The sequence below is a fragment of the Magallana gigas genome, chromosome 5 (assembly GCF_963853765.1).
Source record: "Magallana gigas chromosome 5, xbMagGiga1.1, whole genome shotgun sequence".
NCBI classification, from domain to species: Eukaryota; Metazoa; Mollusca; class Bivalvia; order Ostreida; family Ostreidae; genus Magallana; species Magallana gigas.
In genome coordinates, this window is record NC_088857.1 from 43,978,096 (window position 1) to 44,039,365 (window position 61,270).

At 32.6% G+C, this 61,270-nt stretch overlaps 1 protein-coding gene and 2 long non-coding RNA genes across 5 annotated transcripts; all 3 read left to right on the forward strand.

Moving 5' to 3' along the window:
- Positions 1–9,533: 9,533 nt before the first annotated feature.
- LOC105330863 (uncharacterized) lies at positions 9,534–18,450 on the forward strand. Of its 3 annotated transcripts, XM_066085709.1 has the most exons (6): positions 9,534–9,552; positions 9,669–9,764; positions 14,404–14,560; positions 15,276–15,371; positions 17,142–17,327; positions 18,191–18,450. In XM_066085709.1, the coding sequence occupies exons 3-6, from the start codon at positions 14,428–14,430 to the stop codon at positions 18,394–18,396; spliced, it is 621 nt and encodes a 206-aa protein (XP_065941781.1). In that variant the 5' UTR covers positions 9,534–9,552; positions 9,669–9,764; positions 14,404–14,427; the 3' UTR covers positions 18,397–18,450. The 3 variants fall into 3 exon arrangements, with proteins under 3 accessions (XP_065941781.1, XP_065941782.1, XP_065941780.1); XM_066085710.1 differs by lacking the exons at positions 9,534–9,552; positions 9,669–9,764 and adding an exon at positions 13,936–14,079; XM_066085708.1 differs by lacking the exons at positions 9,534–9,552; positions 9,669–9,764 and adding an exon at positions 14,098–14,126.
- Positions 18,451–22,724: 4,274 nt separating this feature from the next.
- Positions 22,725–31,733, forward strand: LOC117686996 (uncharacterized). The gene is made up of 4 exons (XR_010713853.1): positions 22,725–22,876; positions 24,873–24,968; positions 30,434–30,606; positions 31,581–31,733. It is a non-coding gene; the product is annotated as an uncharacterized lncRNA (long non-coding RNA).
- Positions 31,734–33,273: 1,540 nt separating this feature from the next.
- LOC117687528 (uncharacterized) lies at positions 33,274–60,710 on the forward strand. The gene is made up of 3 exons (XR_010714164.1): positions 33,274–33,778; positions 54,527–54,712; positions 58,757–60,710. It is a non-coding gene; the product is annotated as an uncharacterized lncRNA (long non-coding RNA).
- Positions 60,711–61,270: the final 560 nt, after the last annotated feature.

Below are 61,270 nucleotides of genomic sequence, written 5' to 3' on the forward strand. Positions count from 1 at the left end.
CAGCTGTTTTCTATTTAAAATAAGATGTCCCCATTTGTTAGCTTTCCAAGATTTTGAGAAGATTTTGGTATTTATATTTCAGCAGATTTACAATAACTACTTAGAGTAATTTCCCCTTATTGTGACGTCAAAGTTCACGTCGGTCAAGTGTCGTCTGTCTCTTTGAAAACACCCTGAAAAAAAACTAAGTGAAATATACTGTTTTGTTTACTTAAAAAGCATGATATTCTTGAAATTACACAATTTATCTGTTTCTCAAAAGTTTTACTTTCATTCTCGCGAGAAGGTATCAAGTCTAGTGAGATCGACCGACATTGATAAATTGCATTGTGGGTCAAAATTTACTGACGCCGAAAAATTCTGTGGGATCAATGTGCAAGAAATCAATTGTGACGTCACTAAAAAAAACGACAACTCTGTTATCTTATGTAAAGTCTGTCCCAAGATATTTTTGCCGCATATTTTCTTAAATTATTCAATATTTATAAATACCTCTTGGTTCAGACGATGTTCATTCAATAGTATGAAAAAATCCCAAGATTTCCCCTTTGAAACGCCCCCTCTAGCTTGTCGGGTATCAGTACACGGCTAAAAATAAAAAGTCTACGAGGTTTTTCCATTGCCAAGGAGATGAAGACGCCCGGATGATAACGTTGAAAAATTGCGCGAGGGGTCCCGAGTATTTCCGAATGGAGAAAAGATGTCAACATTCCCCATTATAAATCTCCGTAGGAAATCTGTTTTCGTTCCTGTGAATTTTTACGAGGGAAAAATGATAATGTGTGAATGAAGTTATCTTGGGAATTTTCCCTTCCATCCATTTTAATTGCACTTCAGTCACAGGTATGTGTATTTTTATTAAAAATCGTTCAAATATGCAGCAAAATAACTTGGGACAGACTATAATGGAATTATTTTTTTTACAATGCATGATGTACATAGTCTTTTATCTTGTTCTCGTGAGAGTGTGAAATGGGAAACCATATTTACAGGGAATTACTGGGACGATTAAAACAAGGCATTACTGGTCCGATTTACTGACGCCAAAAAAATCCGTTGAATGAATGTGCAACTAGTTCGAATTTTCTATTCACACACGCCTTGCCGGTAGAGCTCGCTTCGCGCCGGCGAGCTGCGCTCGCCATAATTTTTGATTAATTAAATTGCTATCGGAAGACTGTTTTTCAAATTTTTATGTGTGAATGCACTGTGTATCAAATAAAATATGCTACTCATTGCTATGTAAGTCGGTTAACGTTTCACTCACGAAAGAACTTAAAATCACTAGGTGCGTGAAGATGTTATAATGACAATGTACATATAATTTTAAGATTTCAACCAAACTCAATACTGGTACATCTGTAGGTGTAACATCATTAAAAATACTTTACTTACATTACTTCTTAGTAATTTTTTTTTTTATCTGATTCCGATCCGTTCCGCAAAGTACCAATGCAATAGCCACAACAAAAAGAACCCATAACACGGCATATGGATCTGTAATAGTAATACACTATTTGATAATAATTATAAATTAATGGTTCAATATTTTGAATTACATTGTAGCATTAAACGTTAATGGTTTCTAATCACTGTTCTTTCAATCATAATAATTTCTGTTGATGTTCCTAATTGTTACACTGAGGTTACTAATTATTGAAAATGTTAATTTGAACAAAATCATTGCACAGTCTTTTATTTAGATATATTTATTATGTCATTATCACAACATGATGTTATTTCCAAAACACAGTCTCATAACCACAACTATCATGAATTGGATCAGAACCAGCCTTTGATAATTAGTATACCATATAACTTAAAAGGAAAAACCAACCTTAAATCTATGTGATTGTGTTAAAAACAAATTTGGTGTTGCAAGCCTCCTTTAAAAAAAATATATTATAAACTAGAGCTAAACTTGATACCAGGTTAACAGTTGTCATTTATTTAATAAAACAAAGAATGATAGTAAAATGATGATGCTCATTTTAAGGGGCCATTTTAGGCCCTTATCATATATAGTCCTTTACTATCATTCTTTGTTTTCTTAGTACAGATATGTATGTGATGTGTTTACATAATATTCATTTTGGTTCAAGTGCCAACAATTTAGAAATATGACATTGTAAAGACAACCTTTTCCCGCCATTTTTACATTTTTAGCGTAAAACAGCTTGTTTGCAAGCAGTTTTTCCTTCCGAAAACATAGAGCGCATTCTTGAACAAATAAAATATTTTAATCAGAGATGTATCTAGCCAAGACTGATAAGTGACAAAAAATTTTTCCTTGTTCAAGCATGCGCTCTATATTTCCCATTCGTAAATAGATAAGAAAAATGTCAATTTTTGGCTGATTTTGATTGAATTATAGAAATTGCGTCACTTCTGACGTCATATACTGCCAGTGAGTGCAAATAAATCAAATAAAAAGATGAAAAATATGTTTTATATCAACTCTTCTAAAAAATTAGTTAACATTTTATTGTACCCGAAACACTTAAAAAATGGCGAATTATGTGGGCCAAATTGAACTCTTATCATATATAGTGCATACATGAATTGACGCGCAAAACTAAACAGTTTTATGCAATTTTGTTCAGTCGTTTACTGAGTATAAATAAAAAAGCATGTAAAATCAGCGTTTTATTTAGAGCACTGTGTACATTGTTAAATAGTAAACCAAATCGGAATAGATTGTATGCCTTCAAAATAATTAGGTTTATTCTTCAGGGGGGGGGGGGGGGGTTAAGAGTTCTACATTATGCCAGTAAATACGATTTCCCTAACTTTAAGTGTTCATTAAAGCTTAATTATGTTGTCTGTTTCCAAAACAGCATGACCACATGTTATAATTTAAACGACTTTATTAATATAAATAATATAAGTCGATTCAGTTGCATTACAACCCCATACTACACATCGACAAGAAAAAGCTTCTTTTTAACATGTATCAATGTGCATATAACAATAAATAAAATCTATGCCTATATCACTTAATTGTAACTTTGAGAAGTGTTTACATTTTTGGGAGGCAAATGTGTCGATAGTCTGTAAGTCAAGTGATTTCTGTTTCAACGTGTTTCAAAGAAATAAAAAAAAACTGTCGACTCTTACAGTACTATTATGATTTCTATGGCGATCGACTGCATTGCATAACGTTTTTCATAACTTCTAAACATGAGAAAAAAAATCATTATTTAAGATCTTTGACTTAAAACTTTTAACTTCTATTCTTACAATTGACCAATGAAGTGAAACCACCCTTCCAAGTGTACATGTATTTAAATCACATAACAATTGATGATCTGCAGCCATAAATTATCTGGTATCCGATCCATATTAGGATATAATTTTTCCAACCTTGAATATCCATCATGTATTTCAATCTTTGATATCAATTTAAAGCATTTTAGAGTAGAAAAAGATTTACCGAGAGAAATTTTCAAAAAAATTATTAACTAAGCAAGCAGTAATTAATAAATGACAATTATGGTCTAAAGGGACAAGCACATTTAAAAAAAAAAAATAAATACTAGGAATATCAATAAATGCCTTGTTGGAAATGTGTATTTTGTTCTTAAGAATACAAAAGCTATTGAAAATAAATTTTATACGGAATATATTTAAAAATTTTTTTTTTTTAGAATTAAAGCAAAGGGAGACAACTCTTCAAGAAAAGGAAAAGGTAATTAATTAGGACACATTCCACTCTTACATAGTGATACTTAAACATGTCAATTATGTCCAAGTATGTGGAGTATTAACCCAACACACATCTGTTATGAAACCAGATTTATTGAATCTGAGGCTATTATGGATCGGATACTTCCAGTCGCACGGGGTGACTGAATTAACACAGACTGTTCGAATAGAGAACCAGATTGCAAAGTGAACTTTGAACACATAAGGAGTCACAAAAAATTGATTTTTGTCACGTTTAAATTTTCGCGCCAGTTTTGAAAAAAAAATCAGCTCGAGCACTAAGGAAGGAAAATTTCAAGAGGAAAGTTTTTAGGCTTTTCCCTACGGACGATTTTTGTCTTTTTTTTTTTGCTGAACTACGACAATATATTATACTTACATAATTTCAATTAGCCTAATTTTTTCAATCTTGAAATCATAAAAACGCGCGATTTCGTGTTTTCAAATTTCGATTTTCTAATTTAAAAATCTTTCCCGGAAATGGCCTCCGCCCCCCCCCACTCCCCAACGGGAGGGGCGGCCCTCTCCCGTACCTACACCCAATCGGCGCTTGGCTTCACATTAGCCTACACATGAATAGAAGGGAATATACACCACTGGTAAACACTGCTAATTTTTTGTGTAACTCTTATAAAACGTCCTCTACTTTCTACACTATTTATATTGGTCGAATACCACACCAGTATATATACGTATATGACTAATTGGCCAGGCAAGGTTTACCCGCATTAATCATGGGCAACTACAGAATAATATATACTAATCTTAAGTTACACAAGTCAGCTTTGAACATCGGCATTGTATTATATTTAATCTTTTAAATATAAAATTGGCCTTGCATATTTAGAATTGGAATGATAGCTTACTTTTATTCAGTTGATGGCATATTTGTATTTGATTTTTCGATTTAATTCAGGTAATTTACTACAAGAACTGAAATCGTCTCTTTACTTGCTTCCGAGAGTCTTTTAAATTAACACCGTCAACAGCCCAGTAAAGTGAAGCGGTACCGTTTGTTTACATGCAAAAGAGGTGACTCTTGATGTCGATGTAAATTTAACATTCTTGTTTTTGAGGTCGACAGCGTGTTCCGGAGAACGTCTGAGGAAAGTAAAGAGACGATATCAGTAGTAAATTGCATGACGTTAAGAATTTAATGGCACTAATATGGATATAAAACATCATTGAAGATTGTATCTTTTACATTTTTTAATTTTTTCTTAATAGACTCTTTCCCACATACACCATTTTCTTAATATCAAAAACTAAATACATTTTGCTATTTTGTAATGTAATGTTCTTCATCGATCCAATCCAATTATAATGAATTCTATGATGCTTATTATATTCAAACCACCATATTTAAATTCCTTAGAACACACACCCTTTTTTCAATCGAATGTGATTACTTACCATTACAAATGAGCAACATGAAAATATAAATTTGGCATAACCAGTGGAAATCTTCGCATTGCGGTGATCGAAAGAGAAAATAATTGAAGATAGGTCACGTCTACCTTTTATATACATTTGATATATTGTGTAATACGTTTGAAAAAAAGTTTAAGATTAAATATTCGAAAAGCATTATTTAATGGGGGGGGGGGGGTGCTAAAATGCCATAAATCAAATTCAAGTAACGCCACGTATGAGGTGTAACTGATAGATTGTATTACTTAATATTGATTAATGAGATATGTCCCTGTAGACCCAATGGCCATCCCTGATAAAAGTTGCTCAATTTTGACAGTTTGATTGAGAGCTCCACGGTAACTACAACAACTGCTGACATGCGAAGTAGAATATTTGACTAGATCCAAACCGCTTGTTCAGTGCTGTTTGCATTTATACTTTTATCTTTGGCAACTTCAATTGTGACTGCTTTTCTAAAGGGTATAACCGAAGTTTATCTATGTTTACTTCTTATCTGATTGATTAAATTTTCATTTTGAGAAAATCTGTGAAATAGTGAATTTGAGAGTCTGAGAGACCAGTATTTCAATACTCTAGTTCGATAATTTAATTTTAATTTAACAAAGCAGATATAGTTCAATGATAAAACATTTATCTACTAGTGTCTACATCGCCTCTCGTTTGAGTCAAATCAATATCGGTTAAACGCATTTTCAATTAATGATCACTTGCACTTTCTGCGATTCCTTGGGTAAAACATTTGTTTGAAAAAGGGTATCCGAAATTTTTTAGGTATTTTACCGGAAGTAGTTTTTTTTATTTATTTGATATCGGATAAATGACATATATAAGGATCAATACCCATATTTAAATTGTATTTGATATAAATTTAATGCAAAAAAATTGAAGTGCAACTGGTGACGACCAAAAATTATGACGAACCAAAAAAAATAGTTTAAAGACAGCTACAACTATAGATCCATAATCCTACAAAATCTATTTGCTCACGTCTTAATCATTTTTTAGATCTCGATGTCACAAGCTTTTTGTCGCAGGACATGAAACGGACAACAGGACATGAATTTTGGAAAAAATGAAATTAAAGCAATAGGAGCTGCAATTTTCATGCTGAAATTATGTTAAACGAAAATGTTTTTACTACTTTTTTAAATTTCTGTTAGCCCTATTTTTATTTTTTTTTAGGAAAAACTGCACTACTGTCGTCCTGTACAAAAATTGACCTGCTTTATATTCCTTAGAAGAGAATTCTTTCTCTGAAAAAAAAAATCAATAATATGTCAAATCTTTTCTATCATTATAGCATTGAATCATGATTGTTTGAAGTATACACTCTCATAACTGCAGCGGTGTGTGCATACAAATTGAGTAACGCGCGTTAGCGCGTTATGAAAATTTGTATGCACACAACGCTGCAGTTATGAGAGTGTATACTTCAAAAAATCATGATTTAATGCTTATATTTACATTTTTTAACTTCTTGCCTTGTCTGCAAATGTGATTCATACCTTAAAATTTCGATCTTATCCTAAGGGTAAGTAAATATTAATGGAAGAGCCACAGTAACAGCCACAAGCGTGAACTTTGATTTTCGCTTGTGACGTTGCAGTTTACAGCGTTCAACGTTTGTGATGTCATAATAAAACTCGTCAATTTGACCTTTGACTACTTGTTGCATTTAGAGGCATTTGAACATCACGGAATTTAGTGGGAAAAAACAGTAGAATGTAAATATAAAAGTTTGAATTACATGCATACTTATCTTACTAGCAAGTTTTTGCAGCGAAAAAAAAAATCTAAAAAATACAGCTCATATTGCTTTAAAACAACATAATAGTGCACAACTATAGTCTACAAACCGCGAAAACTTTGTAGTCATATCTCTGATGGTTTCCGAGATAAGCTTTGCACGAAATAGGTCGTACAAAATAACAGTATCTGCCGTAAATCGGTACCGGAAGTGACGACGTCAAAAATTTCAGAAACGTAAAAAATTTCAGGAACATAAAATATTCAGATCACATTTAATCATCTGTAAAATAAAATTGGTTGAGATCGGTCGAATCGTGTATGAGAAATAGCCTGCACAAAAATTTGGAAGAAAAATAATATTAAACAGTACGAAAACAATAAGGTCTTCCATCGGAAAAAAAAGATATTACTAAATAAAATTGTATACTCCAGTGCGATATCCCGACTGCGCTGCTACGGCTAAATAGAGGTCACTGTATTAAAGGGGCATTGTCACGATTTTGGTCAAAAATCATTTTTTCGATTTTAATGTTTACAATGCTTCAGAAAGGCATTTTTAATAGGCAACCAAAATTTGAGTGTCATTTGATGAGTTATAAGCGAGTTACAAAGCTTACAATTCTTCGCTATGTAAACAAAGCGTTTGTTAACAAAGCGTCTGTTTACATTTCGAATGTTGAAGTGAAAATTCCAGTTTTAGACCTAAAATAAATGTATTAATCGTTAGGAACTGTTTATTCATGCTTTAAATGAATAATAAGATAGACAAAGCAGCTTTAAAAAGATTTTTTACTGGTATATTGAACCTTTGTAAACAAAAACAGGGCACGAGCCTTGTTTACATGACAAAATATTGCGAGTCCTGTATCTTGCTTAAAAATCAACGATTGGCACCCAAATTTCATTTGATCATTAGAAATGCATTCCTAAAGCATTGCAAATAATAAAATCAGAAAAAAAATTTGACCAAAATCGTTACCATGCCCCTTTAAGTTTGAAAAAAAAAACACCGCTTAGGTGGAACGTCAATCAAGCGTGCGAATAGAGTGCATGAGTAAATTATAGTGTGTTTGAAGTGTTTACTAAGTCTTTTAAGTAATAACAAGCAATCTGAAAAACTCTCATTTAGGGCTTGAGACAGTCAAACACATGTAAATTAATCAAAATTTAGATTTTGACAATGTTTTGATACTTTTTAAATTTTTGGTTACGATGTCGCATAGGGTTGCTCAAAGTGTGAATGTGAATACACAGCTGACATAAATTCACCGACGAGTGAACCAAATGGTTGTAATTGAAAAGCCTCCGGGAAAGTTACTTCAACTATTACATCGACCTACCTGTAACATTATTTATTCTTGTTCGTTGATGCTACGTTACGTCGTAACTGCATGAACCCGTCGCACACGAGGATAGAGGGTGAATATTAAAATGTTTTTGATCATTGTTATAATTTTTTTGGTATGTATTACTTTGGGTGAAGGGGTTTATGATGATAATAAGCGGTATGTTCATGCATATTCAATTTTCTGTTTTTGTGAGTCTTCATATATTTATGACCTGAAATGATATATCATAATAGTAATAAAATTGTATTTGCACTGTAAACAACACTGTTGAGCGATTCTTTTATATCTGATGAAATTTGCACTTTTGAAGGAATGCACAGCAATTACTGGAGTATTCATTTTCCAACTGAAAAAGATTTATAAAAGTAGTTTTATGTACAATTTTGTAGATAATTTTTAATGCGATGGAAGATATGTTGAAGTCTGTTATGATACCGACAGTGATCGTGATTTCATTCATGATGATGAATACTGTTGCCATGACAACGGACAACCGTGTTATTCTAAGTGGAGTGCTGGTTGGTTTCGGCTCTTGCGGCGTCACAATGGAAGTACTGGACATTTAAAGAGCTTAATTTTGTTCAGAATTTTCCTTGTCCGTTATGGAAAACACATCGCATAATTATTGAGTGAATTATAAAGAGTAGGTTCTGTGTGTGCTAGTTTAACAATACAGAGCACACCAAATCGTGTGCGGTCATGCAACCCATCATAAAATTAAACATTGATTTTTGCAATTGTCAATGTCAAATATGTTCAAATTAGAAATAATTACATGAGTATGAAAAGGTATTACAACTTCTGTTTTCTTGATAACCATTTATTTTAAATCTGTCCTACCTTAAAACTAGAAGATTTGGAAAATGCATAGAGAAGTTGTATCTAATAGGAGAGAACAACTTATTTGAAACAAGAAAGGGCATTTTTTATTACCAACGTTAATAATAATTGCACATGTAATAAATACATTATTAAATGGTAAAGGTGACACGACAATTAGATTTTTTTTTGTGATTCTTTATTTAGATTTATTTAAAAGTTCGATTCCAACGGCATCTTATAAATATTTGTAATTTTGAAACATGCATTTGAAACATTGTGTTGAATTACGTTCATAACGAGTAAGATTCAAATGAAAAAAGCGAAGTGGGCAATGTGTAAATATGTAGCTATCCTATTTCCTTTGGCATTAACGTAGATTCCATATTTATCGCGGTTACTCAATTTTGCAATTCCTGTTTTGTATCGAATGTCAAAACCCGGCAGTACCCATGTTTTGCTGCAGTTTTATGGTTCACAACTACCAGAAAAAAAGGTTTTAAATTCAAGATGGTTGCTTCCTGCGAATTTTCGCTAATTATTCCTAGCGTTGTATTTAGGAATTCACATTCTTAGCTAACTCTGAAATTTAATTACATTTATTTTTTTCAGCTGGGAGCTACACGTTTAGTCCGCTAGAGTTTGCAGCAGTGACGACTGCTCTTCTTGTTTTGAACTATCCTAGAAAACAGACGCAGACTATGAAAGGTAAAACATGTATGTAATTGGACTAATAGCTGGCTATGAAACACCTATGTTAAAACAATTTAAACTTGTGTTAGATATTCTATTAATCTTAAATCCTCAATTAATCTTAAAGGTCTTATTAGTTACAAAAACAACCTACACAAGTTTTCTTCCATTGTATGATTCATATACAGTCCATGCAAAGGAAGATGACTTTCAATACATGACCCTTTCTTAATGATAAAGCTAATTGGGGGGGGGGGGGGGGGTGGTCCATTTTTTTCCCGTGAGGTGGAGTTTCTCAGAATTTCGCTAATTTGTGTTCACTAGGCCGGAGAAGGGGTGGGGGAGAGAGGTCTGTTTTTGCTATATTTATAGTTTATATGTGAATTTAAATTTACAGTTGTTCAGACCCATCCTCCCGTATGATCCGTGTTGTACCGAAAAGTCCATCGCATAAAGCAAGAAAGTTCTAGATGTAAGATAGAATATTTGGTGTTTTAATTGTCAATGAAGGGTTGGTAGAAGAAAAGGGGTAATTTGCACACAGGCTAAGGTTGGCTATAAAGGTAGATTCAGTGGCTTTCGTGTCCAGTTCTTTTTTTACACAGCATGATAAACTTCCAAATAAAGTTTGAACACATTAGTGATCATTTAAGATGACCTTCGGTCGCACAGGGTGACTGAATTAACACATACTGTTTGAATAAAGAAGTAAACCTTTAACACATAAGGAGTCACAAAATATTGATTTTTGCCACGTTTAAATTTTCGATTTCTGTTCGCCAGTTTTGAAAAAAAAAATCAGCTCGAGCACTAAGGAAGGAAAATTTCAAGAGGAAAGTTTTTAGGCATTTCCCTACGGAAGATTTTTGTCTTCTTTTTTTTTGCTGAACTACGACAAGATATTATACTTACATAATTTCAATTGGCCAACTTTTTCAAACTTGAAATCATAAAAACGCGCTATTTCGTGTTTTCAAATTTCGATTTTCTAATTTAAAAATCTTTCCCGGGAATGGCCTCCGCCCCCCCCCCCCCCTCCCTCCCCTACACCCAATCGGCGCTTGGCTTCACATTACCCTACACATGAATAGAAGGGAATATACGCCACTGGGAAACACTGCTAATTTTTTGTGCAACTCTTATAAAACGTCCTCTACTTTCTACACTATTTATATTGGTCGAATATTAATTTCCACACCAGTATATATACGTATATGACTGGTTGGCCAGGCAAGGTTTACCCGCATTAATCATGGGCAACTACAGAATAATATATATTAATCTTTAGTTACACAAGTCAGTTTTGAACATCGGCATTGTATTATATTTAATCTTTTAAATATACAATTGGCCTTGCATATTTAGAATTGGAATGATAGCTTACTTTTATTCAGTTAATGGCATATTTGTATTTGATTTTTTGATTAAATTCAGGTAATTTACTACAGGAATTGAGATCGTCTCTTTACTTGCTTCCGAGAGGCTTTTAAATTTACAACGTCAACAGCCCAGTAAAGTGAAGCGGTACCGTTTGTTTACATGCAAAAGAGGTGACTCTTGATGTCGATGTAAATTTCACATTCTTGTTTTTTCGAGGTCGACAGCGTGTTCCGGAGAACGTCTGAGGAAAGTAAAGAGACGATATCAGTAGTAAATTGCATGACGTTAAGAATTTAATGGCACTAATATGGATATAAAACATCATTGAAGATTGTATCTTTTACATTTTTTTATTTTTTCTTAATAAACTCTTTCCCACATACACCATTTTCTTAATGTCAAAAACTAAATACATTTTGCTATTTTGTAATGTAATGTTCTTCATCCAATCCAATTATAATGAATTCTATGATGCTTATTATATTCAAACCACCATCTTTAAATTCCTTAGAACACACATCCTTTTTCAGTCGAATGTGATTACTTACCATTACAAATGAGTAACATGAAAATATAAATTTGGCATAACCAGTGGAAATCTTCGCATTGCGGTGATCGAAAGAGAAAATAATGGAAAATAGGTCACGTCTACCTTTTATATACATTTGATATATTGTGTAATACGTTTGAAAAAAAGTTTTAGATTAAATATTCGAAAAGCAATATTTAATGGGGGGGGGGGGGGGGTGCTAAAATGCCATAAATCAAATTCAAGTAACTTATTATTTTATCAAATTCAAGTCACTTATTATTTTGCTGCCACCATATAATTTATCTGGCGGCCGCCACTTATATATCTGGCGGCCGCCACTTAATATATGGCGGCCGCCACATAAATTATTTGGCAAAAGGAAAGTGTTATTGTATCTTTATTTGGTTAAGAAGATGGACGTTGACACAACCGCTGCTTTTTATTGTCATATGGGGTTTACCTACAAAGAAATTTTGTGTTCTCTGGTAGTTAATCATCGAATTATTATTAGTTTAAGGTGTCTCTATACACCACTTATTCATGACGCAGTACGCAAAAAAGTAAATCTGGAAGCGTGCATTTCCGGTACTGGCTGATTTAAACTGAGGCGAATTGCATTGGGACCGCTCTTTTGAAAAATTTGATAATGAGTAGATTTGATTTGATAATAGGAAAATTCATTACTTACAAGTAATGTGGTTTGTGACACCTTCACGTTGTGTGGTATTATTTATCGAAATAAACAATGAAATCAAGTATAGTTTTTAAAATAGTTTCTTTTCCATCATCGATATCTTACACCGTAGCGCAGTGGGTTAGTAGGTTCATTACAAACCTGTAAGTCATGAGTTTGATTCCCGTTGAGAACAATAAACTTTTTAACTTAACAAAATTTTCTTAAGTTTGAATTAAGTTTGAAAAAAAAACCGCTTAGGTGGAACGTCAATCAAGCGTGCGAATAGAGTGCATGAGTAAATTATAGTGTGTTTGAAGTGTTTACTAAGTCTTATAAGTAATAACAAGCAATCTGAAAAACTCATTTAGGGCTTGAGACAGTCAAACACATGTAAATTAATCAAAATTTAGATTTTGACAATGTTTTGATACTTTTTCAATTTTTGGTTACGATGTCACATAGGGTTGCTCAAAGTGTGAATGTGAATACAAGTTCATTATTTAAGTTCATTTATTTCACTCATAACATATAATGTTACATGAGGTGCAGAAGAATTATATACAAAAGTATAAGAAAAGCAGGATTTACAAAAAGAAACAGAATAAAGTAAACAATGAATTTGTTATAGTTGTTACGTAGGATGACCGACCAAATCAAATATTTTTCTAATTAAAGTACACATTTTCATAAGTATCACATGATTTGAATATGACATAAGTGTTCTAAATTTTAAGATGTTTGGGTTTTTAAGATAACAATTACTAAACAATTTTTTTCTTACATGTGACAGTGCACTACATTCTAAAACATAATGAAATTCATCGCCAATTTGATTGGCTTCACATAGGCCGCATTTGTGGTCTTCACGTGGAGTATTGTTCCGCCTACCAATTTGTATAGGGAGGTGATGGTTTGTAGTTCTATATTTAACAAACAAGTTTGTTTTGACGAACTATCTAATTCACTATTCCATTTTTGGACAAATTGATCTTTAAGATTTTGTTTGACAGTATTTTCTAGCCATTTTACGCTAACAGGATTTTGCTGGTGCCATACAAACGATAAGCCACAGCTATCAAGAATGTTTTTTTAATACAAACTAGCGACTTATTATTGATTTCACCGCTAATGTAACAATTGTAAAGACATATACACAGTTTCACATAACTTATTCTCCTGGCATAACATCATCTTTGCCCAAAATCCAATCATGCTCGTTTAAATTGTTATATATAATGGAAAACGACCTGAATCCCCATAAACCATAAAACTGGGGGTACTACTTTTCAAGTAAAGTATGTGTTTAAGAAACCTTAAATGTACACGCTCCATAACATCAATATTTTCGTAACCCCATATTTCACAAGAGTATAGTACAACTACCTTGTCGAATAAGTCTAATTGAATATCAAAGGACATGTCAAAATATCTTATTTTTCTAATAATACCATACATAGCTTTCTGGGATTGAGTACACAAGTGTTTCTTGGCTTTACAAAAAGAGCCAGATCAGGAAAATAATATTCCTATGTAGTTATACTCTTTAACTACTTCTAATTTATCATTATTGTACATAGCTGACATAAATTCACCGAAGAGTGAACCAAATGGTTATAATCGAAAAGCCTCCGGGAAAGTTACTTCAACTATTACATCGACCTACCTGTAACATTATTTATTCTTGTTCGTTGATGCTACGTTACGTCGTAACTGCATGAACCCGTCGGACACGAGGATAGAGGGTAGGGTGAATATTAAAATGTTTTTGATCATTGTTATAATTTTTTTGGTAGGTATTACTTTGGGTGAAGGGGTTCATGATGATAATAAGCGGTAGGTTCATGCATATTTCATTTTCTGTTTTTGTGAGTATTCATACATTTGTGACCTGAAATAATATATCATAATAGTAATAAAGTTGTATTTGCACTGTAAACAACACTGCTGAGTGATTCTTTTATATCTGATGAAATTTGCACTTTTGAAGGAATGCACAGCAATTACTGGAGTATTCATATTTCAAGTGAAAAAGATTTATAAAAGTAGTTTTATGTACAATTTTGCAGATAATTTTTAATGCGATAGAAGATATGTTGAAGACTGTTATGATACCGACAGTGATCGTGATTTCATTCATGATGATGAATACTGTTGCCGTGACAACGGACAACCGTGTTATTCTAAGTGGAGTGCTGGTTGGTTCGGCTCTTGCGGCGTCACAATGTAAGTACTGGACATTTTAAGAGTTTAATTTTGTTCAGAATTTTCCTTGTCCGTTATGGAAAACACATCGCATAATTATTGTGTGAATTATAAAAAGTAGGTTCTGTGTATGCTAGTTTAATCAATACAAAGTAAACCAAATCGTGTGCGGTAATGCGACCCATCATAAAATTAAACATGAATTTTTTCTATGCTCAATATCAAGTATGTTCAATTTAGAAATAAATAATTGCACATGTAATAAATACATTATTTATTAAATGGTAAAGGTGAAACGACAATTAGATTTTTTTGTGATACTTTATGTAGATTTATTTAAAAGTTCGATTCCAGCGGCATCTTATAAATATTTGTAATTTTGAAACATGCATTTGAAACATTGTGTTGAATTACGTTCATAACGAGTAAGATTCAAATGAAAAAAGCAAAGTGGGCAATGTGTAAATATGTAGCTGTTAATTTCCTTGGGCATTAACGTAGATTCCATATTTATCGCGGTTACTCAATTTTGCAACTCCTCTGTTTTGTATCGAATGTCAAAACCCGGCAGTACCCATGTTTTGCTGCAGTTTTATGGTTCACAACTACCAGAAAAAAAGGTTTTAAATTCAAGATGGTTGCTTCCTGCGAATTTTCGCTAATTATTCCTAGCGTTGTAATTAGGAATTCACATTCTTAGCTAACTCTGAAATTTAATTACATTTATTTTTTTCAGATGGGAGCTACACGTTTAGTCCGCTAGAGTTTGCAGCAGTGACGACTGCTCTTCTTGTTTTGAACTATCCTAGAAAACAGACGCAGACTATGAAAGGTATTACATGTATGTAATTGGACTAATAGCTGACTATGAAACACTTATGTTAAAACAATTTAAACTTGTGTTAGTTTTTTCTATTAATCTTATATCCTCAATTAATCTAAAAGGTCTTCTTAGTTACAAAAACAATCTACACAAATTTTCTTCCATTGTATGATTCATATACAGTCCATGCAAAGGAAGATGACTTTCAATAGTAATAGTGTACATGACCCTTTCTTATTGATAAAGCTAATGGGGGGGGGGTCCATTTTTTCCCGTGAGGTGGAGTTTCTCAGAATTTCGCTAATTTGTGTTCAATAGGCTGGAGAAGGGGTGGGGGAGAGAGGTCTGTTTTGGCTATATTTATAGTTTATATGTGAATTTAAATTTACAGGGGATCAGACACCTCCTCCCTTATGATCCGTGTTGTACCAAAAAGTCCATCGCATAAAGCAAGAAAGTTCTAGATGTAAGATAGAATATTTGGTGTTTTAATGGTCAATGAAGGGTTGGTAGAAGAAGAGGGGTAATTTGCACACAGGCTAAGGTTGGCTATAAAGGTAGATTCAGTGGCTTTCGTGTCCAGTTCTTTTTTACACAGCATGATAAACTTCCAAATATAGTTTGAACACATCAGTGATCATTTAAGATTAAACAGGTCGGGTATACTACCTTATATGGATAACATTATTTAACGCGTGACAGTATTTACGTCAAACAGATTCTCCAATCCAGTGAATGAGTTGAAATGCATGACAGTCAACAAACGCACGTGGTTTTTGTCTGTTTTTATCACAATATTTAATTGCTTTCCGGAATGTTGTACATCTTGATTTTTAATTTAGAAGGTAAAAAGGGAAAGATTACGTACCATTAACTTTGTTCAATGGTCACATTGAAAAATACCGTTGTTTGAGTTGATCAATTGTTGCTTCAAAAAATGATCAGTATCAAACAACTGACAAACATAGAAAAAATGTTTCTGACCAAAATCGTGATCATGCCCCGTTAAGTTGTTTTGACTGTACCGTAAGAACTGCATTAGACCCTTCCCTACTACCAAGCTATTGTTATCCAGAGGTGTATGTAGTTAAGATACATGTAGAACCATGTATGTCTGTCTACCTGTCGGATCTAAAACTTGCTTATTATCTTAACATGTTTTCTCCAAGCATAAGAGCATACTTTCTTCATGTATGATTATACCCCCGCTCCGAACTAAAGTAGGTATACTGTTTTCCCGTGTGTCTGTTCGTCTGTCTGTCTGTCTGTCTGTCACACAAATTTTCGTCAAAGATTCTCCGGCTAACTAATAATCGCAGGTGATTAAAATTTTAACACAATCTCGTTTTAAGGCATGCTATTTGGTGTGCTTCGTCTTTCGATGTCAACTTCCTGTTAAACGACGACTTTTTCAGTATTTTGTATAATTTTCATTTTAAAAATATCGTAGCCTATTTTCGGTATGCCATATGGTGGGATTCATTTTTGGACCAACTAGACGTCAACATCCGTAAATGACGAACTGGTTCATTTTAAGCGTTATTTTTTTAGTAAATGTTTGTCAATGATTTTTGAGAAACTATAAATTGAATATACTTAAAATTTTTACATACTCATGTTCAGGCATTCCATATGTTTTGATACATTTTTTTAACAAGCTCGATGTCAACTTTCAGTTAAATGTTAACTTCTTTATATATTCACATGAGAACGGGGTATCACTTGTGAATATTGGCTCACATATATTTTGTTCTGTCATTTTTTTTATATATCTTGCAGAATTATGTGATTCCCTTGGTCCTAAAGGATACATTTGGGATGTATCAAATGAAATTTGTTATCATCTAAACACCATAGAGCTGAATGCTGTGGACGCAAAGAGAAAATGTATGTCAGAGCATCCAAACAGTCGACTCTTGTTGATAGACTCGGATAAAACCTACAATTTTGCAGTTTCAATTATCGGTATGAAAATTGTTGAAATATTAATATTGAAAACAAATTAAACAAAGACCCAATTAAAATTGTGGTTTAAAAAAAGTTGTTTTCTTAGCTTTAGTTATACAGCTAATTCTTTGTAATTTTATAAATTGAAATCATGATAAATAATTGTTTACGATATCAGTTCTTTCCGCTTGAACAACTGAATTTCAATGAAAAATGCATTAAAGGAGAACATCTTTGCTTTTAATGTCACAGGTGCATATCGAACACTTATTCTCTATGTTGACATGATCATTAACCCTAAAGACGAAAGAAATTAACTTGTCGCGTTACCCTGAGATAGGAACAATATTCGCAAACAATTTTAAACTTCATTTTTTCTTTTTCATTATTTATAATAATTAATCTTAGATGAACACCACGTGTTCTAATTTCGCCTTTTTAAAAATTAAATGCCCCCACATGCAATAAAAAGACAAAAGAACATTTTGATTCCAAATTTCTTTTTAGATTTACTATCAATGATATGGTTCACTTGTATTTTTTATTCATCATTCAATGTGTAATCAAAAACATGTTCTTGGCCTCTGTTTTTACATAACAGAGTTGAGAGTTCTGTACATCACTTATAAATCGATGACTGACACTCGAATTATAATATTTGCAAAAATCCTTAATTTACCTATCTTTACATAAGAAATGAAAAATTGAAATTTAATTTTTGAGCTTAAATCGCGAGCGTCCCCTTTTAAAGGACTGTAAAAACCATTTATTGCAAAACAAGAGTTTGTAAAATCTAATTAAAATGCTGGTTGCAGTATAAAGATATGAAAAATGCATTTGGTATTAAAACTTACCACATAAAGAAAATAACTGTATTGTAGATGCATTCAACACTGGACCGATATATCTACAAGGAACTAAGTCAGGCCCCAACTTTGTTGACGACGATGGACAGGCTATTACTTACTTCAAATGGGCTGCAGGAGAACCTGGCAGTGGGAATTACCTTCGCACCGACACCGCTACACGTTTACAAGAGACATCATCTGGGACAAGCTTCTACAAATTTATATGTCGATTGTATTGAAAAGTCAAGATTCTTTCAGCCATTAAACACTTAAAATAAAGTATTACATATCAAAACTGGTTTACGGAGTTTCTTTATGTCATTCCTATAACGATTTGTATCTGATGTGTCATATTAAGCAGAGATATTCATTGCAGTACAAAACAAGAGAAAAGGTGTCAATGTAACAAAACACTGGGTTTCTTTTGTGTGAATTGTATCTATTATCCATTTGTCCACCTGTATTGAAATACACTACATACCCATATGAATAGAGTAATATGTATGCAATATTTTGCAAAGAGACTTTTTTTCACATAACTGATCAGTGCTCATAAAATTTAAAAAAAAATCCAAATCCAAGTAATATGCACATCTATACTCTTATATTAAAATAATACTCGATTTTTTAGCTTTAATACCGAGAAATTGGAAGAGTACTGTCTTTTGTTTTATATATTTTTAACATCATTGGTACAAGGATATTACCAATTTGTTTTTTTCTCAATTAGGCTTTGCTAATTAATAATCAAACTAAATTCCTTTAAAAAATCTGGAAATCGTATGCATTTTTCGGATTTTACAATATAGCGCACGCGCATTACATTCACGCTAAAACACGAAGTTTATGTTTCCACAATATCTCATTTGCATGGATAAACTCAAACACGATAATACAAATACGTGTAAATTTCCATTAAAATTTGCTATAAATTCTGTTCGTAAAAGAAAATACGAGAGATAACTCTAACTCAGTACGTTTGATATAAAAAATTCCGAGAGTTCTAAATGTCAACATGGTGTGCAAAAATTTGATATATTTATTTCGTAAATGCCCGACATAATATGCAATGTAAACCCGTGCACGCAGGGGTCAAAGTCTAGTTTATGTTATATTATGTACAAATGTACCATAGTTCGCCATTTTTTCTATCGTATTAACTATAGGTTATCTACACCATAACTCATGGGCGGAGCTTGGATATATATTGACTGGCAGATCATTTGCATACGACACACAGAAACAAAATTGTTGTAGAACACTTTTGATATTTGAGAATCAAACTGAAACCAATTACGATTTTTTAAGTTAACCTTTTATCCTTAAAAGAGGAACAGTTATTTACATAACAATCCACGTTAAGAGCCGCACTGACCCGGTTTTAGAAACTTGAATTTTGGTTTTGAAAAAAAAGTTACACTTTTGAAAAAATGAGTTGCTGGACTTGGTAGGGGATCACTTAGGTGGTTTTCTCGATTTTGACTGGTGGCTCTTTTAACATTTTCTAGTTGGGGCTCCAATAAATTTTTTTTAATTGCATGTAAAATATAAAAAGAACAAGAATAGAATTCCTGGGTCCCCCGCCGGTCAAGCAGTATACTAGTATCGAGTCTATCGACAAAGGCTGATTTTCGAACTTGACCAACGTATTAGTGGTATAAACATTTGGTATAAATTTAATGAAAATCCGTCAAAATTTGTAGGCATGAGAGCGCTTACAAGGTCAATTTTTGGATAAACTGGGGTCATTATTGTGGTCAAAGTCCCATAACTCCAACAAAAAGTATTGACCAATGCTGATTTTCGAACTTGACCAAGGTATTAGTGGTATAAACATTTGGTATAAATTTAATGAAAATCCGTCAAAGTTTGTAGGCATGAGAGCGCTTACAAGGTCAATTTTTGGATAAAACGGAGTCATTATTGTGGTCAAAGTTCGATAACTCCAACAAAAAGTATCGACCAATGCTGATTTTCGAACTTGACCAAGGTAGTAGTGGTATAAACATTTGGTATAAATTTAATGAAAATCCATCAAAGTTTGTAGGCATGAGAGCGCTTACAAGGTCAATTTTTGGATAAAACGGAGTCATTATTGTGGTCATAGTCCCATAACTCCAACAAAAAGTATCGACCAATGCTGATTTTCGAACTTGACCAAGGTATTAGTGGTATAAATATTTGGTATAAATTTAATGAAAATCTGTCAAAGTTTGTAGGCATGAGAGCGCTTACAAGGTCAATTTTTTCATAAAACGGAGTCATTATTGTGATCAAAGTTCGATAACTCCAACAAAAAGTATCGACCAATGCTGATTTTCGAACTTGACCAAGATAATAGTGGTATAAACATTTGGTATAAATTTAATGAAAATCCGTCAAAATTTGTAGGCATGAGAGCGCTTACAAAAAAGTGTGACGGACGGACGCACAGACACACGGACGCACGGACCCACGGACACACAGACCCACGGACACATGGACCCACGGACACACGGACCCACGGACGGACGCCCGGCATTTCTATGTCCCCGCACCGCGTTGCGGCGGGGGACAATTAAAACATTTATCAAATATTACTAGACTTTGACGTGCGTGCACGGGTTGACATTGCATATCGGACATTTACGAAATAGGTACATCGACACACCTTATTATTGACATTTAAATAACAAAGCTATAAGCCTACAATAATGCTATTAATTTCACTAAACTTTCCTTAGTTTGAATAATCTAACTGTGTCTCGGGAAAGGCCCTCACCACAGTTCAATGCCTTCGTTTTACTCGTAATGTAGCAGAAAATTGCAGAATCGCTCCGGAACGATTTTGGAGAAAGTTAATGAAGTTGCCTTAAAAAGAACAGTCAAATTCATCACAACAAATCTTTTTGAGACTGCATATACCTTTCAACTAAAAATTTTATTCTATAGAATGGAAGAATTCAACACCGTTTCACCAACGTACAAGTGTTTTCTTTGTAAAACTGGGTCCGTAGGACATTATTTATTTTTACGATAAAACACATTCTGTCTTCACTATCCTAACAATTATAATGTTACTTTTTCGCATGTAATCAAATAATTTTTGTCATCACAAAGACAAAAGTAAGTACTTAGTTGAAATGTATATTTGGTTTTTTTTTTTTACGTTCTTTCATAAGAAATCATTAATATACATGAACAGAATCTATAGCAAAAGTCCAATGAAAATTTACTTGTACATGTATTTGTATTATCATTTCTGAGTTTATTCATGCAGATGTCATACTGCGAAAACATAAAGTTTAACTAAAGATCCCGTTAGCGAGAATGTATTGAGCAAGCGCAAGATAGTAAAATCCAAAAAATCCAGGTGATTTCCGTGATTTTTTGAGGAATTTTCTTTGACTATTAATTAGCGAAGCTTAGCTGAGAAAAAATAAAAAGAAATTGGTAATCTTCAAGTACCAATGATGTTTAAAATATATAAAACAAAACACAGTATTCTTCCAATTTCTCGGTATTAAAGACCAAAAATTCGAGTCTAGTATGTTAATATAGTAGTATAGATATACTATATGTAATTATTACGGAAAATCACTCGAAGGCTGTTCCTTATTGTGACCCCTCAACCTCTCTATAAGTTATCTGGAAAAAACCCAATAAAAACTAATACAGAAACTATTACTGAAACGTCTTATTTTGAAAACTGTAGCAGTTTTCACCATTTCAATAACCGGATTTTTCCTTTGAAAAATCTGGATAAAATTATACATGTATACTTACTCCGTTGTTGGGACTATCGAATTTTGATAAAATAAAATATCCGTCTTCCTATTGGTCCTACAACAACCAATTCTACAAATACGGTACATTACACCTTACATTGATAAAAACTAACCCTCAATCAGCATGGTTGAAAAATAATTTTACTTAGGGGTTTCAAGCAGAAATTCCACCTGATGTGACAGTTTTAAATAAACTCAAAATGGCGGCGATATGTACCTTGGTATTATAAGGTAGAGGGTATATATTTTGATGAACAGAAATTATTGTTTATACAAACGCACCTAAAAGCGAGTGAACCAAATGGTTATTGAAAAGCGTTCAGGAAAGTTACTTGAACTTTCTACTTCGACCTACCTGTAACATCATTTATTCTTGTTCCCTAATGTTATGTCGTCACTGCATGAACCCGTCAAACACGAGGATAGAAGGTGAATATAAAAACGTTTTGATCGTTGTTATAATGGTTTTCTTTTGTTACATGTAGTTATACTTTGGGTGAAGGGAAGGGGTTAATGATGGTAAAAGGTAGTATGTTTGTGCAGGTTTTATTTTCTGTTTTTGTGATTATTCATACATTTGTAACCTGAAATAATATATCAAGATAAAATCATATTTATCTACTGAACATGCAGTAATATAATAATCATATTTGCACCGTTAAACAACACTGCTGAGCGATGCTTTTAATATCTGATGAAATTTGCACTCTTGAAGGAGTGCACAGCAATTACTTGAGTATTAATTTTCCAAGTGAAAAAAAATTTATAAAAGCAATTCCATGTACAATTTTGTAGATAATTTTTAATGCCATAGAAGATATGTTAAAGTCTGTTAGGATACCGACAGTGATCGTGATTTCATTCATGATGATGAATACTGTTGCCGTAACAACGGACAACCGTGTTATTCTAAGTGGAGTGCTGGTTGGTTCGGCTCTTGCGGCGTTACAATGTAAGTACTGCACATTTTATGAGTTTAATTTTGTTCAGAATTTTCCTTGTCCGTTATGGAAAACACGTCGCATAATTATTGTGTGAATTATAAAAAGTAGGTTCTGTGTGTGCTAGTTTAACAATACAGAGCACACCAAATCGTGTGCGGTCATGCGACCCATCATAAAATTAAACATGGATTTTTGCTATGGTCAATTTCAAATATGTTCAAATTAGAAATAACTAGAGGTACTGTGAGCAAGCTTACAATTGATACTCCCCGCTAAGAAAAAAATCATAACGCGTGTATTTTTGCTATTATAGAAAATATTAGATGAATCTATTTCACTGACCATTTTCTTTAAATAACAACTGCTCTATTTTTTAAAACTGTTAATGCTAATAGGAGTAAACAAACCAATTTCTATCCTTTAATTCCATTTTATTTTAAGTTAACTGTTAATGCATGAGGACATTTGCATCCTTCCTTAAATAACCATGACTCAAATCAAACTAGAATCAAACGAAATCCACATGTCAAACAGCCAGTTAATATTTAAACATTTTGAATTATTGGTATAATGAGCCCGATTTTTTCCGAATTTTTTTTATTCCACACATTTTTTTTCCAAATAACAATTTCATCGGGGCAGGCCATTTTCAGAGAGACGGGGATGAAAATCTAAAAATAATTTTATGTGGCCTGAGAAGAGCAAGCTTTGTGTCAAATTTTAGCTTCTAATATTTCCATTTATACAAGAAATGACACAGACAAAATTTAGCATTTTCGAAACAATGACCCTGAACTTCCTCAATTGACCTTGGGTCAAGGTCATGACACACTCTTACGTCATAAGCAATATTTGTGTGAAGTAAGAACATTCAATGCTTCTCCATAAGGAAGATATGGACCGGACACGAATTTTGCATTTTTTCTGCCAGTGACCTTGACCTTGCACGAATGACCTTGGGTCAAGGTTATGACACACCCTTTGGTCATAAGCAATCTTTGTGTGAAGTAAAAACCTCCAATGTTTCTCCATAAGAAAGATATGGACTGGACACGAATTTTGCTTTTTTTCTGCCAGTGACCTTGACCTTGCACGAATGACCTTGGGTCAAGGTCATGACACACCCTTAGGTCATAAGCAATCTTTGTGTGAAGTAAGAACCTCCAATGTTTCTCCATAAGAAAGATATGGACCGGACACGATTGCACAGACAGACGGACAGACAGATGGACGGACGGACAAGGTGATTCCTATATACCCCCCAAACTTTGTTTGCGGGGGGTATGATTACACGAGTATAAAAAGGTATTACAGCTTCCATTTTCTTGATAACCTTTCATTTTAAATCTGTCCTACCTTTAAACTAGAGGATTGCACAATGCATAAAGAAGTTGTATTGGATTGGAGAGAACAACTTATTTGAATCTTATGAAACAAGAAAGAGAATTTCTTTTCTTACCAATATTAATAATAATTGCACATGAAATAATTACATTATGAGATGGTAAATGGTAAACTGCAATTAACTGCAATAAAACTAAATATTTGAATTTTTCTTTACTCTAGTAGGCATTGAGGTATAACGGCATCAACACACTGTGGCGCTTTCATTTCTACCATATACATAATCACAAGTTATCTCAGTTTAGAAACAACAAGCAATTGGTTATGAAACATTGTGTTAAACTACGTTCATAACGAGTAAGATTCAAATGGAAAACAGCAAAGTAGGCACTGTGTAAATTGAGCTGTCCTATTTCCTTGAGCATTAGCGTAAATTCCTTATTTATCGCGGATGATCAATTTTGCATCAAATGTCAAAAACTGGCAGTGTCTATGTTTTGCTGCATTCTTTATAATTCACAACTGTTCATAAAGATAAAAAAGGTTTTAAAATTCAAGATGGTTGCTTCTTGCGAGTTTTCGCTAATTATTCTTAGCGATGTAATTAGGAATTCACTTTAAAAGCTAACTTTGAGATTTGATTTTATTTATTTTATTCAGATGGGAGCTACACGTTTAGTCCACTAGAGTTTGCAGCTTTGATGACTTCTCTTCTTGTTTTGAACTATCCTAGAAAACAGACGCAGACTATGAAAGGTACAAAGTACACATGGCTGGCTGATAGGAAACTTTTATAGTAAAACAAAGGAAGATGAATTCCAATACATGATCATTGGGGTGGTCCATTTTTTCCCGTGAGGTGGAGTTTATCAGAATTACGCTAATTTGTGTTCACTAGGCCGGGAAGGGGTAGGGGAAAGAGGTCTGTTTTGGTTGTATTTATAATTGTTTATGTGAATTTATATTTACATGGGTTCAGACTCCTCCTCCCTTATGATCCGTGTTGTACCGAAAAGTCCTCAAAACAGTTAATCGCATAAATCAACAAAGTTCTAAATGTAAGAATATTTGGTGTTTTAATTGTCAATAAAAGGTTGGTAAAAATTAAAACCTAATTATATCAAAAGTAAAGAGGGGCAAATTGCACACAGCCAAAGGTTGGGTATAAAGGTAAATTCATTGGCTTTCGTGTCCGGTTGTTTTATTTTTACACAGCGTGATAAACTTCCAGTTATACTATGAACACATCAATGGTCATTTAAGATGACTTGTATTTGATTTAAAGCATTGTACAAGTATAATTCGGTGGCTTCAGAACATTTGTATTGCTAATATTTGTCAAAAGCAGAGGAAAACAACAAATATGTCAAAACACTTGGTGGAAAATTACTTTACAAAAAGAGGGGGAGGGGGTACTACTGCACTTGTTTCTACGGTATTGTCAGCTTATAAGAACCAAATGTTATCATTTAGTATACAGCTTGAATGAGTATATCCTATTTAGTGAATGTTAGATTATGTCTATGTGGTACATTCCCATTTTTTTCAATGTTTGCTGCAAAAAACAACAACAAACAAACAAACAAACAAAAAACCCACGTGTAAAACAAGTCAAACAATATGGTATACATGTTCAAGAGACTATCAAACGAAAACTAGTTTGACAATTTAGTACTGACTTTTAAATTTTGCTTATGTGGTACATTCCCATTTTTTCAATTTCTGCAACAAAAAAAAAAACAAAAAACAAAAAACAACAAAAACAACAAAAAAAAACACGTGTAAAATTAGTTAAACAATATGGAGGTATACATGTTCAAGAGACCATTAAACGAAAACTAGCCGATTAATTTAGAAAAAAATATGTTCTGTTTTTAACTAAATATATAACTGATAAAAAATGTTTCACAAAAGTAGTATGTTAACAGTATATTTTTTTTTTAGAAATTTCTTAAGATATGAAACTTTTTGCACAAATTTTTTAGAAGGTCGTGTGAAGAAAAATGTAATATTTAAGGTCTTCCGTTTCCAACGGAAGACCTTATTGTTTTCGTACTGTTTCTTATTATTTTTTTTCACAAATTTTGTGCACGCGATTTCTCAGAAACTATTCGGCCGATTTCAACCATTATTTCACAGATGATTGTCAGAGGTCATAATTCTAGACGTTTTTTGAAATCGTCACTTCCGGTACCGAGTTACGGCCGATTTTCTATTTTTTACGACCTATTTTGTGCAGAGCTGATCTCAGAAACTATCAGAGATATGACTATGAAATTTTCAGGATAGGTATTCAATAGTTTGAAGTTGTGCACTATTATGATGTTTTACGCCAGTGGCGCCATTTCTTGGAGCTCGCCTAGGCACGAATATTGGGTACGAATTTCGAATCAAAATTTTCATACGTTTTGATCTGTGTCTTTTTATGAGTTGATATTTTATTAAGACATATATAATAAAAGTGGTAGATAATCAAAAGTTATTTCCAACAAAATCAAGAAATGGGGGCTGGTCCCTAAATAAGGAGCAAAGACACTCGTGAACTCTATTACAAATAACTTAAAAACGATAAAGATTTTGAAATGCATTATAAAAGCAAAGTTGTTAATCGTAACAATATATATCAGGTAAAATCATTGCCACGCCCATTTATTACGTAATTAGGGATTTTATGGGCCAAAGTACTAAAACTTTAACGCAATATATCTCGAGAAGTAGACATATTTTGTTAGGCCTTGCAGAATAGAAAATGTTTGCATTGATGATTCTAATCGATTCCATTAATCAAAACACCAATGTCTGTCCCCATTAGGGATCTAGAGGGCTGGCCCCTAAAATATTCAATCATTTGTATCTAAAAAATGATCACCAATTTTAGATGGGTGTAAGAACAAAAAATGTTAGTATTCTTAAGACCTTTTAAATAAAATCATGAAAAAGGGGCTGGTCCCTTACGTTAGGGGCCAAGACACTCGTACACTCTATTACAAATAACTTAAAAACAATAAAGATTTTGTAATGCATTATAGAAGCAAAGTTGTTGATCGTAACAATATCTATCAGAAAAAATCATTGCCACGCCCAATGACTATGTAATTTGGGATTTTTAGGGGCCAAAGTACTTAAACTTTGACACATGATGTTTGCAGTGATAATTCTAATCGACTACATTAATCAAAACACCAATGTATATCACCATTAGGGATCTAGAGGGCTGGCCCCTAAAATTTTCAATCATTTGTATCTAAAAAGTTAACAACAATTTTAGATGGGTTTAAGTAATCTAGAGACCTTTTGAATAAAGTCAAGAAAAGGGACTGGCCCTCTAAATTAGGGGCAAAGAGACTCGTAAAGTTTATTACACATACCTTAAAAACGATCAAGGTTTTGTAATGCATTATAGAAGCAAAGTTGTTGATCGTAACAATATTAGTTTGTAAAACTCATTGCCACACCCATTGATGACGTAATTAGGGCTTTTAGGGGACTAAAATCTTAAATCTTTTATGTGCTGTATCTGAAAAGGCAAAACAATTTGTTATGCATTTTAAAGGATATTGACAATCGTATACATAATCTGAAAGGAAGGGATTGAGGGGAAATTCTAAAATTTTATTGATGTTTTAATCGTATCGTTTAAAATTTGAACGGTAGACCTACTCGTTACTTGTAACGAGATCGTATTTAGTTTTGTATATTTTCACTATATTTTTTCAGTTAACGAATACCAAAAGATTTTCTTAAATGGTAACTAATATAAAGTTTTTGGTTCATAATTTAATATATGATGAGTTCTTGCTTCATTGTGTTAAAGGGACTTGGACATGATTTGAGATTAAAAATTATGTATTTATTTTTTATGTATAAAATGATTTTACTGGTGCATTTTAAATGATTAACTTAAATATTGAATGTTAAAGTCAAGTTACAAGCGATATACATGTGTATACAGAGGAAAGAATTGGTTGTTATGTAAACAAAGCTCGAGTCTTATAGTTGTTTACAAAAAATATAACGAAGAGAATTACCATTTCTTAGACAAAATGACATGAATAAACAATTTAAACTAATTCAGTATCTTCATACTATTATCAACAAAAGAAAGATACATTTGATTGAAACTTACACCAATACAACACATATGTAAAAAATGACAATATTCGAGCTTTGTTAACAAAACAAATAATTATGAACTCCGTATCTTGCTTATAACTTGATATTTGACTTTCAAATTTTGACATAACGTTATATATTTCTATATTTATCGGTATAAACACTGAAAATGGAAAAATAAAATTTGAAGTCCCTTTAAAATTTGGCTGTTGAATGTTTGGACCTTGTAAGCTGAAACTCACTGTAGGTAAGCAAACATGCAAAGGTATTGATATTTTGGCCTTTGTAGTAAGTTTTTAAGTTGTTTTAACTGCTCGAATATAATTATCAATAGACTGCCTTGTTCGCAAAGCACAACCCTTTACCTGAGATGAAAAGTGATAAATTATTTTCTGTTTCAATTCTAGATTCCTTTTTCTTTGACGTTTTTGTTGACAAAACATATGTGTCTTTCAAGCTTCGTAGCATGATTGTCTCTTATTATGTTAAGTAATTCAATAAAGGTCAGTTACGGTGCAACTTCTCAATTACCTTGTTTACAGAGTACAAAACTGTTGGTCAACGACATTATGTTTCTGATGTAACATTCATATATGGCCGAATTTGATTTTTTTATAATAAAGTAGAAGATCTGACGTTCTATTGAGCAATTCTTGTAAACATTCAGTATCTCAATCCAAGTTTTCCCGTAACGATTTTGTACACAAAAAATAATATTATGTGAGTGCAATTGAAGTGTCAAGAGGACTACAAAATTGTGAGCTTAACGAAGTATGTACTTAAAATTGTCATCATAATGTGCCCGTAACGAAGCAGCACGTAGCCATTGTCCGATTTTCTATTCCGCAAGTATTATTCAGACCAATTGAAGTGTCAAGAGGACTACAAAATCGTGAGCTTAACGAAGTTTTTATGTACTTAACATTGTCATCATAATGTGCTCAGAACGAAGCAGCACGTAGCGCTAGCCATTGTTCGATTTTCTCCTCCGCAAGTATTATTCAGACCATCCGCAATAGTTTTATCTTTGCTATCCAAGGGCTTTGGTCCACTCTGCTCTCCATAAACCCTAGGGAGATTTCATTACGAAAACTCGGTGATGCGGTGGCGCAATTTAGCGAATAACTTGTGTTGCACCTCTTGCAAATATAATTTTTATCGGATAAAACATTGGAATACATGTGTATACATGCTACGGCATAAATACCACTTAAAACATGCTGAATGACGAGTATCGGAACAAAACTTGTAAAACTTTTAAATAAGAATAAAGATATAACTTAGAGAAAGCAAGGACTGCATTAGACCCTTCCCGACTACCGAGCTATTGCTATCCAGAGGTGTATGTAGTTAAGATACATGTAGAACTGTGTATGTCTGTCTACCTGTCGGTTCTAAAACTTGCCCACTATCTTGATATGTTTTCTGAAAGCGCAAGAGTATGCTTTCTTCATGTATTACAGGCAGGTAGCATCAGGGGCGCCTGCCCCCCCCCCCCCCCCCCTTCCCCCACTTCCCCACTTATTCTCGCAGCAACCAATTTTTTTAAATTTACATATAAAAACTTGAATTATCATGGAGTTGCCCCACCCCCCCCCCCTTTTTGGGAGTATGTAAAAAATTGATATGAAAATAAGGAAATTAGGAGTGAAATTGAAGTTATATAGTACGCCAACATTGGGGCATTGGGAGAGAAGATATGCTCCGGACAACCCATCTCGGATGGAGAGACTGACGGATGGATAGACTGATCACTATAGGGCGCCCGCACAGCGGGGCCCTTACATGTATTAGACGTCAATATCCTACTACGCCGTACATGTATTAGACGTAAATATCCTGTTAAATTACGAAATGGTTTATTTTAAGCTTATATTTTGAGTAAATTTTTTCAAAGATTTTTCAGAAACTATAAATCGAAGATCCTTAAAATTTTCAAATAATCTATGTTCAGGCCATCCGTATGTTTTTGCATTTTTAAAAAACAAATTCGACCTCTAGTTAAATGTTGCATTCTTTATATATTCACTTAAAATCGGGGGTTTCACTTGTGAATATTGGCTCACAAATATTTTGTTATGTCATATTTTTTTTTGAATATCTTTCAGAATTATGTGACTCCCTTGGTCCTAAAGGATACATTTGGGATGTATCGTTGGAAATTTGTTATCATCTAAACACAATAGAGCTGAATGCTGTGGACGCAAAGAGAAAATGTATGTCAGAGCATCCAAACAGTATTGATAGACTCGGACCTACAATTTTGCAGTTTCAATTATCGGTATGAAAGTGGTTGAAATATTAAATACAAATTTCACAATCATGACCTAATTAAAATTGTGATTTTGTTTTAGAGTTTGTTGTTTTCTTTTGTTTAGTTTTACGGCTAGATCTTTTTACTTTTATAAATTGAAAACATGTCAAATAATTGTTTACAATTTCAGTTCTTTCTGCTTGCACCACTGAATTTCAATGCAAAATGCACCAAATGATGACATTTTTTATTTTAATGTCACAAGTGCATTTCGAACTCTTATTCTCTATATTATCATAAACATTTTCTCTTTTTTATTATTTATAATTGTTTAATCTGATATGACCACCACGTGTTATACATGTAATGTCGCCATTTTTTTTTTATTAAATGCTCCCACATGCAATAAAAAAGACCCATTGGCATTTTCAATCCAAATTTCTTTCCAGACTTACTATGATATATAGTTTACTTGCATTTTCTATTAATATGTGTAATCAATGTGGCCTCTGGTTTTTACATAACAGAGTTGAGAGTTCTATACATCGCTTATAATTGGATGACTGACACTCGAATTCAAATTATCAATTGAAAAAATCCTGATTAACTAGTCTTTACATAAGAAATGAAAAATTGAAATTGAAACTTTGAGCTAAAATTGCGAGCGTTCCCCTTTAACAGATTGCAAATCCATTAATTGCGAAACAAAAGAGTTCGTGAAATCCAATTCAAATGCTGGGTAAGCTGTAAAGATATAAAAAAAAAATGCATTAAAGTTACGTAACGATTATGATAAATATAAAACAGATATTTAGTATGATTGTTTAAGTAATTAATCTTGTTAAAGTTGGCATTTCACATATTGCTTTGTACTTTAAAGTTGAAATAGTTATTTGATATTTGGTGTAAATAAATATTATAACAGGTCTTTGTAGATGAAAACATGGTTATGGGCTTGAACATATTAAATTTACCACTTTAAGAAAATAACTGTATTGTAGATACCTTCAATACTGGACCGATATATCTACAAGGAACCAAGTAAGGCCCCAACTTTGTTGACGATGATGGACAGGTTATTACTTACTTTAAATGGGATTCAGGACAACCTACCAACGATAACTACCTTCGCACCGATACAGTTACACGTTTACAAGAGGCATCTTCGGGAACAAGCCTTTACAAATTCATATGTCGATTGTATTGAAGAACAAGACTCAGTCAGACATAAACAACTACAAATAAAATATTAGATATCAAAACTTTTTTAGCGGGTTCTTTTCTTTTCGTCATTCGTATCACGATTTATAGTAAAAATGTATTAAATCTTCTTCTCTACTCCCATATATATTTGTTAAAAACTAAATGCCTGGTTATGATGTCCATGAGGTCTTCTACCAAAATTGTGAAATTCATGACCCCTGGGTCAGGGGTTCAGGTCCTAGGGTGGGGTTAATATGACCATATAGTAAAAATGTATTAAATCTTTTAAAAAGTTCTCCTCTTATCCCACACATGTGGGCAAAAAACTGAATACATGGTTGTAATGTCCACTAACGCCTCTACCTAAATTGTGAAATTCATCGCCCCTGGGTCAGGGGTTCAGGACATTGGGGGAGGGGGGGCACTATAGTGCAATATAATGCATATAATGTTTAAAAAATTTCTTCTCTATTCTCACACATCTGTATAAAAAACTGACATAATAATTATGTTTACCAGGAAGTCCTCTACTGAAATTTTGATTTTCATGTCCCCTGGGGTATTGGGTTTGGCAGGGCCAAAATGGATGTATAGGCGTTTTTAAATGCATATAATGTTAAAAAATTATCTTTACCCCCACACACCTGAAAGGAAAACCGAATTCATGATTTTGTAGACCAAATCTTTAAGTTTTTCGCCAAAATTATAGGTTTCACAGTTCTTTTGAAAGATTTCAGGCAGGGAGGTGGTCGTTATTACAAATTTATAATTTTTCTACTCCAGAATGAAACCTAATTAATTAAATGCATATATGACAAGTTTGTGTATGGGTTTTATGCTGTTCAGGTTATCGTTAAGGCCAATTGGCCTCTTGTTTTAAGTAATAGTTCTTTGCTGAATTTAAAGCTTCACGGTCCGTCAAAACAGGTAAAATGTTGTGCGTTGTGGTACCGAAATATTTTTAATATAGCAAAACAAAACACATTTTTGATTAGAATTTTAGAATAACTTAAAATCAATGTTGTAAATAATCTTTACTAGGATCATCACATTCATGGCTTGCAAATTCGTCCATGCCCCGAAAGGGAAATATGATAGTTGTCGCATTCAAACGTCCTGGGTCTATTTGATGATAATTGAAATAAAACGAAAACTTATATCTAAAAAATTAAACAGCGCTTTTTTAATCTAAAAAAATTGTTATGAAAATTATTTAAATTGAATACATGTTCTCTCTGCAATTAATAATTTTAATGAAACCGTGGAATTATTGGGTTTTTTTTACTATCAAGAGAAAAGTCTATTTGTTGATGCAGTGCTGTATCTAAAAAACCCTTTTATATATTTCTTTGATTCGATCCTTGAGCTGGATATTTCATAGACAAGTTTTTCACATGCTGCAAGTTCGATTTTTTGATTTATCGAAAAACATATTGGCTTTGGCACGCTTTGTAAACACAATATTATGCTATATTGGATTATGGACCCCTGCACTGATCGAGAAAGCATTTGTATCTTCTACATAGCACTCTCGCTTGAACCAGTTTATAAAGCAGTGTCAAGTTTGTAAAAATGTATTTAATATTAAAACCAAAAACATTTGTGTATTTTATATATTTAGCAAGTCACATTTTTTCTTTGGAGATTGATTATTATAAATACAAACGAGTCGGAGAACTGAACGATAAAGAAGCGTTGGATCCAGAAGTATTTCTTTACCGCACATTGTCTGCCATCCAGTGTATTTCACAATGTGCTTTAATTCCAAACTGTGAGTCGGTGTTCTACTTTCAATCATCTTGCAAAGGTTATTCTGCCGTTTATTCGCCGAGTTCTTCAAATTTGGGTTCAAAATACGGAGCCCGTTATTATATAGACAAACAAGCAAAGGCCGGAACAACCGAGAGCAACACTGAGGATACAACAACCTCATTCGAATTTGATCAGACAACAAGCATAAGTACCCAGTTTGCTACAACTAGAAACGCCATGCTAGGTAAGTATTTTTTTTCTATACACAGTGACTAACCCCAATTCACATCAAAAAGATAAATCAAGAGTTGTTTCAGTTCAAGTGGAACCCAATATAGCAGCGGATGTTTAATTATCTTGAAATGTAGTTAATTGAAGTAGTTCATCCATAACATAGGTAAAGTTAATAATTTTGATTGATCTAAACTACATTAAATACGTCTTTCAAAGGTCCTAGATCACTATTTTATTTTTCGATTTCAAAATTTAAAATGCGTCAATAAGGCACTAGTCTTCTAATTTTCAACAAAAATATATGTTATGTAAACAAAGCTGAGATCTTTTTTTAATTTTTTGTTGTTTATATTTTGAATATTCCAGATAATGCTCATTTTTATCACCAAGAACAACGCTATTCGGCGTAAACGGTTTAATACCAAGATTGCAATTTTTACACCTCTTAATAGTGCTGATTTTTTTCTCAAATATTCTTGTGCAATAATGTAGATAATTTTGTATTATGGGTTTTCAATTATCATCCTCATGTGCAAAAGATTAAAGCGTCTACGTGTACATATTTACAGATTAAACAGTATAGTAAGAACCCAAAATGCAGAGAGACAATTTACAAAAAAAAAATGCAATTCTACCTTTAATTGAATACAGACCTTTCAGTCATAAAACCAATGATGCAGGTGCCTTACGTTATAAAAACTAATGCAAATTTTGATGCTCCTCTTCTCTCTTGATCAAATCTATTGGAAACACATCCCAAGCAAAGTGAGCGAAGTAGCAAGAGACTTAATTGCAATTTCATGTCAGCCGAGTGAAGTTTTCAGTGAATCAATTATTTTTTAACAAGATCGCTAGGTGAACAAAATAGAGGATTACTGAATTGATACATGGTATATGTATTTACGATCTAGAAATACAAATCACGATTGACGCAAGTACAAATAATATCAAACTTGCATCCAACGCATTAGAAATCATAAATTTACCGAAACCCGGAAAGTCATAAAAAAACGCTTACGAGTGGTTTAATACAATGTTCGAAATAACAGTTACAACTTCACATTTCTCAATTTACATTTAACGAAATAACTACACAGATAGAATATTAAACCGTTGGCTTTCCATACAAAACACAGATTACATTTAATAAGAACATTTCCACTGGTTTATTCTCTCCAAAATACATTGTATTATGTTGTCAAATATATGCACCAAAGAAGTTAAATTATATTCCCCGCTCCGAAGTAGAGGATGCATACAGTTTAAAGGTTTGACAATACGTAACAACAGACGATTTCAATTCATTGGGAAACTGTTTATGTCACCAAAATTAGGTATCTATCTCTGTAGTGCAGTCTACTAACACGCATGTCAGGGGTTCGAACATTGCTGAGATTTTTGTTTTTATGAAAACTTTAAGTTGATTTTCTCCCAAACTGAACATTTTTCCCCCATTTTCATATTTATGCATGCTTGAATTTCATATATTTGAGAGGAAAAATTGGACTTGTATAACCAAATTCTCCAGAGGCTATGGAAGATTAATTGGTAATAAATTACGTATTAGAATTATATTTAATTTAAAAGGTTTAAGTAATTTACGTTAAAACATAGATCATAACAAGCGCAATCCAAGTTTTTTTGCGCCCTACATTGCAACTTTTAACACTTAGATCTTTAGCTCCCAGGTCGTCCATTCGATTTTTTTTCAAACCGGTAGCTACAGAACTGCAGCTATTACCGTAGCGTGCAGTTGTAATCTGAACAAAAAATGTAAATATGGAGATATCAATCATATTAAGTAAAACTTTTATTTGTTTTTAACTGCTACCTCTGTATAATAGGGAATGTTAATCAATATGGAGGGCTTGAAATACCATATAAACTATAATGATTACTGTTTGGAGAAAGTAGATCATGGCGGCACCATTCTAACTAAAACTTTAAATCGATTTTCTGTTTTAGCTGTCGTTTTTCGTGGTCACACACGCATATATAAATTATGTAAAAATCATGCAATTATTTTTACGGTGTATTGAAGTAAAGTTATATTTAAATACAGAAACTTCCATCAGTAAAATAAAAAAACATGTACATTTATGTACATAATGATGGAAGGTGGAGAAAAGCAAAAGGAGTGGATAATTTTGAAAAATCTATCTTTTTTATATTTATTACACTTTAACACATCTTTTACAATACAATCATGATTGAAAATTACCTTAAGGTTTGGAAGAGATGCTTTGTGAGAAGGTCTTTATAAAATAAAAAAAGCTTTGGTTTGTGACAAAAAACTTTCCCTGTGATTTTAAAAAGTCTTAAAATTGAATATCGGTACGTTTTAATCCCCCCGAAGATTCATTCATGATTCATCATGACTACATTACTTTCTGTAATAACGCAGAAATAAGATTTTCCGGTGGTAGTTTTCTTTATAAATTATCACTTTTGAAGTCTGGAGATCGTATAACTGTTGTTATTCCGCTGCAGTGTCTATATCGAACCGTCAGATTTTAATCTATTAAAATAATTGAACTGTTAAATAATATTATTGATTCCATCAAGTGTAGGATACTGAAAAAATGTTTTGTGTTTATTTTATAAACTGCCGCTTTTGTAAAAACATGCTTGATACTAGTCAAACACAAATTTATTTTTAAGTTTATTTTTAACAATTATAGATGAAATTTTTGAAATGGATTTACAATGTCTACAATTCTCACATTTGATAAAAATAGCCATATTGGAGGTTGTGCAGTATAATTGAAAGGCACGCTCAATTATCAAACCAGGTTGAAAATTCACAAGAGGTCTACATGCAGTGACGGGCACTCGAAAACCATGGCCCTTCGATTGACCTGTCAGAGGATCACATTTTTGCGTTTTAAGATCTTTATTTGAGTTAAGACCCTATATCAAATTTAATGTTTAAAAAATGGGAGGGGCTGGAAAAGATTCTAAAGAATCTCAGATTATTAATATCCTAGCCCCTAAAGCCAAAACATTGTAACACTTCTGTACAAATTGACCTGCTGGCCTTGAATTGTTCATTTTTTATGATATGCAGTGTTATATACAGTACACACTACATGCATATATTTATATCTACAACATACAATGTACAGGAAATTAAAGTAAATTTCCTAGGATCTGGCAGCAGTAGGATAGGTGACCTGAAATACATTACATGTTTACTATCTGCCACATTTTATCCAAATAAAAAGCCTCAGCCTCTGCTCGATTGACAGAGCAGGGGCCCGTTTCACTGAAAGGCGTACGCCCGGCGTAACTTTACGCCTGGCGTAAATCCGGACATGAGTCAAATATTTGGACTAAGGTCCGTTTCACTAAAAGGCGTAACTTTACGCCCGACCTAAGTTAAGTCAAAAATCTACGACTAGCCAAGGGTAGTCGTAACTTTTGACGTAAACATGAAATGATTGCTAATTCTGTTGCTGAGTATATCGGTGCTGACCGTGATGTTAAACTGTACAATTTGTCATGTAAATATTAATTTCATATGAAAGTAAGAAAATAGAGAGTTTTGATAGGTGGTACCAATTCTCGAATAGAAACTTTCTTACCGTGTTTTATGCACATTCTTTATAGTTGCACTTGCCGTTTACATGTTAAAACGACATATTTAGACAATCTATATATAGTTTTCTTTCGATTATTTTTATTCAATAATTTGATTTACGTTTCATATCTTTTAGTAGATTGGGCAATGAATAATGCAGAAAATATATATACACGATGCATATGTAGAGCAAAGGTGTACTTGTACAAGAAATGTTTAGCATTTCAGGCATTACATTTTTTCCCCAACTTCCACGCAAAATATGTGTGAGCGGGATATTTTTGAAATTTAAAACTCGCTAAGTGAATAAATGACTTTTATTAAGGTCTTCCGTTTCCAACGGAAGACCTTATTGTTATTGCTTTGTTTCTTTTTTAAGGTCTTCCGTTTCCAACAGAAGACCTTATTGTTATTGCTTTGTTTCTTTTTCCCTTTTATTATTTTTTTTTTCTTACGCTTTTTTGTACAAGCGATTTCTTGAAAACGGCTTGACCGATTTTCGTGAAAATTTCAGATCTTGTAGATATTGATAAAAACCTTATACATAATTTTTTATTTTAATGACGTCATTTCCGTTCTGGAGATATTGACGTTTTAGTGATTTTTAGAGGGTCATTTTGTCCTGCTATCTCCTCCTAAACGAAAAAAGATATTGAATTTAAATTTTCAGGGATTGTAGACAAAAGATTGTAGATGTGTTTAAAGGCATTTATGGTTGTCTGGCTTCAAAGGCGTCGAAGCTCGCCTGGACCCGAAAATCGAGTTTGAAAAAACGACGTAATTTTTAATGGTTTTCGTTCTTTATCTCCTTTCCTGAAAATATTTTACTATAACATATAGAGCAAATAAAATTTATATTTACAAGAGCTTTCGTTTGATAACAAGAAAAAGGGGCTGGTCCCTCAATTTAGGGGCCAAAAGGGCTCTAAAGTCTTTCTTCCATAGCCCTTTAACTGAGAAATATTTTGTAATATGTTAAAGAAGCAAAAATGTTTATCTTTCACTAAAAAAATATACATTATAAAATTTTTATTCTGCGTTACGTAATTAGGGGTTTTAAGGGGCCAGAAGTCTAAAACTTCGATCGAATATATCTCAAAAAGGACAAATATTTTGAAAAGCAATATAGAATAAAAGATGCTTAGAATGATGTTTTAAACAATATTCAATCATAAAAGTTTCGTTATCTGGCCCCAATAAGGAGATTAGGGGTCGGCCCCTAAAATGTCCTATCCCAGATAGCTCTAAAACGGCAAAGAATTTTTAAACACTTGTTGAACAAAATATGTTTAATATCAAAAGAACTTTCGTATGATGCCAAGAAAAAGGGGCTAGCACTTCAATTTAGGGGCCAAAAGGGCTCTAAAGTCTTTCTTTCATAGCCCTTTACTGAGAAATATTTTGTAATATGTTTAAGAAGCAAAAATGTTTATCTTTCACAAATAAAACTATACATTATAAAAAATTTATTATGCGTTACGTAATTAGGGGTTTTAGGGGCCAAAAGTCCAAAACTTCGATCGAATATATCTCAAAAAGGACAAATATTTTGAAAAGCAATATAGAATAAAAGATGCTTAGAATGATGTTTTAAACAATATTCAATCATAAAATGTTTCGTTATCTGGCCCCATTAAGGAGATTAGGGGTCGGCCCCTAAAACGTCCTATCCCAGATAGCTCAAAAACGACAAAGAATTTCTAAACACTTGTTGAACAAAATATGTTTAATATCAAAAGAACTTTCGTATGATACCAAGAAAAAGGGGCTAGCACTTCAATTTAGGGGCCAAAAGGGCTCTAAAGTCTTTCTTCCATAGCACTTTACTGAGAAATGTTTTGTAATATGTTTAAGAAGCAAAAATGTTCATCTTTCACTAATAAAACTATACATTATAAAATTTGTATCATGCGTTACGTAATTAGGGGTTTTAAGGGGCCAGAAGTCCAAAACTTCGATCGAATATATCTCAAAAAGGACAAATATTTTGAAAAGCAATATAGAATAAAAGATGCTTAGAATGATGTTTTAAACAATATTCAATCATAAAAGTTTCGTTATCTGGCCCCAATAAGGAGATTAGGGGTCGGCCCCTAAAACGTCCTATCCCAGATAGCTCAAAAACGGCAAAGAATTTCTAAACACTTGTTGAACAAAATATGTTTAATATCAAAAGAACTTTCGTATGATGCCTAGAAAAAGGGGCTGGCCCTTTAATTTAGGGACCAAAAGGGCTCTGTCTTTCTTCCATAGCACTTTACTGAAAAATATTTTGTTATATGTTTAGGAAGCAATATATTCATCTCACATTTATTTAACAATATATTATATTTATTTTATAATGTGCTCCGTATTAAGGGGTTTTTAATGGGTTTTAAGGGGCCAGAAGTACAAAACGTTGATAACATACCTCAAACAGAACAAATATTTTAAAAAGCATCATTTTGAAAATCAATATAGAATAAAATGCTGAGAATGATGTTCCTAACAAAATTCAACCATCAATTTTTTTTATTGTTGCTCCGATAAGGAGATAAAGGGTCAAATATCAAAGTCAAGGTCATATAACCTTCAAAAAATCGCACGGAAGACCTCCTCGTTGCTCGCAACGAGATCGTGTCTAGTCCCTTTTATTATTTTTTTTTTGACGCTTTTTTGTACAAGCGATTTCTTGAAAACGACTTGACCGTTTTCCGTGAAAATTTCAGATCTTGTAGATATTGATAAAAACCTTAAACATAATTTTTTATTTTAATGACGTCATTTCCGTTCGGGAGATATTGACGTTTTAGTGATTTTTAGAGGGTCATTTTGTCCTGCTATCTCCTCCTAAACGAAAAAAGATATTGAATTTAAATTTTCGGGGATTGTAGACAAAAGATTGTAGATGTGTTTAAAGGCATTTATGGTTGTCTGGCTTCAAAGGCGTCGAAGTTCGCCTGGACCCGAAAATCGAGTTTGAAAAAATGACGTAATTTTTAATGGTTTTCGTTCTTTATCTCCTTTCCTGAAAAATATTTTAACATTATATATAGAGCAAATAAAATTTATATTTACAGAAGCTTTCTTTTGATAACAAGAAAAAGGGGCTGGTCCCTAAAATTAGGGGCCAAAAGGGCTCTAAAGTCTTTCTTTCATAGCACTTTACTGAGAAATATTTTGTAATATGTTTAAAGGGGAAGGAAACTAAAAATATGTTGTACATTAAATCAATTAGTTATCATCTACTATAATTGTAAATCGTATTTATTTTCATTAAAACCCCCCGGAACAATGAATAAATCAATAAAATCGATCGCTTAATTTAAATTTCCCGCCGCCATGGTTGCTGCCATTGAACTTTAATCTATGACGTCACACCGTCTATTTCGATTTGTCTTATCAACATAACATCATGATATTCGCTCTAAATGACAAGTTCTGGAAAATTTGAAACAATATTGATTTGAGACCGTTCATTTACCCTTGCAAATTACAAACTAACGTCAAATGGAGCATATTCGTTGAAATCTAAAAGCGGAGGTTAGTGTCGGAGAAATCTCCGCGTAAATGTGGAAATTGTCAACAGATGCCAAGTATCATAGAAAATAGCTGCCGTCGTTATTTCGACATGGTAATTCCGACTTTAAAGAATGAATTTTAAACACCCCGATTACAATTATAACATTTATTCAGTTAGCGAAGAACTGTCATTTACTTATAAAAATGCATATATTTATGCATACAATGATACATGTATTTATTCTTTAGATTGACGTGTGAACTCAAACATTATCAATTTTGTTTAGTCGATTATTTGAGTAACAGAAAGGTATAAACCAGCGTTAATTATATTCAGAGCACAGTGTACATTCATTTGTATATGTAAACCAAACCGGAATAGATGTTGTGACGTCAAAATAATTAATTTTTTTGGTTTTTATTACAAAAGAGTTCTACACCATGTCAGCCTCCAGTAAATACGATTTCTCCAACTTCAAACGTTCATTAAAGCTTAATTACGTATTTTATTTTCAAAACAGCATGACCACATGTGATAATTTACACCACTTTATCAAAAAAAATAAATAATGTTTTTGACTTTCCTTCCCCTTTAAGAAGCAAAAATGTTTATCTTTCACTAATAAAACTATACATTATAAAAATTTTATTATGCATTACGTAATTAGGGGTTTTAGGGGCCAAAAGTCCAAAACTTCGATCGAATATATCTCAAAAAGGACAAATATTTTGAAAAGCAATATAGAATAAAAGATGCTTAGAATGATGTTTTAAACAATATTCAATCCTAAAAAGTTCGTTTTCTGGCCCCAACAAGGAGATTAGGGGTCGGCCCCTAAAACGTCCTATCCCAGATAGCTCAAAAACGGCAAATAATTTCTAAACACTTGTTGAACAAAATATGTTTAATATCAAAAGAACTTTCGTAGGATGCCATAAAAAAGGGGCTGGCCCTTCAATTTAGGGGCCAAAAGGGCTTTAAAGTCTCTCGTTCATAGCACTTTACTGAGAAATATTTTGTAATATGTTTAAGAAGCAAAAATGTTCATCTTTCACTACAAAAACTATACATTATAAAATTTTTATTATGCATTACGTAATTAGGGGTTTTACGGGTCAAAAGTCTAAATCTTCGATCGAATATATCTTAAAAAGGACAAATATTTTGAAAAGCAATAAAGAATAAAAGATGCTTAGAATGATGTTTTAAACAATATTCAATCATAAAGTTTCGTTATCTGGCCCCAATAAGGAGATTAGGGGTCGGCTCCTAAAACGTCCTATCCCAGATAGCTCAAAAACAGCAAAGAATTTCTAAACACTTGTTGAACAAAATATTATTAATATCAAAAGAACTTTCGTATGATGCCATGAAAAAGGGGCTGGCTCTTCAATTTAGGGGCCAAAAGGGCTCTAAAGTCTTTCGTTCATAGCACTTTACTGAGAAATATTTTGTAATATGTTAAAGAAGCAAAAATGTTCATCTTTCACTAATAAAACTATACATTATAAAAAAATTTATTATGCGTTACGTAATTAGGGGTTTCAAGGGGCCAAATATGCATTACGTAGTTAGGGGTTTCAAGGGGCCAAAAGTCCAAAACTTCGATCGAATATATCTCAAAAAGGACAAATATTTTGAAAAGCAATATAGAATAGAAGATGCTAAGAATGATGTTTAAACAATATTCAATCATAAAGTTTCGTTATCTGGCCCCAATTAGGAGATTAGGGGTCGGCTCCTAAAACGTCCTATCCCAGATAGCTAAAAAACGGCAAAGAATTTTTAAACACTTGTTGGACAAAATATATTTAATATCAAAAGAACTTTCGTTTGATGCCAAGAAAAAGGGGCTGGCCCTTCAATTTAGGGGCCTAAAGGGCTCTAAAGTCTTTATTCCATAGCACTTTACTTTAAAATATTTTGTAATATGTTTAAGAAGCAAAAATGTTCATCTTTAAAAAATAAAAGTATACATTATAAAATTTTTATTATGCGTTACGTTATTAGGGGTTTTAAGGGGCCAAAAGTCCAAAACTTCGATCAATTATATCATAAAAAGGACAAATATTTTGAAAAGCAATATAGAATAAAAGATGCTTAGAATGATATTTTAAACAATTTTCAATCATAAAAGAATCGTTACCTGGCCTCAATAAGGAGATTAGGGGTCGGCCCCTGAAACGTCCTATCCCAGATAGCTCAAAAAACGGCAAAGAATTTCTAATCACTTGTTGAACAAAATATTTAATATCAAAGGAACTTTCGTATGATGCCAAGAAAAAGGGGCTGGCCCTTCAATTTAGGGGCCAAAAGGGCTCTAAAGTCTTTCGTTCATAGCACTTTACTGAGAAATATTTTGTATTATGTTTAAAAAGCAGAAATGTTCATCTTTCACTAATAAAACTAAACATTATTAAATTTTATTATGCGTTACGTAATTAGGGGTTTCAAGGGGCCAGAAATCCAAAACTTCGATCGAATATATCTCAGAAAGGACAAATATCTTGAAAAGCAATATAGAATAAAAGATGCTTAGAATGATGTTTTAAACAATATTCAATCCTAAAAGTTTCGTTATCTGGCCCCAATAAGGAGATTAGGGGTCGGCCCCTAAAACGTCCTATCCCAGATAGCTCAAAAACGGCAAAGAATTTCTAAACACTTGTTGAACTAAATATGTCAAAAGACCTATCTTTTTATTTTAGGGACCAAAAGTGCTCTAACGTCTTTCTTCGATAGCACTTTACTGAAAAATATTTTGTAATATGTTTAGGAAGCAATAATGTTCATCTCACATTTATTTAACAATATGTTATAATTATTTTATCATGTGTTCCGTATTAAGGGGTTTTTAATGGGTTTTAAGGGGCCAGAAGTACAAAACTTTGATAACATACCTCAAACAGAACAAATATTTTAAAAAGCGTCATTTTGAAAATCAATATAGAATAAAATGCTGAGAATGATGTTCCTAACAAAAATCAACCATCGATTTTTTTTTGTTGCCCCGATAAGGAGATAAAGAGTCAAATATCAAAGTCAAGGTCATATAACCTTCAAAAAATCGCACGGAAGACCTCCTCGTTGCTCGCAACGAGATCGTGTCTAGTTTTTTTTCCCTTTTTTTTATATTTCATTTTTGGTGAGTAAAAGGTTTCATACTTAGGTAGTTAAACTAAGGTAAATCACAAAAGTATCTTATGTATTGTTAAAATGTAAAGGCTAAACAATAATGAAGGCTTCAACTGTGTTTTAGAATCGTCAAAAGTCCTGAAATCTTTTTGAAACATTAGATAATGTATTTATCACACGACCGATGCAAAACACTGACTCCAGTTTAAATAGATTTTATTTCGTGGGTTACATACACCTTTTCTATTAACTTATTTATACGAAGCCTCGTTCAGTATACTAAATACACATGTAAGTGTACTTGGGCAGTTTATGTTGAGTTTCCCATATATCAGACACATACATCTGTGCCTTGGATCGGATAACTTTGGTCAAACATGCACTTTAATGTATTCATGAATTAGAACTGATGGACTTTAATTATAAAGAATTTGACTATCACATTGTCCAAAAAATAGCAATATAGGCATCGTAAAACACGCCATCATTAAAAACTGGGTTACACACATTTTAAACAAAGGTAATTTGAATGTTCGGCATTTGAAAGGAACAAGTGAAAATGTACCCTTCCAATTAAATAATTTCAAAAGATTACTTCTGAAACAAATTGTGTTAAAAAAAATTAGCCTTGGAATTCATCATTTATTTCCTAGGTCATTTTTGCTCCATTATTTTACATTGACACAAATCAAAATATGAGAGTAATAAATATATTTATCCGAACCAATTGGGTTTTTTATTTTGCATGAAAAAAGAAAATTTCTTTATTTTTAATATCTACTGTATGGCTGTCCGATCGATGGTTGAATAGCTCATTACCGCATTAATTCGCTATATTTTGTATGTTTAAACAAATTCACTGATTTTTTTTTAATCATTAAGCAAGAGGAAACCAGAAAATTTCATAAAGAATATTTATACTCGGGCCATAATTGACGCATGATCAAAAGGACAATTCCAAGGGTGTTCGAAACATGGTGAAACCATCGTAGATATCGATATTAAAATAGTTCTGTTGAGTGAATAATTTTGAATGAACATATCCTATATGCTTCATCAAATATATCTTTTAAATAAAACATTTCAGCAAGTTTTGCTGTGTGACTTTGTCACTTGACAGGATTAATTTTTAACCAAAATGTACTACTTTAAATGTAACCAATTCCTGAATTTGCGGTTCTCTTTTTTCTCTCTCTCTCGCAAACACAATTGACAAGTATCTATTTATCTATCTATCTATCTATCTATCTATCTATCTACTGTTTATCATCTGTACGCGCATGTGCATAAGCTCGTTGTCAAGGACGTAAGTCTGGCCTTAACTTAGTCCGATACTAGTATTTACGGCCAGGCGTACGCCTCCTTGTGAAACAATTTACGCCGGACTAAATTTTGGCGTACGCCCTAAGGCCTAACTTAAGTTTCGTCTTATCTTTCACCTTTTAGTGACACGGGCCCGTGAACACTATGAACATTATGTGTTAGTTTATCCCCTTCAACTGTAAAAATATGGCGTCCCGCGCAACAGATTTTGTTTGTAAATTAGATTATCGATTATACGATTTTATTTTCATCGGGCACGATGTTTACCTCTGCCAGAATGAGTAGTGAACAACGATGGTAATTGATGTACAAGTTAATAAATAATCCTGCTATCAATGAGGGACATGGTGTCTTTTTCTATAGAAATATTTAAGAAACATTTCGTATATGAGAATGTAGAGATGATATATGAATGAGAGAAAAATCTAAAAATGTTTTAATACTGTGAATTGTTTGTTTGATGCGTTCGTTATAATACAATTTTACGTTTTTTGTTATCAAACTTCATGTTATTTTCATATAATGCTAAATACAACTAGAAATCAGCTTTATTTTTTCTCGAGAGCATTGGGGAGAGGGAAGCGCAAGCAGCTGGATGATGTTACAAATATTTCTTGCGATAATGATATAATTCTCTGTACTACATGTATAATAATTATTATTGTAGTACAGAGATTTGTCTTATTTCTAAAATTAATATTAAAACGTCAGACATCTGTGCCCTGGACCACCATCCACACGGTGAAATCGTACCCTGGATAAGTATTCATTGATCATATAATTAGGTACAGGTTCAAGGCTGAGAGGGAAGCATATTATTTGGTTATCCTTTGCGCATATATGTATAGTAGTACCTTGTATTATTATTTAAATTGGAAAGAAGTTCTCTTGATAAAATAAGACAAATGTATCGTGAATAGGTGCGGGATAAAATTTTAAGTTATAGAAAATGTTTGTGCAAGCCATGGGCCTTCTTGTCATTAACCTTACGATATTATTGCTCAGACGACGATGAGCCGTGTGTAAACATTCACCCTAAGAACAGTATGGACAAATCTTGCGATTAAATCACTTAGTTATACATGTACATTTACATACAGCATGGACGACAACATACCCCGGTTTAAAATGTTTAGGCCAGTTAGACTATTGACTCAACAATTCCAATTTCTAAACAATCATAATTGGTATTAATAAATACGGACAATATGTGTTTGTAAAACACCGATACCCTGCGTGACATCAGAGACATAAAAAAACATTTGTGTTTATGTTATTTATGTCTCTGTTGGCGTTTAATGTCATGATTTATCATACAAAAGTAGACTGGACTCCAGTATCAATGTCATATTAAAGATTTCAAAAAAATGTTAGCTGATGCATGTACAAAGAAAATAAAAGCAAAAGCTCTAACCCCTCAAAGTTATAGCAAAATAGACAATGTCCATTGTCAAATTATGAATTGAAAATGAAATGCAAAGAACTTTGGTTCGTGTAACTGAAGAATAAATCTGCGATTTATAAAGCTCTACCGCCTACCGTTATAAAAGTATAAACTATTTGTCAAGGTAATTACTATCGGGGTCGAAATTTCTTGACATAAATGTAAGCGATAATGCTTTAAAATAAAGAAATATCGACGTCATTTGAGTGTTTTACTACGGGAAGATTTTACTTGGAATAAAAGAGATGAGATGGACGCGCGGGTGCGCCGACGCGCTAAATACAATAAAATTAGCCAAAAATATAACGTTCAATGCAATTTTACTACATGGCCGGTCTTATGCCCCAAACCTATGGGTCATGATCTTCACAATTCAGCAAAAGTATATGCAAAATCTTTCTCCAAAGCATAATCTTCTCTCCGGTTTGTCCAATCTGGCTCATAGAATGCCTATATGTCCAAGGGAGTGAAGTGATCTTGACTGATGTTTGTAGGTCCAGGTCACATCAGACCACGAAAATTCCCTAGTTTTCATAGCATATATACTCATTTTAGCTCTTTTCAGCATAAACAGAGCTTTTGACTAAAGGAAGCGCAGTGACCAAGATTCATGGACAAATGTGAAAATCATTACAGATCTCTCGTAATTCACTTTTAGACCATAAATTATTTCCCATTTGTTAAATCTTGTATCAGATTTAACAAAATATTGCCAGTGGGAAAGGGGGAATAAGATTGAACCAAAAGTTATATGCCAACTGGAAAGCTTTTAAGTTATAAAACCAAAGTGAAAACACAAATATTCTCTGAAATGCTTTTCATTCTATTGTCAATTACTTAAGTGGAACCCTTTGAGATGGTCATCATCTCAATGGTTTCTTGGCTTCCGTGCTATGTAAAGCGAGAAGAAATTGTGAAAAGAATTAATTCATTTTCACTACATAACCATTTGGCCGCATCCTATTTCTGGAACCCCTGACTCAGAGGCAATTAATTTCACAATATAGGTAAAGCATATCCCAAGAAATTTATGCCGCACGTTTTCTCAAATTGTTCTTTATCAATATATACATCTGGGTTCAAACGATGTTCACTCAATACTTTTATAGTATAAAAAAATCACAAGACTTCCTTTTTCAAACGCCCCCTCTAGCTTTTCAGATTTCAATACACGTCTAAAAATAAGAATTCTACGGGGAATTCCACTCTAGACATCAAATATCAGAAAATAGATTTTGATTAATTTTTTTTTTTAGTTCAAACCGTGTCCAATGTCTTTAAAGGAAATATTAGACATGTGCATAGAGTTTTCTTTGAGCAGGTTTGTAGCTCCCGGGTCTAAAAACAAAATCGGTTGAACGATCTGCGTGTTCAACTGTTGCAATATACGGTTTACTGTTGTTTTTGACTAATTGATTACTCTGTACAAATATTAAATTTCAAAAAACTTCATTGGAAATTTAAAAACATACCCTATACAATTATTGTTGTTTCTGAGGTCAATACGATGATTTATCTATTCGAGAAGTACGATATTCACCGAGCCGGAGGCGAGGTCAATAATATACGTCGACGGTAGCTAAATCATCATGTATTGATCGAAAAAAATACCAGCAATAATCATTTTATTTTATTATCAGCGATGAATTTATACACTCATATCTCAAGCATGGATTATGGTTTGAAGCGATCTGCAAATGAAATAAACTTAATTTTCGGAGACTGGAAAGCGTGTACAATGAACATTTATGTTTATTATATCTATAAAATTCCAACCAAATTGTACTCTACAGTTTAAATATAAAATCCTTGGCTTCAAAATGCAACAATATTACATACAGTAATTTATGTACATAAATAGTAAAACGAAGAAAAATGGAAATAAAGGTTAAGCTTCGAATTTATTTTATTATCTTCAATCCTCGTAACCCTTCTTTGAATAAATAAAAACAGTAAACCGCCTAAGATTTCCGAACATTTGTTACAAAATACCATGGTCAGTATCATGAATGGCCTTTAAAGAGCACTGTTTAGTATTAAACATAAGCACATTTTAACCGGGATTTCCGAAGGAAGAATACGGTTATTGAAATCTATACTACTATATTAAAATAGACTCGAATTTTGTGTCTTTAATGCCGATTAATCGGAAGGATTACTGTCTTTTGTTTTATATATTTTAATCATCATTGGTACTTGAAGATTACAATTTGTTTTTTTTTTTCAGTTAAGCTTCGCTAATTAATAATCAACGAAAATTCCTCATAAAATTCCGAAAATCATCTGGGTTTTTTGTATTTTACAATCTTGCGCTTTCGCAATACATTCACGCTAACAAGATCTTTAATTTTTATGTTTCCACAATATCATATTTGCATAAATAAACTCAGAAATGATAATACAAAAACGGGTAAATTTTCATTGGAAATTTGCTATATATTCTGTTCGTATTTATAAATGATTTCTTATGAGAGAAAGTACAAAATACTGTATACAGAGTTATTTTCGCCCAATGTTATTTTCGCCCTTCTACATTTCCAAACAGTTACGCCCCGTCATAAATTGGAGCATTGGAATTCGCCCAGTTTTAAATACGCCCGCTGATAACGATGACAAAAGTGGCGAAAATAAAACGGGGGCGAATATTTCCCTGTATACAGTAACAAAAATACATTTCAACTAAGTACTTACTTTTTTCTTCGAGATGACAAAAACTTTTTGATTGCATGCAAAAAAAATTCACAATATATTTCTTAGTAGAGTAAAGATAGAATATGTTTTATCGTAAAAATGAATGATGTCCTACGGACCCAGCTTTACGATAAAATGCATTCCGTTTATTGTCTCTGTAGCAAAAAAAAATACGTGTACGTTGGAAAAAAGTGTTGAATTCTTCCATAATTATCTCCAAAATCGTTCCGGAACGATTCTGCAATTTTCTGCTACACTGCGGGTATATGGGAGGCATTCCAACTGTGATGAGGGCCTTTCCCGAGACACAGATTATTCAAACTAAGGAAAGTGTAGTGAAATTAATAGCATTATTGTAGGCTTGTAGCTTTGTTATGTAGATAACAATAATACGGTGTGTCGATGTACCTATTTCGTAAATGTCCGGTATGCAATGTCAACCCGTGCACGCACGGGTCAAAGTCTAGCAGTTTAAATGACGGGCGGGTGGCTCTCGAAAATGTACCCATACTGTACGAATAATCCCTCCTACAGTTTCTAAGATATAAATTGTTTGTTTTGTTGATCATTTGTAAATACGTGCAAATTATTTGGATTTCGATATTTTGTTAAATATACTAGCGGTAGAAGGTATCCATGATTTTGCAGATTCTTGCATATAAAATAACCATGATATTGTACAGATAACTCCTCTGACCCTTTTCAAGATAAGTTTTTGTACTGCATATGGAGTCCCCATTTCTCTTAATAGGTAGTGTTTATCAATTCAGAGCTGACAAATGGATTATGGATACTTTTCATACAAACGAAGTTACCATTTGCTGTCACATTGACAGCTTCTTTCTTGAATTTAACTATGTAAAGATAATGTTTCTTAGAAATTCCTTTTTCAAAGTCAATCGCATTACAAGGAATACATGTTCTTGTTCAGGATTACGTTTACTCAGATCAGGAGCGAATAAAAATCCACTATTAGGAATGAAAAACTACTTATTGTACATTATAGCCCAACTGTCGGGTGCTAGTTATCACTTTTAAATACCTTTTTTATGCTAGTGACCTCTGAATGTTGTCAAAATTGTTCAAACTTCCCAAGGTTCTCTTTATTTTACAATGATTAGAAATAATACAAGAGGCCCATGGGCCACATCGCTCACCTGAGATACAATGGGCGTTCAAAAGATAGTGTGCCATATGGTCCCTCGGTAGAATAAAAAATTATATTGTAAAGTAATCGAATTTTACACCTATTTTTCCATCTTTGACACTGTACCTTCATGAACTACTATTTTTTACCAGAATAAGAAAATCCTACGCAAGATATAATTTAAAAACTAAACATTTGGTAGGGGTACACTGTTAAGTTGTTAACTTCCAATTCCCTATATTTTCGTTCTGCCCCCCCCCCCCCCCCCCACACACTTTGTAAAGTGATCAAAATATATGAGAGGATATAGGTACATTTTTTTCATCAACTACTTACTAGTTATTGTATTTTTTTTAAAAAATATAATAGTAATTGTTTTTTATTTTAAAAATCCTACATGTATAGATGTGAAGAAGAAAATTGTACCTCAATGTGCTCAATTCCTCAAATTAAAAACATTAAAAATTTTATTTGTCTTCTCCATTATAATTAAATGACTGTTATTTACTTCGCGTACAAACCAGGATAATTTTCCGCTGTGATATTTTCTTAGGAATAGCGATAATTACTTTATCCCCGCAATAGAAATGTGTCAGAACTATGGAAACTGTTTTAAAGATGTCGTTTTTATTTACTCGTGTCCGAAAAACTATCAAAATTAATGTAGATTTCACATTATTTATTGTATAAAGAGGGGGCCCCAGAGAGTAGGTATATACAGAATAAGAGGGGGCCCCAGAGAGTAGGTATATACAGAATATCATTCTTTTATTTTGTTTGTACAAGTATTTAACATACTTTAATTCATATAGAATTTCTAATGTTCAACCAAAATTTCAGCGTCAATCGTAGAATTATAAGCAAGATACAGAGCTCACAGTTCGCCTAGGTTTGAGTCATATTTTGTTCACATGAGTTTTTTACATTCAGCTTAAGATTTTTAACTTGGTATTTCCTATTCAGCATTTAAAATGGAAAAAAAAATGGCCTAAGATTTTCAATTCTTTTATTCACTCAAGACCAGATCACTGGTATTTAAGGTTCAAAATCAGTTTATACAAATGTACACACACACAGTCAAGGATCACATGTATAGTAGGAGTAAAAATGACGAAAAAAGGTTAAGTTTACAATACAATAAGTTGTTAAAGTTGGTTACTGGAAGAATAGATTTTGAAAATTTTTAAATAAATATTGACAATTTTTCTTTTACTTTTTTAATCTTTAGTTTTTAAGATCTGTGCAAACATAGAATTGTGAGCAAATCTCTGTATCTTGCTTATAATTCGAAGCTTAACACTCAAATATGGTTAGTAAATAAAAATTGTAAACAATTAAATACAAGAAACATGCACTATAACAAATAAAGAACACAATTTATTTTTTCGAAATGAATCATATAATTATATACATGTATATACTTATATACATGTATATACTTACATACATGTATTTCCGTCAGCGATATCAAACTCTGTTTAAACCGAATAAGAAACATGCACTATAACAAATAAAGAACACAATTTATTTTTTCGAAATGAATCATAAATATACATGTATATACATGTACTTACATATTTCCGTCAGCGATATCAAACTCTATTTAAACCGAATAAACTCAAGAAAATGCCGAGCATCTCAACAAAACCTATTGCATTAATCTACCATTACGCAAAAGATAATGCCGAATACCGATAGATATGAATTGTATTTCAGTACTTTATTGATACATCAGATATCGATTTTGCTTAATTTGTGCAGGTAAACAGTTAACTGTTTGATTTACCGAAGTCTCTGTTTGATTTGATACGTAAATATCACGAAATACAGAGGATAGTTCCTAGGTTACAAAGCATAAATAATGAAAACGAAACGAAAATCAGAACAAGCTTAACACCAACGTCATGTATGAAAACTGTGAACGCATTGAAATATTAAGCCTCAATTTATTTCACTAATCGGCACCAATATATTTTGCATGTTTCAAAAATTTCCCTTCATACGCGAACTGTTGCACAACAAGCAAATTCATCATAGTCAGATCGACTCTCAGGTGAGCTAAAACGATTTGTTGGTTGGAAAATGATAAAATAGCTTTACTAAATTCCTATTTCAATAAAAAGATTTAAGCTCATATTTTAAATTAAAATTAGACCGAATTTCCTCTTTCAATTCTCAAATTCTATCCATTTTTGACCGAGTTTGACAAATAAAATGACTAATAGGAGCTCCAAACCATTGATAACCTAAAACTAGTTCATTGTTTGTATTCTGTTGACATTAACTTTATGTAAGGTCAATGATCAAATTTTCGAGCTAATCTATCTGGAATTAATTTTACGTATTTTAAAGCGCCCAAGCAAGCCATATAAAATTATACTCGAAAAAATACCATCATAAAACATGTAAAATGATATGGAAAAACACGTAGAAACTATTGCAATTTTATTGCTGCAAAAAGTTTTAAAGAGAAAATAAGAAAAATGAAAAATAAAATAGTCCGAATTTCTTGTTTCAATTTTGTCTACCTTTGTCGTTGCATATCTTCCTCAAATATTCAAAACATGGATATTAATATCGATATTTATTAATAACATTGTTATTTTGTATTTTTAAAACAATTTTGACCTCAGGTATTGAACTTTGTAAAAATGTTTTTTGAAATCTCAACCCCTGAGTAAACGTAATCATTAATTCTGTACACCGAGAGCCAAACTCCACCTGATGCAACTATCACTCAAAGTGTCGATGAGTCTGCTTTATTCCTTAATTTATTTAAGAGAGGGGTACATTGACAATTTTGAGTGAGAAAATAATTGAATAATTGGAAAAATAGAATTTTTTGAAAATACAGTAACTAACAAAATTAATTTTAAAAATGTTAAACTTTTGTTTATTTTCTGTTTGAAACTTGAATAGACCTGCAAAAATTACCTGTACGTTAGGCTATTTCCCCAATTGTCCCAAGTATCTTTAGATTGGACTAGGGCTCTTCTTTCAGTTGCATCTTATATCAATCTTACTGACGTTAAAGAATCTACAGTGTAGTAAAGATAGCTGAAGATTCAGTAAGAGATAAACTTTTGATTTAGAACTGCATCAGAAGTTAAAGGTGCTCAGTCCGATTCTATAATTGTGCACGAATTTAAACGATTATTATGCTAAGTATGTTTATAATAATGCAAAAGTTTTCCCAATCAATCAGCCATATTTTAATAAAGAAAATGATGCACAAAATTTGTCCAAAACAAACGTTACACAAAATGGTATCGCGTTTTTTCGCCTCATATTAAAATTTGCATCCGAGGTCGAGCTCGAGACGGATATCATTGTATTGCGTAATTTGTTAAGAAGTATGTATCAAATCAACATTATTATAATCAGATTCTAATTATTTTACATAATATCATGCGTGTTTCACAAGAAGACAAACATAATTATTTAATAGATTTTGTTGCTTTACAGTTATTCAACAATAAAGTTAATTCAATTGTTAAAAGGCAATTGTTCTAGCGTAACTTTGCATGGATTATATTTTCAAGGCTTATCTCAACAGTCTATGGGATAATCAGTTCAAACTGCATTGTAGAAAACAGCTATTCTTGCTGTTACAAATTTAATCCCTCTTTAATCTGACTTTTGACCAATTTACTAGTATCAAAATAATGGATTTATTTATAAACGACATGTAATTATAGGCATGAAATGATTTATTTTCGGCGTCGTCGTTTCAAGAACTCCATCAGTTGAGCGAACAAAATATCGTAACGCGCGTTAGCCAATTTGTCTTCTCATTTGACAGCAGTTATTGATATGACATAAAAAAAAATAAATCACCCAATGATATATAATAACAATAATCTATATACGTTTTCCAAGAGCGCCAGAGTACGACTCCATCGTGTATAATTCCATCATTATTTCATTTTCTTTCAGATCTATGTAATGCTCTTGGTCCTATTGGTTATATTTGGGATGAATCACTTAAAATGTGTTATCATCTAAACACCATCGAGCTGATTGCCGTTGACGCCATCGCAAGATGCCAGTCGGAGCATCCAAACAGTCGTCTCTTGTTGATAGACTCGGATGAAATTTACAATTTTGCTGTTTCAATTATCGGTAAGAATTAGGTTAAAATATCATGGAATTCAAAATGCAATTACATGTAAATTTGTTGTTTTGTAAAAGTTTGTCTTTTCTTCTGCGTTAATGATGTCTTATCTGTATGTTAATCATGTTCTTACATGTAGGTATGCACTTGTTTATAATAATCTGAATAAAACGCATTACATCATAAATATTGATTTCATTCCTGACAGCCATTGGCCAACGAGGTCAGAACTATTTTTACAACAATTGCAGGGTCGCCTAACAACATGGCTCAACCTATCAGCATCATACTAAACATCATAGAAATGGTAACGTAACCATCACAAAAGGTCCCTCTCACCGTATTGTCCCTATGACAGGAAATATGAATTTTTATATGTCCTTGACCTATTACTTACAAAATTTATAGTTGGCACAAAACTTAAATTCAGTCTCATTAATCTGTACCCATATACATTTTTGTTAAATCTGAGCAAGATTAAGCAAACGGGAAAAGGAGTTATTGTCTAAAACTGGATTATGAAGAGATCTGCTAAGACCTTCAAATTTGACTTGGGTCAAGGCCAATGCACGCCCTTTACTAGAAAGCTCTGTTAATGTGAAGTATGGGCCAAATAAAGATAAGTTAAGGGTTTCATGCTCTGAAAAAAGGATTTTTTGCGTTGTCCGATTTGACTTCGACCTACAAACATAACTCAAGATCACTGCACACCCTTTGACCAAAGGCATCATTCGAGTAAAGTAGGAGCAAGATTGGACGAAGAGGTTATGCTACCGACTCATTCAACACACACTATTAACACCATATTATTTTCATATATAATTTTTGGGTGTTGATTTTAATCAACTCTCCTATGCAGTTACTCTGGCAAAACGAAAGTGAAACAGTGTTTGGATCTAAGCACAAATCATCACCGCTGAGAAGAAGTAGATCTTGAAAATAATAGATAAATTCGGGGAACTGTATGCTGTACCATTGTTTTTCAAAAGAAACTTTTTTTATAAATACCCAGAGATTACTAAGATTTTATATAGTACGAGCAATTTAATTGTTTTTTGTAGTTGCATGTATTCCTACGCCAGAGTTCAATATAGTCTCGTTCAACCAGACGCTCGGCTGTCTCCGTAAATCCCCGACAAGCAGAGAGTCTCTCTTGGTAGTCGGAGATTTACGGAGAGTTCAATATTTATTGGATCAAGACGTGTACAATTGTTTAGAAAGATTTCGATTACTGATACACAGTTTGATGGAATTAAGGATGACGTTTTCTCAGAATGAAAAAAAATCCACTGATAATAATGAAAAACCATCTATTGTTTCTTATAGACCTTTTCTTGTATTGTTATTTTTCACTTTCAGAAAAGTAGGTCAATGACGTACTTCTTGAGTTAATGGCCATTGAATATTTAATTGAAAAATCACGAAAAATCCCATAAAATTTTACTCTACGATTGAGATTTTCTTAATTATAGAAATATTACAAATAATTAAACACTTTAAAAAATAAGATACAGTTTATGAATGGTAGTGGCACTAAATAAGTACACAGCATTAAGATTTCAGCAACAATTTTAAGAAATAATCCAGTCCGAATTTCCTCTATCAGTTTTCAAATCCCTTCCCATTTTTGATCCAATTTTACAAAAAATTGAATGATAATAATACAAAAACATTTATGGTATTGAACTACTTATATTGACCTTATTCTGTTGTCATAAACTTAATATGAGGTCAATGATCAAAATTTTGAGATATGGTGTCTTTAATCGTTTTTAAGCATTTTTCAATATTATTATAATTCGTGCCATAAGATTATTTTAATGAATAAGGGAGGTAAAACCAACGGAAAATTGCAAAACTACATAGACTTAAATATAAAATCCTAACTTTTAATAATAGACTAGTACTGCTGCCAATAAACTTTTAGCAGAAAACAAAATCTGCAAAATTTAGTCCGAATTTCCTGTTTGGCTAAAAGTCAATTTTTGATTGAGCCTAATTCCATAATAAAGTAAAAATATTGAATGTTTTGTCAATAATAATTCATTTCATAAATACTTTTTGTGTTTAGAACAAATTTTACTCATTACATTGAACTTTATAACAATCGGAATTTGAGAACCCAAACCCTGAGTAAACAACACCCTTAATTCTATCGTTAAATATTACATAACATGATTATGATATGAGGTTTTCTCGAAATTCTTACCGGAAAAGTTCGATAATTCATATTATAACAAGTGAAAAGCTGTCAATGTGACAGCAAACCGGGTTTTCTTTTATGTAAACTGTATCCATAATCCATGTCAACCCTTATCCAGTGAAATGGAGTACCCTACATGTATATGCTACATTTTGCCAAAAAATGACTAAGTTCAAAAGCTAGTATTTTTTCGAGAAATTATTGGAAATCAAAATCCTAGCAATATGCACACCTCTGATATATGTACAATTGATCTGCAAAAGAACAACTTCCTATCTTGAGAACTGTAGGAGGAGTTATCCGTACAATGAGGGTACCCTATATGCAACATTTTGCCAAAAAATGACTAAGTTCAAAAGCTGGTATTTTTTCGATAAATATCGGAAATCAAAATCCTAGCAATATGCACACCTCTGATATATGTACAATTGATCTGCAAAAGAACAACTTCCTATTTTGAAAACTGTAGGAGGAGTTATCCGTACAATGAGGGTACCCTATTTGCAATATTTTGCCAAAAAATGACTAAGTTCAAAAGCTGGTATTTTTTCGATAAATTATCGGAAATCAAAATCCTAGCAATATGCACACCTCTGATATATGTACAATTGATCTGCAAAAGAACAACTTCCTATCTTGAGAACTTTAGGAGGAGTTATCCGTACAATGAGGGTACCCTATATGCAATATTTTGCCAAAAAATGACTAAGTTCAAAAGCTGGTATTTTTTCGATAAATTATCGGAAATCAAAATCCTAGCAATATGCACACCTCTGATATATGTACAATTGATCTGCAAAAGAACAACTTCCTATCTTGAGAACTTTAGGAGGAGTTATCCGTACAATGAGGGTACCCTATATGCAATATTTTGCCAAAAAATGACTAAGTTCAAAAGCTGGTATTTTTTCGATAAATTATCGGAAATCAAAATCCTAGCAATATGCACACCTCTGATATATGTAAAATTGATCTGCAAAAGAACAACTTCCTATCTTGAGAATTGTAGGAGGAGTTATCCGTACAATGAGGGTACCCTTTATGCAATATTTTGCCAAAAAATGACTAAGTTCAAAAGTTGGTATTTTTTCGATAAATTATCGGAAATCAAAATCCTAGCAATATGCACACCTCTGATATATGTACAATTGATCTGCAAAAGAACAACTTCCTATCTTGAGAACTGTAGGAGGAGTTATCCGTACAATGAGGGTACCCTATATGCAATATTTTGCCAAAAAATGACTAAGTTCAAAAGCTGGTATTTTTTCGATAAATTATCAGAAATCAAAATCCTAGCAATATGCACACCTCTGATATATGTACAATTGATCTGCAAAAGAACAACTTCCTATCTTGAGAACTGTAGGAGGAGTTATCCGTACAATGAGGGTACCCTATATGCAACATTTTGCCAAAAAATGACTAAGTTCAAAAGCTGGTATTTTTTCGATAAATTATCAGAAATCAAAATCCTAGCAATATGCACACCTCTGATATATGTACAATTGATCTGCAAAAGAACAACTTCCTATCTTGAAAACTGTAGGAGGAGTTATCCGTACAATGAGGGTACCCTTTTGGCGCCCGCCCGCCCATCCGCCCGCCCGCCCGCCGCCCGCCCGCCATTTTCACCATTTTAATAACCGGATTTTTCCGTTGGAAAACCCGGTTAAAAATGTGCGTAATTCAAATGCAGATTAGAAACTACTTGCCACGCCAAATAACTTATCGTTGATTTTAAAATTGATAATAATAAATTAAACCAAATCCCGACAGTACTTCAGTACTGTAATTGTTCTTCTGACTCATTAGAACTTACCACATATACAAAATAACTATTTTGTAGATACGTTTAACACTGGACCGATATATCTACAAGGAACTAGGTCAGGACCCAACTTTATTGACGATGACGGACAGGTTATAACCTACTTCAACTGGGATGCGGGAGAACCTGGTAGTGGTACCTACCTTCGCACTGACACCAGTTCACGTTTACAAGAGGCATCCAGCGGAGGGAGCGCTTATAAGTTCATTTGTCGTTTATACTGAAAATCTAGACTCTCGTAAGTTAAAGGGGCTTGGTCACGATTTTGGTAAAATATGATTTTTTGTTAACAGTGCTTCACTAGGGCATTTTTAATGGGCAACCAAAATTTGAGTGTCAATCGTTGAGTTACAAGCGAATTACTGAGTTACAATTCTTTGCAATGCAAACAAAGCTTTTGTTTACATTTTGAATGTTGACGTGAAAATTCCAGTTTTAGACTTAAAATGAATGTGTTAAATATTAGAAACTGTCTAGCTATGCCTAAAATGAATAAGAAGATAAACAAATTACTTTGAAAAAGATTTTTACTTGTATATTGAGCCTGTTTAAACAAAAACAGGGCACACGCCTTGTTTACATGACAAAGATTTAAAACTCTACGACTGACTCTCAAACGTCTTCTAATCACTAGAAATGCTTTTTTAAAGCATTGTAATTAATAAAAACAGAAAAATAAAATTTGACCAAAATCGTGACTATGCCCCTTTAAAAAAGAATTTCAAGACTGACACGAATGCACGTTTACAAAAGGATTTTGGGAACTAAAATTTGGAAATTTATATCCCGATTGCATTGAACAGTCAAGATTTTCCAGAGTACCATTTAACACTACTGTTGATACAATGCTGTTTTACCGTCATTCGTATTATGTGTTAAAGTCATTTGAAAAGGTTTGTATATCACCTGTCGTATTTAGCTGCAGGTCTGTAGCTCCCGGTCTGAAAAAAAAATACTCGCCATCAAACTAGGAAGGTATAAATTATATATTTCCCCTTTGTTTGGGACTGTCGTTTTAAGTAAAAAGAAAAGTAATGTTCGAAAAACCACTTGTTTCTGAGAAATATTAGTCGATGTTGTAACGAAAGGTATATATGCCTGTAAGTAGAAACCCGATTCACCCCGTTCGTAACGCATTTAACACTCGGGAAGTTTATTTCGTTTTTAGTGAGTCATTATCTGAAATACTTTAGATGTAATTTATTGTTAGTAAGACACATTCCATGTGTATTAGACTTTGAAATAGTTGTACCTGTATTACAGTGAATTTAACGCAATAACGACAACGGTGAGATATTTGATACCAATGTTTTGCCATTGATAAGTAATCATAACCGTATGCTTGTTCGACGCTTCATAAATATTTTTAGATCCAAGAATTATTTAAGACCAAAACATAATGAATGTGTAACCTGTAAGAGTAGTTTTTGTATTTATTTACCGGTAGATAGTAATCAAGTAGCTCTTTACGAAACCCTAAAACAACACTATAAAACTGGAATATAACTTAACAAGCACAGTTGAAAATATATGTGGAAATACGTTGAAAGAAGAATGTTTTCATTGATATTATATTTATATTTCATTATGAAAACTTTCACACGGGTGATGTGCCCTAAAACAGCTGACATAGTTCTCCCACTTTATTCAGAAATTGTTCAGAAAAAATTGAAAGGGACGAAAATTGTTAACTTTTTGTATTAACACAGTTGTGGTATTGTAGTTATTGTTTGCATTATCTAAAATTGAAAGCTCTCTGTTTTTATAATGTAACATTTAATGTGTTGACTCAGGTTGGGCATTGATTGTTTTATTCAATAATCAGATGGAATTTGACTAAAAAGGCCGCCATAGATTTAAATCACCTTGTTCATTTTGTCCAATAGTGAATGTCTGAGACCGCCGTCTTTTCACCACATTTGAATAGGATTGACGCAAATGACGCCTAAAATTTGATTTTCATACCAAAATAATTATGACCTACATTACTAATGTCTGTGTACGTTAACAATAAAAAGTTTATTTTCAATATTCGTTTTATAGGGTTTTTTTTATTATTGGCTAAGTTTTTCATTTCGAATCTTTTGGTGAATATATTTGACAGAAATCTTGCTGTAGTTTAAGAAATATTTTATTCAAAAATATACATATTAGTGTAAAAATGAATCTGGATTGAACAGCAGGCAAAAATTAGTTCTCTCCATCTGAGATCAAGGTATAAGTATTTATAATACTAATATATATGCTTTTCAAAGTTTTATATGGATATTTTACTAATTTAAAAAGAATATAGTAATAAAGGAATTAGTTAAATAACAAGAAAATTATATATATATATATATATATATATATATATATATATATATATATATATATATATATATATATATATATATAGTACATTTAGCACAGTGTTACTCATTGTTTATTTTTCATTTTAAAAATTCTTACTGTTTTTTTTTAACTTTATGAGTTTGGTCAAAAATGACTTATTTTCTGCGAGAGAAAGACAATCATTACCATATAGTACAA

Excerpts from the sequence above, each read along its gene's own strand:
- LOC105330863 (XM_066085709.1), top strand. The coding sequence starts at position 14,428 with ATGTTGAAGACTGTTATGATACCGACAGTGATCGTGATTTCATTCATG. Across the intron at positions 14,561-15,275 it reads GGCTCTTGCGGCGTCACAAT|ATGGGAGCTACACGTTTAGT; the intron begins GTAAGTACTGGA and ends TATTTTTTTCAG. Across the intron at positions 17,328-18,190 it reads TTTTGCAGTTTCAATTATCG|ATGCATTCAACACTGGACCG; the intron begins GTATGAAAATTG and ends ACTGTATTGTAG.